Genomic DNA, 70,489 nt, shown 5'->3' on the forward strand with positions numbered 1-70,489 from the left:
TGACGTGGAGGCGTATCTCCTTGCGTTTGAGAGGACGGCCCGGCGGGAGGCCTGGCCCCAAGACCAGTGGGCCAGTATCCTGGCACCTTTTCTGTGTGGGGAGGCACAGAAAGCGTATTTTGATATGGCAACAGAAGCAGCTTCCGATTACTCCCAGCTAAAGGCGGAGATCCTGGCAAGGTCGGGCGTAACGACAGCTATAAGGGCACAGAGGTTCCATGAGTGGAAATACCGAGCCAACAAAGCCCCGAGGTCCCAGCTGTTTGACCTGATCCATCTGGCCCGGAGGTGGCTGTGCCCCGAGACCCGCCAGCCGGAGGAAGTCGTGGAAACCATAGTTGTGGACAGGTACATGAGAGGGCTACCGCCGGACATATGAGGATGGGTCAGTCAAAATGATCCCTCCTCCTATGATGAGCTAGTTGCCCTTGTAGAGAGACGTCTAGCAGCACAGGAACTCTCTCGGACCACTGGGGAAGGGAGGCGCCAGGATAGGAGGCAAGGCTACGTACCAAGGGCCCGAGTTGCCATAGCTCCAGGCCGAACTATGGCAGGGAAGAAGGAGGACGAAGAGCGGCCAAAGTACTCGGAGGGACCTGGGGACTGGGAGAGAGAGACTCGGGGGGTAAGGCCCCACAGCCCAAAAATTAATGGGCTGCCCCGAAGAGGGTACCGATGCTATGCATGTGGAGAGGTAGGGCATATAGCTGCCCAATGCCCAAACCTAGAGGAGCCCATGCAATGCGACCTGGGAAATCTAGAAGAGTCATGTGACCTGATAAGCCTAGTAGGAGTAGCGATGGTCCTCATAGATATACTAGGCAAGTTAAAATGAATGGTATAAAGACCACCGCGTTAGTAGACTCAGGAAGTGCAGTCACACTGGTCTCGGGAAAGCTGGTCGGGTTTGATCAACTATCCCGGGCCAAGCGCACAGGGATATCCTGTGTCCATGGGGATGTAAATTACTATCCGACCATCCGAGTGAAAATAGAGGTCCAAGGAAACCCCACTAAGGTGATGGCGGGGTGGTCCCAAACTCCCTACCCAGTCCTCATAGGACGAGACTTCCCAGGGTTTGGCAGTCTACTTCCTGGAGAGGAGTCAGAAGAAGATAACACTCCAGAGAGCAATGGGGTGGCCTCAATAGCTAGCAACCCCCCAGCCTTCCAAGAATTTGCCCAGGACTTATTCTCGCCCCCTGGGAAAACCAGGAAGACTCGGCGAGAAAGGAGGGCAGATAAGAGGAGGGGAACGAGCATCTTGGCCCAGAATCAGAAGCCTATACTCGTAGGGGAGAGAGTTGGCCCAACGGACGAGGGGACTAGGCAGGAGGTTGGGGAGCCAGTAGCCGGGCCCAGTTCCCCAGGGACCTCCCTTGAAGGGGAGGGGGAGATAGAACCCTCTGAGTTTGGGCAACTTGGAACTTCACTAGAGAATTTTGGACAGGATCAGGCCAATGATCCAGTATACCAGAACATTCACAAAGAAGTAGTGGAGGTGAATGGGGTCCCTGTGGAAGGGAGAGCCAAGGGCCCAAGGCCGTATTATATGATCAAGAAGGATCTGCTGTACCGTGTTGTCCGTATCCAAGAGCAAGTCGTGGAACAGCTCCTAGTACCACAGAAACATCAGAGGAGCGTGATGGAGCTAGCTCACAGCCATTTGTTCGGGGGACATCTAGGGGTAGATAAAACCCTGGACCGAATTCTACAGAGGTTTTTTTGGCCTGGAATATATGCAGCGGTCCGACGATATTGTGCCTCCTGTCCAGAATGCCAGTTACACGGGCCCCGACCCCGCTTAAGGGCACCTTTGGTACCTCTCCCGATTATTGAAGTCCCCTTTGAGCGGATAGCTATGGACCTAGTAGGGCCGTTAGAAAGATCAGCCCGGGGCCATCAGCACATACTGGTGGTGCTAGATTACGCCACCCGATACCCCGAGGCCATTCCCCTACGGAACACTACGTCCAAGACCATAGCTAAAGAATTAACCCAAATTTTCGCTAGAGTGGGAATACCCAAAGAGATCCTGACAGATCAAGGAACTCCCTTTGTGTCTAAATTAATGAAGGATCTATGTGCAATGCTCCACATAAGGACCCTAAGGACATCAGTCTATCATCCGCAGACTGATGGCCTCATCGAGCGTTTTAATAGGACGTTGAAGAACATGATACGAAAGGTGGTGAGCCGGGATGGGAGGAACTGGGACACCCTGCTACAGTACCTAATGTTTGCGATCAGGGAGGTGCCTCAGACTTCGACTGGGTTTTCCCCGTTCGAACTGTTATATGGTCGCCATCCCCGCGGCATACTGGACATTGCCAAAGAAAGTTGGGAAGAACAGCCGAACCCAGGGAGAAACGTCATCGAGCATGTGTTGCAGATGAAAGACAGGATAGCCCAAGTCACGCCCATAGTGCGGGAACACATGGAGAGAGCACAAGGGGCCCAACAAACATATTACAATCGCCAGGCAACGACCCGAAAATTCCAGGTGGGAGATCGGGTGATGGTACTCGTACCCACAGCAGAGAGCAAGCTCCTGGCCAGATGGCAGGGGCCATACGAGGTAATAGAAGCCGTTGGAGAGGTCGATTACAAAGTCTGACAGCCCGGACGCCGGAAGCTGGAACAAATCTATCATGTGAACCTGTTGAAACCTTGGCAAGACAGAGAAGTGCATGTGGTCACTATAGGGTCACCCCCTCCCGAGAGCAACCTGCCTGGCCAAGTGGGAATATCCCCAGAATTGACCTCTGACCAACGAGCGGAGGTGATCCACATGATTGAACGCAACCAGGACGTGTTCTCGGAAAAGCCAGGCAGGACTACTGAGGTTCACCATCACATCCTCACAGAGCCTGGAGTGAAGGTGAATGTAAAGCCATACCGGATCCCGGAGGCGAAAAGAGAAGAGATCAAGTCAGAAGTCAGGAAAATGTTGAAGTTAGGGGTCATTGAAGAGTCTCATAGCCAATGGAAGCCCAGTGTTCCTAGTACCTAAGCCGGATGGCAGTATGAGGTTTTGCAATGACTTCCGGAAACTGAATGAGGTGTCCCAATTTGATGCACCCTATACCCGGATAGATGATCTAATTGACCGACTGGGGAAAGCACGATTTTTGTCCACCCTTGACCTGACTAAGGGTTATTGGCAAATTCCCTTGGCCAGGGCCGACAAAGAGAAGACGGACTTTTCAACTCCAGAGGGACTGTATCAATACACTGTCCTCCCGTTCGGTTTACATGGGGCTCCTGCCACCTTCCAACGACTCATGGACAAACTGTTACGCCCACATGGCAGGTATGCGGCCGCCTATCTTGATGACGTCATTATACATAGTCCGGATTGGGAGACGCACTTGGGGAAGGTGGAAGCAGTCCTGGACACCTTGAGGAAGGCAGGGCTGACTGCAAATCCCTCCAAATGCGCAATTGGGCTAGCAGAAGCCAAATACCTTGGATATATAGTGGGGAGAGGAGTGGTAAAGCCCCAACTCAACAAGTTAGAGGCAATACAGAATTGGCCCCGACCTGTCCGGAAGAAACAGGTCAGAGCATTCCTGGGGCTGGTGGGGTACTACAGGCGGTTCATCCCCCACTTCGCCACCAGGGCATGCCCGCTAACGGACCTAACGAAAGCCCGTGGCCCAGATATAGTGAAATGGTCTAGTGCGGCTGAAGAGGCGTTTGCAGATCTGCGGACCGCGCTCTGCACTGACCCAGTGCTGGTAGCTCCAGACTGGGAGAAGGAGTTTATCTTGCAAACGGATGCCTCAGAAGTTGGGTTGGGAGCGGTGCTTTCACAACTGGTTGGAGCGAAAGAACACCCCGTCCTGTTCCTCAGTAGGAAACTCCTGCCCAGGGAACGGAAATATGCCGTAGTTGAAAAGGAATGCCTGGCCGTAAAGTGGGCCATTGAAAGTCTTCGCTATTACCTACTCGGACGGAAGTTTACCCTTGTCACGGACCATGCTCCCCTGAAGTGGATGCACCAAAACAAAGAGAAAAATGTGAGAGTGACCAGGTGGTTCCTGTCGCTACAACCCTTCCACTTCAGAGTACAACATAGGTCTGGAATCAAGCATGGCAACGCGGATGGCCTTTCAAGGGTTTTGCCGACCCAAGTAGCCCAACCCTGTAGTGTTGAGCGGGGGGGGGGGGGATGTGTGATAAACTCAGGACAGACAGTTGCCAGAGGGGGGGGAGGAGTCAGTCCCAGAGGGTTAAAAGGCCCTCCTCCTTATCAACTGAGAGGCAACTACAGGTCAAGCAGGTTCAGCTGAGAAAGGGTTACCAAGGTAGCAAATTAGAATCAGCTGAGGGGAGCTACCTGAGGGTAATTAGGATCAGCTGGTTCCAACTTGGAGCTGCCTGAGACCTTTTTAAACCCCTTCCTGGGAGGAAGGAAAGGGGGGAAAAGCAGAGAGAGAAGGAGCCTGGCTACTAGGAGTGTTGGAGCAGCAAGCCTCCCCAGGCAGAGCGGCAGGAAGCTCTCCTACAAGGCAGGGTAAAAATACTTTAATTAAGACTGGTGAGAAGACAGGGAACAGACTTCCCCTGAGTCCTAAGGGGGACTGCATTACCCTAGCCGGTCTCACCAGAGCTAAAAACCGCAGAGACTGGGAGACTGAGACGGGACTTTGCCACAGACATTATCGGGGATACTTTTCCTGATGGCTTGTAGTCCATCTTTGTGTAGAACATTGGTGTAGAGGCCTTCCACATCCATAGTGGCCAGGATGGTGTTTTCTGGAAGATCACCAATGGATTGTAGTTTTCTCGGGAAGTCAGTGGTGTCTCGAAGATAGCTGGGAGTGCTGGGAGTGTAGGGCCTGAGGAGGGAGTCTACACAGCCAGACAATCCTGCTGTCAGGGTGCCATTGCCTGAGATGATGGGGCATCCATTGTCTCGAGCGGTGCCAGAGCCTGACACAGTGCCCCGGGCCGCCTTTGCTCTGCACATGCCGGACGTGCACATTTGCAAATACTTTAAAGCTCCTGTCAGTAAGTTCTGGGGACAGTTGCTCACCTTCAGAGGAAGCTCCTTAAAATTGGCCTGTCTCACCCAGTGGTACATTGACCTCTGTTCAGACTGAGCCGAAAGGGGTGGGGGGCTTGCTGCTGTGGCTGCCACTGCTGTGAGGGTGGCCACTGTTGCAGATGAAGCCATCCTGGAAGCACCTTCCACCTAGCCACCCACTGAAAATCCTGTAGGATGTAAGGTGGGAATAGAAGAACACAGGGGGGGTGGGGGCCTTCCTAATCTCCTCCCCCATCCGCCACTATCGGCCATCCCATACCCGGTGCTGCACCCAGTGGGGTAAAAAAAATACGGCCATATCGGAAGAGTCAGTTGGGTTCTTTATGGTTGCCCCACCATTCCCCTCAGGACTGACCTGCCCTCCAGCTCAGCCACCCACTGAAAATTGAAAAACAAAAAAGTAGAGGCCCAGAGTGGCAGGCTGCTGAAGGGGCAGCTGAGCCAGGATTGGCTGAGCCCTGAGTAGGGGGAGGAGCCAGGCTAGGAGGGGCCTATAAAAGCGGCCGCCCAGCCAGGCAGCGGCACAGCTGCGAGCAGCGGCACAGGAGGCTTTTCTAATACAGCAGAAAAGCCGCACTTCTCCTGACTAGGTAGGGACATCCTATGGCCCCACAAGAAGTGGAAGGTCATCGTGTTCGGTCTCAGCAGCATTCGTGGAGCAGGGGGAAACACATGGCTGAGGTTAATGACAAGGTCCCCTTACGCCACCGGCTGAGCCATTCCTCACAGGCCAGCAACCATTTCTCCCAGTTCGCATTCCCCACCTCGTCCCCAACCGAACGCTAGAAGGCCCAGCCATCAACCTGCAAATTCTTGTAGCCCTCCTCTTCTGCCCTCACTGATAGGGGGGAGTATTGAGCCTCCCTCCCTTAGGCCCTTCAGCATCCCTGGGGAACACCAACACCGCCCAAGTGACTTTGGGCCAGTAGGTCAACCAATAGGGCTGCCTCCTAGGCCAGGCTGCAGTCCAGCTTCAGGACTCAGAGGAAATGGAGCTCACATCCCTCCCTACAGGACTCCAGTCACGGCCAGACTTCTGGATCAAACATCCCCTCTTGTGCTCAAGTCACAACAGCTAGCGGGCAAAAGACAGGTTTTCATGGCCTTTGAGAGAGCAAGACAGAGCCTTGGAAGACCCAGCAGGGTTTGTGGCACAGGAATTGTCCTCAGATCCCACCAAGACTTCAGCTCAGATTGCAGGATTCAAAGTCCCGAGTGCTGCCCTTACACCATGGGACCAATAGGGAACCCCCAGACCTCTGCTGAGCTCTGGGGTGGATGACCCTGTGGGGGCAGCCCTGCATTTGCTCACCAAGTTGGCCTGCAGCAGTTTGCTGCAGCTCCCAGAGGCCTTTCTTAAACCAGCCTGAGAGGCCAGTGGGCATGTGAGGAAGTTGCCCCTTCAGTCCCAGGCAGTACATGGCCATTCCTAGTGAAAAGCCAAGTCCTGGGGGAAAAGGTCATGTCAAATAACATCTTGGAGAGATGCCTTCTTTCCTTTTACGGGGAACTGTTCCCTTTTTACCTGACCAGGGACTTGAACCCTCAGATTAAAAGTCTGATGCTTTACCAACTGAGCTAGTCAGGCTTACACATAAAAGAAGCAAATTTCACGCAGAAGAGAAACTACTCATGAAAATGAGGGCAGGAAACAATACAGAAAACCTGCTACTCTCGCTCTCTTAGCAGTCCTAGCCCCAGCCTGCTCCTCCATCTGGTGCCTTGAGGCCTTATTCTTTTTTCAGTTAAATATCAAATCCCTGAGAAAACACAGTTATACAAAGCAAAACGAAATCACAAACAGAAATGTCATTGGAAATACAGAAATAAAAAAGGAAAATGCAATCCCCATCACTTTATTGTTTCTGGGCCATTCCTGTATCAAGAGCACCCGCGAAGGTCCCTGTCTGCTTATGAGAAACCTGGAGAAACTCATACCACAGCCTGAACATGAAATTCAACTGCTCCCAGGTGCCGCAGTAAAACCCTTTCCCTGCTGTGAAGTTGCACTCCATAGGATTTTATGAAAAGGTGCTAATAAGTGTGAATATAAAGTGACTGGACTATGCTTCATGCAAAAGGTCTCTTGTAAGGTATCATTACAAAGCTTATAATCTACTGTGTGTGTTCATCCTATTTGTATGACCCGATCATTCTTGCATCTGAAACTAGAAATATGAACTATAACTCTGAGGTCCTATCATAGAATCATAGAATATCAGGGTTGGAAGGGACCTCAGGAGGTATCTAGTCCAACCCCCTGCTCAAAGCAGGACCAAACCCAACTAAATCATCCCAGCCAGGGCTTTGTCAAGCCTGACCTTAAAAACCTCTAAGGAAGGAGATTCCACCACCTCCCTAGGTAACCCATTCCAGTGCTTCACCACTCTCTGAGTGAAAAAGTTTTTCCTAATATCCAACCTAAACCTCCCCCACTGCAACTTGAGACCATTACTCCTTGTTCTGTCATCTTCTACCACTGAGAACAGTCTAGATCCATCCTCTTTAGAACCCCCTTTCAGGTAGTTGAAAGCAGCTATCAAATCCCCCCTCATTCTTCTCTTCTGCAGACTAAACAATCCCAGTTCCCTCAGCCTCTCCTCATAAGTCATGTGCTCCAGCCCCCTAATCATTTTTGTTGCCCTCCGCTGGACTCTCTCCAATTTATCCACATCCTTCTTGTAGTGTGGGGCCCAAAACTGGACACAGTACTCCAAATGAGGCCTCACCAGTGCTGAGTAGAGGGGAATGATCACATCCCTTGATCTGCTGGAAATGCCCCTACTTATACAACCCAAAATGCCATTAGCCTTCTTGGCAACAAGGGCACACTGTTGACTCATATTCAGCTTTTCATCCACCGTAACCCCTAGGTCCTTTTCTGCAGGTCCTGTTGTAATGATGCAAAGTGTGGGCCATTAATAGTGGTTTGGACTCTTGATGGCTCCTATTAACCAGGACAATTGACTGGAGATGGCTCTGTCCTGCACCATCTGTGAGTCAGGCCAGGAAGAATGAAGGCTTGGGGGTCTCACAGGACATGTGACCATGTCACCTGGTACAGGAATCCATCTTAAACCTGGGGTTCTTCCCCAAGAGAGAGACAAATAATTCCTGCCTTGTACCAAAGCTGTATAAGGGGGTGGAACTGAACAAACATGGCTGCAGTCATGAGACATCCCCTAGCTACCACCTGAGCTGGAACACGGACTATACGAGGTGAAAAGATTGGACCCAGACATAAAATAAGTCTAGTCTGCAAAAGACGCTTATTGGAAGATCTCTGAGGGTGAGATTTGATCTGTATTGAGTTTCATACTGTATTAGGCTTGGGCTTGCATATTTTTGTTTTATTTTGCTCTGTGAAAAATACAAGGTCCATAGAGAAGGAAAAGAAAATGCCCTAGAAAAGTCTGTGTGTGTGTGTGAGAGATGGGTGGGAGGGTGTCTAGAAACCACTCTCCTCTAGTTTCTTTTCTCTGGTTTCCTGTAGAAAATCTGAAGCAGGGAGCAAAAACCACTGCCTTCTCTGAGGCTTGAACTCAGGACCTTCAGATTATGAGACTGACACGCTGCCAACTGCGCTAAGAAGGCTTGGAAAAGTTTTAGGCTCAGTGTATATAGGACCCTCCTACAGCAGTGACTGGGGCAGGGAAGGAGCCAGAGATGTGCTGGAAGAAGCAGGGAGCTCTGGTGACCAGAGACTTTTCATGGCAGCTTTCACAGCAGCAAAGAAATCAATTCATGCTGCCAGTGAACAATCTACTGGAACTAATAGCAGCACAGGGGGGATGTTTCCAAGCTATGCACCTACTTCCACCTTTTAGAACTTACTCTCCTTTTCCTAGTAGGGCACTTTCCATGCAAATTAAGCAAAGCAAGTTGGGGAAACTACACAGGTAATAAAAACCAGTGCTCCAAATAACGCTTGAATTCATAATCCCAGCAGTAGCCCCCCTCTGTGCTAACCAATTGCACCAGTGCAGGTGCTTCTCAGGCCTTGGCTACACTTGCAAATTTGCAGCGCTGCAGCAGGGTGTGAAAACACACCCTCTCCAGCGCTGCAAATTGCGGCGCTGCAAAGCACCAGTGTGGTCAAAGCCCCAGCGCTGGGAGCGCGGCTCCCAGTGCTGTATGTTATTCCCCACAGGGAGATGGAGTATGGACAGCGCTGGGAGAGCTCTCTCCCAGCGCTGGCGCTTTGACTACACTTAGCGCTTCAGAGCGCTGCCGCGGCAGCACTTTGAAGTGCAAGTGTAGCCAAAGCCTTAGGCAAAGCTGGGAAGCAGGCAGTTCTCAGTCTCTGTGATTCACACCTTTGCCTGGTAATTGAAAGGCTGATGCATCAAACCTAACTCAAGATGCGGCTTTTCAGCCAAGAGACTCCAGGACATTATGACAGAAAGAAAATCTCTGTTTTGGTTTAGCCCCATTTGACTCCTTCTGCTCGTCTTCTCCCCCTCCCTCCAGTCTCTTTCCTTCCCCACTGGGGCCGTGCAGAGAGGAGCCCCAGTCAGTCTCTGTCACAGAGTCTGTATCCCATAAAGGGAGGGAGGGAGGGGTTGCTCCCAAACATTGATCATGGGGAGGAGTGGGCATGGTTAGGGGGAGAAAGGATGGAGAATTAACAGTGGGGCCCAGAGAGATTCCCCCAGATTGGGGAGATCCCCTGCTGCCCCCCATCAGCCAGCTGTGGGAAGAACAACTTGGGATTGCTTGGGGAAGCCACCTTTAAAAACACAAGTGTAACAAGCTAGTTACATTTTAATAAGACCAAAGCCTCCTCCAACCCACAGTCACGATCACTGGAATGATTTTGCCTTGATATTTTACCAGCCGCAGACACAAAGCGAGTCAAATTACAGTTTCCATTCAGAGTCAGTGCACACACAAGAATCCGGAGGCTTTTAATTCCTTAGGTTCTGCTGCCATTTCATTTCTGTCCTGTTCCAAGATTTATCCTTGTGCAAAGCAACGTTAGGCCCTTGGGAGTGTCCCCCTCAGTGCTGCCTGCCACCCTTGGGCAATTTAAAAGGGCCCGGGGACCCCCGCCACCACCGCCAGCAGCACAAGGGGACTAAGGCAGTTTCCTGCCCGCCCTCACTCCATGTGGCACGTCACTCCCGGAAACGGCTGGCACCTCCCTGGTGTGGGGGAGGTCTCCGTACGCTGCCCCGCCCTGAGTGCCAACTCTGCCAGCTGTGGCAATGGGAGCTGCGGGGGTGAAGTCTGCGGGCAGCCATGCACAGAGACACCGCTGGCCCTCCCGGCAGGGGCTGCTGCCAGAGGAGGGTGCAGGTTGCTTTGGGAGATGCCCAAGGTAAATGCTGCACCCTCACCCTCCTGCACCCCCAACCCCAACCCAGACCCCACACCTGCACCCAAACTCCTCCAAGAGCTTGCCCCCTGTACACCCTCCTGCAGCACAACCCCCTGACTGAGTCCAGACCCTGCACCCAAACTCTCCCAGAGCCCAGCCCCTCTCCCTCCCACACCCAAACTCCCTCCCAGAGCCTTAGGCAGGTGTGTGGGGGTGGGGGGTGGGGCAGGACTTGGTCCCATTCTGGGCACCACCAAAAATTGTACAAACCTGCCGCCCCGTCCAGCCCAACCTTCTGCTGATGCACCTCAGCCCACACCCGTGCAGGGTTTGAAGCTTCCATTGCTTAAACTCCAGGACACTGAGGGATTTCAGCTCCCCTTTGCCCAGAGGGAACCTTCACCCCACTCCCAGCCAGGTTCTTGTCCATGGGATCACTGTAGGGGGGCTGGGTCCCGCTGGATCTTTTCTCTCTCTGTGACAGGCCAGGGTGCAATAACTGGGGCATCTGAGCACCCAGGACCTTCTGTGGGGCTGCCATTCCCCTTCCCCTTCTGTGGTCTCGTCTGTCATTGACTCCAGACTCTTTTCTATCCATCGTCAGCACCGTCCCAAGCCAGCTGCACTCACCTCAAAAAGACAGTGTCCCCTGGTGGGTGTACATCACTGACCTCCCTCCTCTCTGAGCACTGACTGACCCTCTGTTTCCTTGCCTCTCAGTCTGTGCAGATGGGACCTTTCCCTCCAGTGCTGGAGGATTCGCCCTTCTCATCTACCCTTGTCCCAAGCAGCACAGCGGGTGGGAATCTTAAATGTACCAAGGTGACTTAGGAGCAGAAACCACCCCCCAGACCTTCCATGCAATTGGCACTTGCCCTTAGTGAGCAGAATTGAAACTGGTGCAGGGAGACTGGTGGGCCACATCCCAGCTGGGCATGAGCAAAGCACCAGGGTGAAAAAATGAACTTGGAGATGCTGGGGATTGAACCCAGGGCCTCATACATGCAAAGCATGTGCTCTACCACTGAGCTACATCCCCACATGGGTTAGGTGGGCTACAGATTACACTCAGAGCCCTCCTGTTTCCACTGCATCCAGTGACCTATAAGCCTCACGAGAAGCCCATTCCCCTCTCTGAGGGCCAGTCCTGCTCTCCTGGAGGTTAATTGTTCATAGGGGTCACTTTGCAGCAGGGCCAGATTCGATGTGTGGGGCAGAGAGAGTTTGTGCCCTGGACTCAGGGTGCAGAGATACACTCAGGCCTCTCCCCGGCATTGGGTGGGGGGTGCTGCCACCCCGTGCTGCAAGGTCATGATGGGGACGCTGTGAGCAGCTCAACACCTCACCCTGGCGGCAGAAGTGGGGTGGGGAGCTCCAGGTGTTTCCACCTGCCTGTGAAGTCCAGCTTTCCCCATCACATTCACTGCAGTGCAATTGGGTCACTGTTTCCATGGCTGAACAGCAAAGAATCACTCCCAGTTTCCCTTCTATCGGCAGCCGGATTAGCCTGTGTCAGTGATTAATGAGGTGGATCTTGTGGTAGATTGTTATTCATTCCCCACCTTGACAATTCACACAGTCCCTTTCCTACTCAAATCCCCAGCACCTCGGTGATCCTGGTAGCAGGGGTTGGGTCCTGAGATTTTCAGGGTCCTTTTTCCCTCCACCTGGAGTGAACTCAGCTTTTCCCCATCCCAGACAATCCATGAAATAACAACAGGGGCATAAAGAAAGAGGAGGGAACATCTCACGGCCAGGGCTGGATGTGCCCAGGGCCCCTGCTTGTCCATTGTTTCCATGGAATTTGGCCCCCTGCTTTGCACAAGGGACAGAGAAAGATCTTGCTGTTCCTGTGTCTGTGCAAGGAAAATTGTGCTTCCCTAGGAAAGAGAGGTGGGAAATGGCCCCATGGTGGGACAATATCCTCAGGATTAAGACCTAAAGACTCAGGCTGAGAACTGATAGAACTCCACTCATCTGGGATTTAACAAATTGTCTTCCATGGAGCAGGGCCAGATCCAGCGTTTTTGCAGCCCCAAGCAGAGGGGAAAAAAAAAAAGCTGCAATCAGCAGCAAGTCCTTCTCTCCAAGAGGGCCAAACTGCTGCTGAAGCCTCCCCTTTCCATTGACCACCCCAGGCACCTGCTTGCTGCTCTGGTGCCTGGTGCCAGCCCTCATGGGTGCCAACTTATATGGGCTCGTGGAGCTAAAGCCCCAGGAATATTCATAATCAGGGGCTCTGCTCCACCAATATTTGGAAATATTAGATTTTTCCCCCTCCCCAGAGTTTCCCTGCTTGAATGTAAAGAGAGCACACAGCATGTCTCTCTCTCTCTCTCCTTTGCTGCTGCTGCTGCCGGTAGCCTAAGGGCTGCAGCATTAACATAAGAGGAATGTGCTAACTACTCCTGAAGCACTCAGGAGGGGGAGGGGAGGGGGCCTCCCCTCCCCTCCCCTCCACTCCCACCCTTACCTGGAGGAGACACAAACGGGCCAGGAGACAGACATCATTCACCTTAGCAGCAGTTGGGACTTTCGTGAGTGTTTGACCCTATGATTTTTTATTATGTTTGAGTGTTTGACCCTATGATTCCCCCCCTGCCCCAGCCCCAGCCCCAGCCCCAGCCCCAGCCCCTCAGTGAGGCACAGCAGGCTGCACAGGGGAGGCAGGAAGCCACATGTGAAGGCAATGCCCCCTCCCCCAGCACCCACCAACCCACCCGCCACAGGAGGGATGGGAGAGGGAGGCTTCCTAGACCTGAGCAGCTGGGGCTTGGGTGAATTTTATGACACCCTGCCCCCCACCCCATAGCCAGCCACCACCCTGCCTACCCCACTTCTGCCCCATGCTGGGCAAGGGGCAGCCCCATCCCCCATCCACAGTGAAGTTATGGTGAGGGGCAGCAACATGGAAGGCCACCTGTGATGGCAACCCCCAGTACCCATCATAGGGGAGGGGAGTGAGCTTTCTGGACCTGAAAGGGGCTCTAGGAGCATGTGCAGAGTTTGTGTGCCATGGGGGGCAGGAGGGGTCCCTCCCCTGGAGCTTGCTGCTGCCAGTGGTGGGGGGGGGAGTCCTCTCTGGCCCTAGCCCTGGGGCAGCCTGTCTGCACCCCAACTTCCTCATCCTCATCCTTACCCCACCCCAAAGCCTGCACTCCCAGCACCGAGCACACTCCTGCACTGTGAACCCCTCATCCCCAGCCCCACCCCAGAACCCTCACCTGAGGGGGAAAACGTGCAACTTAAATTTGGTGGTCAGTTTGGAGTATCATTTTGTTTAGCACGATACTTGACTATTTTACACCCTTCAAAGTATGTAACTGGTCGTATACAGGTGTTTTCTCTGAATACTGTCTGTGTGCCTCAGTTTCCCCAATGCATTTCTTAAGGCTCTAGATGGTGGGATAAGGGGGTGTGATTGTTGTAAAGCCCTAGAGGGCCAGTGTGATGCTGTCTGCACAGAGAATGGCTGACACCCTGTCTCCAGGCAACTGATGGCCTGGGCCACTCTCCTGCAAGGTGCCAACTGAAGGTGTTGGAGAACAAAGAGATCAGGTGGCCTCCTAATGCTTGGAAAAGAGATAAAGGCCAGAGGAGGGAGTGTCAGTGCCTGTGCAGACTTCCGGGAAGCGCACGGTGTGGAAGGGGATGCTGGGATGCTTTGGAACAACTCCATACAAAGCCAGTCAGGACTCTGGGGGAGCCTCCTCTCTGAGCAGACTGTCTCCAGGGCAAGAAGCTTACACCTTCCTGGGTCTGACCTTGGAGCATTCAGCCCTTCCACACTGTGCACTTTCCACAGCGAGTCTGCCCAGGCAGGTCCTGGGGCAACCAGAGGTCCCTGCACCCCAACTCTGCAGTCAGATGTGACTCTCAGCAAGACAGTAAAACAGAAGGTTTATTAGATGACAGGGATACAGTCTAAAACAGAGCTTGTAAGTACAGAAAACAGGACCCCACAGTCAGGTCCATCTTGGGGGGTGGGGAGCCCAGACCCAAGTTCTGGGCCTCTCCCGATTTCCCCAGCCAGCTCCAAACTGACACTCCCTCCTCTGGCCTTTGTGTCTCTTCCAGACAAGGAGGCCACCTGATCTCTTTGTCCCCAACACCGTCAGTTGGCACTTTGCAGGGGAAACTGAGGCACCCACACAGTATTCAGAGAAAACATTAAGAACATTCCCACTTTGTCACAACAGGTGCAACAAAATTTAATACCGTATATTAGGTATTAATAGGCAAGTGCTGCTTCCGACTTTCCACTTTTAATTGACCCTTGTAATCTTGTGGTGCTGACGCATTGTAGCTTCATTTTATATCAGCTTACAGGGTGAGAGCGGGGGGGGGGGACACCACCATTTTGGGCCCCACCAAAAATTATATGAACCTGCCGCCTATGCCAGCCCTGCCATGGAGACACTGGGAAGATGGGGAAATCAGGAAAAACTATGGGATTGTTTACACTGCAAGTGAAGAATAGCTGAAGCATTTGTGGTTTAAAGTCACTTTTCCCTGACTGGGAATTGAACCCAGGCCTTGGCAGTGAAAATGCCAAATCCTAACCACTAGACCACCAGGGAGCTGATGTCATTTTTCTTCTCTCTTATGTTACACTTTCTTAGGCTACTTTCTATCCACTTTCTGAAATTGCTCCATTGTCCATTCCCTGAGGGGCTGGGAGCAGAAAGTGCAGGAATCCCTGTACTCAGGGTCACAACCTGAGCCCAACCCAAGCCACTGAAACAAACTCAAATCATGCTTCCTCCAGCAGGATCACAGAGCCACACAAAAAAACCCATGAGGAACAATCCTCCTCTGCCTTCATTTACCCCATCGCAACCCTCTCAGCAGCCGACTCTTGCAGGAAGCACACTGAGCTGATAGGAGCTCTGGCATAGAGACCAAGGGAGGGGTGTTGCTCCCCCTGGGTGTGAGCTGATCACATTCTGATTCCATGTAACGAGGCTCTGAGCTTTGCCATCTTGTGAGTTCTGAGTGCTGAGCCCCCCGGACCCTTCTGCTGGGAGCATGGGGATTGCACAACAGCTGCAAGCCCTTTTCCCGTCTCCTTGTCCTCCTCAGCTTCCCCAGACCTTCCCCACAAATGGTTCTATCAGGCGCTGGAGGGATCTAAGGACCTGCAGGTTTCCCTCACCCATCTCCTAAATCAAACAGTGATTCCTTTCTCTGACACTCCTGGGCCTGGGCTTCTTTTGAGTTTTTCCCTAGGGGACCTGATTCCCTGTGAAAATGTGTGTGTGGCATGTGGGGAACTCAGACTCAGACTCTCCCCCACTAGATGAGTCCAACAGCACCTCCCCTTGGTGGGAGAATCCTAAATTCCATCCTCCCACCCTGGTTACTCTGACCAGCTGATGGCGGCAGCATGCTAAATCAACCCCAGCTCTCTGGTCTAAAAAGCAGCATTTAACCAGCCTTGTGACAGCTCCGGTTTGCTCACTGGAGACATAACGAACCAGGAAAGAAGGCAAATGTCAGACAGGGAACCTCAGCTCACAAATAGACACCCTCAGGCTCCTCCTACACTGTGACTGGGCAGTTGACTGACTTTCAAGCTAGCTAGCTCAGTTGGTAGAGTGTGATGCTCTTAATCCCACCATCATAAATCCAAGCCCCATGGTGGGTGGTAGCGACAGCCCTTAGGTGTCACTCTTCTGCTAATAGTCACAGACCAAAATGAAACAAACTCTCTATGCTCTTCGGCAGGTCATGTTTCTTCCTCTCTCTGAGCTTCAGTAAAACATAAAGAGAGACCAAACTGACATTTGCATCCTCTGTTAAGAGAGGATTTTCTCCTGTTCCATTCTTCCCCAGGCAAGAAGAGGGGATAATAACCATTTAACGGATGTCTGCAAAGAGAAAAGTTTGGTCTTTATAAATAGGACGATGATCAATTGTTCTCCATGTCCACTGACGGTAGGACAAGAAGTAATGGGCTTAATCTGCAGCCAGGGAGATTCACGTTAGATGTTGGGAACAGCTTTCTAACTCTGAGTGTAGTTAAGCTCTGGAATAGGCTCCCAAGGGTGTCTGTGGAGTCTCTGTCATCGGAGGTTTTTAAGAACAGGTTGAACAAACCTCTGTCAAGGATACTCTCCATATACTTGGTCCCATAGACAACCTGCTCTGGCTCTGGTTCCCTCCTTCTGCTCCCTGCCTGGGCCGGCTGCTGTGGGCACTTGACCCCACATGGCCCTGACACATCGTCTCTGCTAGGCCCTGCCTCTGCAGAGAGGGCTGGATTTCACCACCTCTCCAGGGCCCTTGCAGCCGTACAGCTCTGTAATTCGATGCCATCGCAATATGATATAAACAACAAAAGTGGAAACACCCCAATCTAATGTGAAAGTAGAATGAATTATATTACAAAAATAGATAGGATTAAAGAAATGCTGTCTGTACCTTTAAGGAAAATCGCTGGAATGCTGGAGTCCAGGTGTCAGGAATATAGACATTAACATAGAACAATTGCACCGTTTAAGGGCAATTGGTGAAGCATTAGCCTTAGATCGATAGGAGTTAGTAAGGAAGTAGGATATGCATGCTATGCCCCAGGTGAATTTTGCTGTTTTTCTCCTTTGTTCCTTTGTTTGATTCCCGCTCTTTTATCTGTATAAATAAGACTGTTTGGGTCTTGCATGGCCGCTCACATTATCTGGGTATTATTAGCAGGAGCGCTGTGCTAATAAAACAGAGTGGTCTGACAAACTGTGAGTCCTGAGTCTAACTTTGACAATTTGGAGGTTCCACCGAGATGGCAACCGTCTTCACTAGGGCTGTGTGATTCCTGACTGTTTTTGTAGGACGACCGTGGAAGCCGGCACCTGGGCATTTGGCCCGAGCGGTCCTCCACCAGAACAGAAAGGTGCATGACCACAGTGAAGTCTACGCCATTGAACCTGTTGGTTCCCACTCTGTTCTGGTAGGGATCCCGGGATCTGACATCAGGAATCTGGTCAGGTAATTATTTCTGTGTTTTGTCCGGACTGAGGACTGTTCTGTCTCTGTGTCTATCCGTCTTCCTGTGGAGTGTTTGAGTCTGGGTGCCATCTCCGTCCGGGGATCGGCCGACCAAGGGGTTTCCTGTCCCCGCGGTCTGAGTGAGTGGAATCTGCACAATCGCAGCCGCACCACACTTTGGGTAAAAGCCTTGGTGTGAAAGCAAGGGCGATTGAGGCAGTAGCCTGTGGGCTCCTTTTGTGTGTTGCTCTGACGAACCCGAATTTCCTTCTTGTGCGATTGGTGTGTGAAGTCCTCCTGTATGAGTAACCAGACGTCTAAGTCAGGACAGTTCCCTAAATGAATGCTGGCTCATTTTATATATTTAAGATGGGTCCAGACTCCTGTAAGAAGGGTCCGGACTCCTGTAAATTTCTGGAAAAATGGTCTAGGCTAACTCAGGGGGATCCCAAAACTCAGTGGCCACTGTTAAAATCTTGGAACAAAGACCGAGTCTTAACAAAGACAAAGTCTTAAAGGACAAACTCGGCCAACCTAAAACTAAATTGGCTAAAGAAGAGGTTAATTGTTTCATTCAGTGGTGGGAAGAGGCAAATCGTAGCTGGACAAAATAAAAAACTCGCCTCTCTCAAATATTCAAATAATCAGTTAAAAGCTTTATTAAAAGCCTCCTCTCCCACCACCAGACCGAGTGCTCCCCTTTACCCCGTTCTCAAAAACCCACCCCGGATCGATCCAACCCCCTTAATACTCCCATCTCATTGTAAAAAGGACAAAAAGCAGGATCGGGCCCAGAAAAGTAGGCAAGCAACAGATTAAAAAAAAAAAACTGAAAAACAGGTTGGAAGCCCTAAGGGCATAGTGTAAGGAGTAAGAAAAGCAGTAAGTGCAGGCATGAACCCCTGGAACAATACTTAAAATGGTGAAATCTGAGGTGATAAAGGTGTTATTTTGGGAGATAAACGAGTGATTTAAGGAAAGAGAGTGAAAAGTTAACTCTACAGAGGCTGGAGAGAATTAAGCAGTTAAACTTTGTGAAAATGTTAAAAAGGACCATGTTAAAGAGAGAGAATTCTTGGTTTCTTTGCAGCCATTCTGAAGGGAAAATGGGCCCTTTTCCAAAAGAATGCCTGTAAATAATCCAAATATATATAGAGCTATGTAAAAACAAAGCAGTGCAAAGGAATGTTAAGGAAAAGAAAATGTGTGTGTATCTAGTTGTCTGTGAAAATATGTAAAGTTCTAAGAAGCTAAACCAGCACATCTGGTTTGTAAAACTCCTGTTTTGTAGGTGTAAGATAAATTGGTTTTGTTTTTGTTTTTAATGCCACTAAAAATTCATTTGACTCTTAATTCAAAGTTGCAAAACTGACAGACCTTTTTGCAAGACACAGGTAATTAGTGTTGTTTGGCTTTGGGATCTGGCATTTAACCCTTAAGGGGTAACTTGATTCTTTATAAAATTTAAAATGTTTTTTAAATAAAAACCAAGTCATGGCTGCAATAGGGCAGTCAAAATCAGGAGAATAGGGAGAGATTCTGGAGTCTTTTTGTTTGGTTGGTTGTTGTTTTTTTTTTTTGGTAACAATAGCAGATAAGAGCTGTAGTGAAAGAATTAAAAAAAAAATATTTTAACAGTGCCCCTCTGAAGCAACAGCAGAGGTGAGGTGCACAAAACAAAAAGAAGCAATGTTAAAAACACTGAGCCTTAAAATGGCTCTGTGTAATCAGACTGTCACTTTTGATAAGGGTACATAAAACTCTGTAAAAAAAAAAGAAACAGTTACATCGTATGTAAAAATTAATATGGCTAATGTTTAAAAAAAAAAGTTGTAATATAGAAGGAATGTGCTTTTTCCCTAGGACATGTGCAGTGTATATTGTAAAAAGGGGTAAAAGAAATACAAATGAAATATGCTACTGAATTAAAATCCTATTAGGGCTCCAAAAAGAGCCGCAATAGACTGTTTTCTTTTTCAGATCTCTGTGTGTTTTGTAAGCAGGAGTTGAAAGTGGAAAGAAATCAAAACTCTGGTGGAAGTTGATTGTGTCCCTTTTAAGACAGAGTCTCTGAGCTCTGCTGATGACTTTGAATCCAAAAGCCAAGCCTATGTTGATGCAAATTACCTAACTGATAAAGGAAGGTGAAAACTGCCAGCACAAAAGAAATTGCCTAAATAAAAGACATGGTATAACAAGATCCCTTTAAGAGATTTGATGCTAAATGTTACTGTTAATATTAAACATTGAAATAAATTTAATGTTAGTTAGTACCCCTGTAACAACGTATAGTGTGTATGATTTTTGGAAAAATCCTTGAAGGTAATATGGTAATGATGCTTCTCAGCTATTACCTGTGAATAAACTTAAAACTTAACACAGCAGGAAAAACATTACAAACTTGGTCTGCTATATAAGAGGAAAAACTTGAGGTCCACCACCTCATGAATTTAATAACTAAACAGTGGAATAATTTCCCCATAACCCTTAAAAAGTAAAAGCCATTAAAACCTGGCCTGCCTATAAAAAAAAACAAAAACAAAAACAAAAACAAAAAAACACAGGAAAATATGGGGAGCAAGGGTATTTGTAAAATAAAGGAATCTTTTAAGCGACAATCAATGCCACCCTGAAAGGTGTAGAAAAATGTTTTTTTGTCTTTTAGAAAATCAGAAATGAAAGTTAAAAAAAAACATACTGCAATAGCTATGACATGTACTGAAATGCAGATATTTAGAACATAAAATGTTTTGGATAATATAAAAAAAAAATTAAGGTTTTAATACATCTGTTAAAGCAAAGAAAAAAATAATTGTTTAATACCTATCAATATAACTGGATGCAGTATGTCTCCAGTACGGTAAGACAAAATTTGTTAAGTGAAGAAATTGTTAAAATTGCACACCAACAGGCTCTGGAAGCAAAGAGATGGAAAGTTAGCCCACTCCACAGATTGCACCTGGGATCCTTCTGGCTACCTCAGACCTCAAGCCAGTGGGCTGGGAGGAAGGGAAACTATTGGACACTAGAGGTTGTACCAAGTGGACTCCTCAAAAGTGGGTATGCTTATCCATGCCTGTTGCTCCAAAGCCCTGTAGTAAAAACATCTCACTAGAATCCTGTATGTGGGATAAAATTAATAATTAAACCAAAGTATTGTATAACGGGCAATGTGTGTGTTAATTCTTGGAAAGAAGTGTTTTAAAAGAATAAAAGTGTTAGCAACCCACCAGTAGACAAATGTACATGTAATGTAAGTACTGTGTTTACCAATAATCACATTTACTATTTGCCACAACCAAAAAGTCTCAGCTTACTGTAAGCTGATTTAGCTGAGTTCTCTATCAGTCTTGGCATTACATGGCAAACAGTTACCCATTATCTGTTTAAAAAGGTAACATAGTTCCTAAAAACAAACAAACAAAACAATGTGGGAAACAGAACCATTCACATTATCTGGATGGACTCCCACAACTACTGGCATACTAATGTTACTACCCCTAATTGTTTTTGGTTTTAAATTATATGTGTTTAACTGAAATGTTTAAAATATGCTGGTGAATAAAACAAATGTATGCAAAGCTAGAGCCTCAGGCCCAAATCACCTCCCAGTATTTTTACTACATAAGAAGTGACACTGGCGATTCATAATCTTAGTGTCAAAAGGGGGATATGTAGGAGCTGGACTTTATAATGTATAATTGGAGCTGGACTTTATAATGTATAATTTGATTTCATCCTACCAGCCACCCTTTTTGAATAGCAGAAAGAAATGACCCTCTGGGACTATAAGATTCTGTTTTCCCATATGCATTACAAATTGGGCCCTCTCTAACTCTTTGTTTTAAGATTTAGGTAGTAAGAGACAGGATTCTCTATTGTGTCTATGTTAAGTAAATTAGAGAAACATTGAAGGCCTGGGTCTCAATGTAAATTGTCTTGGTTAATTGTAAAACTTAGCAAGGTTTAATTTGCAATGCCTTTTTGCGCAATATAAAATACTACTGTTTGTATTCTCAATCTGTTTGTGTGAATGAGGAATGAATGCATCAGGAAAAGATAAGGTGTGAAGGCCATTGTTATAGCCAGAGTCAAGGAAAGAAGCAAAAAGACTTAAAGAGTATCAAAGAATCATCAGGCACTGCTTACTACCCAGACGGCTGTTAAACTGTCTGGCATCCGCAGCATGAATACATGCTTTGCCGTGTAAGAATGCACCACCCCAGCGAACCAATCACCACCTCAGGACCACGCAGAGTCAATTTTGACTCCAGAAGATGACGAGAGGAACAGCCTGCAATACCTTACAATCTACGCTCGTAAGGGTTGCCAGAAGCAGACGACTACCCTAAAGCAAGGCCCAAGAAAAAGCAGTAGTGAGCCTAGCGCCTGCTGCCTGGTGGACATAAAACTGTGACTACAGTTCCCTCAGTTGAGGTTGTCAGAACCAGAAGGGCCCTGCCTCCAACATGTGGTGCCTGTTCCTCGGCTGTTGGTGTCTGAAGGTCTGGGGAGTCCACAATGACAATTCTTTTATCCAGCAGCAAGTGTGGATAGCTCAGACCCTTAATATTTCTAAATGCTGGGTCTGCAGCCACATCCCAGCCCACTCTCAAACTGATGTTCCTGTCCTGGCTATCCCACTCAATTCCCCAGACCTCACTGGAGGACCTTGTCCGTTTAACACAATATGGAACAGTAATGACACCTGGGAAGAGACTATTGGCAGTTCCTTTAACTCACTTGGGGGAGTAATACACCAGGCAAAAAAAAAAAAAAAAAGGCTCCTGAGGTTAAAAGAAGTAGTTAAAATAATGGCAAATAAAACTGGAGAAAGTTTAAGAGCCCTGGCCAAAGAAACAGGGGCGGTCCGACAGGTGGCCTCCAAAACAGTCAGGCATTGTACATAGTGCTGGCGGCCAAAGGAGGGACCTGTGCTCTCACTGGAAAACAATGTTGTGTGTTTATACCTGACGATACCAATAAGGTAATAGATCACGCTAGCCACTTAGAACAAATCGCATATCTTCCCCATGAAGAGCCGAGTTCTTTATGGAAGTGGCTAAGTAACCTGTTCAATTTCTCTGGCCTAGGAAACTGGTTGTTTCAGGGAGCCCTGACTATCCTGTTTGGAATCTTAGTGATTTTTGTATGTTTTCAGTTAATCTCCTGTTGTATCCAAAATTGTGTAAAATATGCCACCCAGGTGACTGCCCCAAAACAGAGTGCTAATATGATGATTTTAAATATCGCTGATGAACAAAAAGATAAAGAACGGTTAATATGTGGAACCCAGTCCATCGTTGGTCATGGCGAAGCGTGACCAAAAGGAGGGATTGTGAAAGTAGAATGAATTATATTACAAAAATAGATAGGATTAAAGAAATGCTGTCTGTACCTTTAAGGAAAATCGCTGGAATGCTGGAGTCCAGGTGTCAGGAATATAGACATTAACATAGAACAATTGCACCGTTTAAGGGCAATTGGTGAAGCATCAGCCTTAGATCGATAGGAGTTAGTAAGGAAGTAGGATATGCATGCTATGCCCCAGGTGAATTTTGCTGTTTTTCTCCTTTGTTCCTTTGTTTGATTCCCGCTCTTTTATCTGTATAAATAAGACTGTTTGGGTCTTGCATGGCCGCTCACATTATCTGGGTATTATTAGCAGGAGCGCTGTGCTAATAAAACAGAGTGGTCTGACAAACTGTGAGTCCTGAGTCTAACTTTGACACTAACATCTAACAATTCAGCGTGAACTGACATTCCACAGCACAAAGTGACAACACGTAGGAGTGCAAAGCCCGACAGTTCAGCACCATGCAAATGAACGCCCCATGGGGCAAAATGACACACTGCAAAAGACCTCAGCTCAAACCAACGCAACACAAGGCGGTGCAAAAACCATACAACATGAAACAATGCGTCAGAGTGCACAGTGACACTGTGCAAAACAGCTCAGTGTGGAACAACGACACAGCACAAACCAACACAACAGAATCCTATAGAAAGGTAGGGCAGGGAGGGACCCCGAGAGTCAGGACCAAATCTCCCTAGGCCACCCTGACAGGTGTTTGAAGAACAGGGAAACAAAGGGCACCACAAACTTATGTTTTTTGGATGAGCCAAGAAAAGGGAGTAGCATTATCCCCCTCGGGTAGCCCCTGTTCAATTCCAGGTCAGAAAGCAAAACTCTTCTGCAAGAATATCCAAAAAATGTTGTGTTTCACTTTACTTCATAAGTACAGTTGTGTGGCAATGAAATGATAACCCTAAAGTTTCATAAAAGTGCAGGAAATATGGATGTATCTGAGAAAATGGCTTGGAATGAAGAAAGACAAAAAGTGATCAGTCGAGAGAACAGGCCCTGTTTCCCCCTGGTTTGGAACTTCTCTCACAACTACTGGAATAGAAAAGCTAAGCAAATGGGGTTCTATTGTTCCAAAGGAGATTGAAGTGAGGCCATTTTCTCCAGACAGAATTAAATGGTAATGTCAGGAGTGGGATTTGAAACCACATCTCTATGCAGAGACCAGAACACACAAGGGACTGGAAAAAAAATGAGTCTTATAACTAGCACTTTAGACCAGTCCACCATCCTGATACTACAAAGAATGTGACTTATCAAACCTAGCTTTCATTAATAGTTGATAAACTCTTTAGGGAGGTCAAGATGGCACATCTCTTTCAACTCCTAGAGACCTTCTACAGCACAGCGGAATTTCAAACACACTCACCCAGATCTAAAGTTACCCGTTTCCTGGAGCTCCATGAGTTCTATGGTGTTGTAATCTCCCTGCTCACGTTTTAAGTGAACAAAAGATGGGTGCTGGCATTCTGAGACAGTAATGGTGAACCTCAAAATCCTGCCCTGGGGGCCAGACAGTTAAGCAACAAGCACCCACAACCTCTATCTTGATAGCCAGGGCCGGCTCCAGACCCCAGCGCGCCAAGCAGAGAAAGATCCAGCTTTCCCCAGCACAGTCATGCCTGCGGGAGGTCCACCGGAGCCACGGGACCAGCGGACCCACCACAGGCACGTCTGCAAGAGGTCCCCCCGAGCCGCAGGACCGGCGACCGGCAGCGCCCCCTGCGGCATGCCGCCCTGCTTGGGGCAGCCGGATTCCTAGAGCCGCCCCTGTTGATAGCATCCTCTCTGGGAACAACTCACTTACCAACAGCTGGGGTGTGACATCTTCATTTCTTTGTTGTTCTACCACTGTAGTCCCCACTTTCCTATTGCTTGTCTGTATAATCTCTGTCTGGCGCTGTGATTGTTTCTGTCTGCTGTATAATTAATTTGTTGGGTGTAAACCAATTAAGGCGGTGGGGTATAATTGGTTAGATAATCATGTTACAATGTGTTAGGATTGGTTAGTTAAATTTCAGTAAAATGCTTGGTTAAGGCATAGCTAAGCAGAACTCAAGTTTTACTATATAGTCTGCAGTCAATCAGGAAGTAAGGGGGGAATGGGAATGGGAATGGGAATGGGAATGGGGGGGAATAGGAACAGGGAAGGGGAACAGGTACACAGGCAAGGCTCTGTGGTGTCAGAGCTGGGAAGGGGGATCCTGAGGAAGGAAATTGGAATAATTGCTTGCTGGAAGTTTACCCCAATAAACAGTGAATTGTTTGCACCTTTGAGCTTCGTGCATTGCTGCTCTCTGGTCATGCGAGAAGGACCAGGGAATGGGAGGGTGATGGGATAAACCCTCTAACAAGTATGTCTTTTAGGATGTGAAAAACCCCAGAACCAGTATAATTAAGCTGACCTAAGCCATGGTTAGCTAGTGCTAAATGAAAGGAAAGATTGTTCTGCCAATGCAGCTGTTACAGGGATGGAAACCCCCCCTCCCTCACTGTAGCAACTGTCTACGCCACAGCAGTATTTTAGGTGTAGACAGCTTTAGAGTGAGATCAGATCTGGCTCCATGGATGCTCAGACAACAGCAATGACAATACACTAATGCTTCCATAGCTGGCAGGATTCAAACCTGCATGAGGAAGACCCCAATGGATTGCTAGCCCATTGCCTTAACTACTCAGCCACAACTACTTAATGTACAGCTGTTTCACTACACAATGTTTCTGTTCTCACAGAATTGCCTCTGTCAAATTCCTCAGACCAGCTCCTCCAGCACACTCCTGGCTGTGCATTAGCGTAAGTGTGTCCATGGCTGAACAGCAAGAGTTCCTGCCCATTTCCCTTCCAGCTGGAGCAGGATGAGAGTGTGTTTGTGGTTAATGACATTGCTACAGATTGTTGTTCATTCCCCACACTGACAATTCAGACAGTCCCTTTCCTATTCGAATCTCCACCATATCATGGCAATAGCCGGGAGCAGGATTTCTCTGGGGCACTGAAATGTTTCAGGGGGTTGGTGCATGAACTCAGCCTTGCATTCCACCCTTGATGTTTCATGGACTAACAACAGCAGCAGAAAGAAAGAGCCGAGCCAATATCTCCCTGGCAGGGATGCAGGTGACCATGTCCCCTCTGTCTGACCATTGCCATTGCAGGAGAGAAGGGTTCACTGGAATCAAATGCCATGGCTCAGACCAGAGACACAGGGAGGTTTTGCTGTTCACGGATCTGTGCAAATGAAATTGTGTCTCTGTGTGAAATTGAGGCGGGAAATGAAACGTCCACATGGTGGCCCAGTGCCTTAAGGAATGTGGGTGAGGGACTCTGGCAGAGAAAGTATTTAACAGGAATTGGTGTCAATGTATTGCCCTGATTAAAAGCTATGGCTAAAAGGCAGCCACTGTTAGTACTTGAACCTGCGTGGAGACACCTGAGTGGGTATCAAGTCCATTGCCTTAATCAGGGGTAGTCGATTATTTTATCAAGATCCAAATTTCTTGGTCAAGGTCCAGTCAATGTCTAGACAGCAGAGAAAATAATACACTGATGATAATAAGAAGTATATAGAAAGATTTTGCAGTCACTATGGGCATAACTATGATGATTGTTTCGTGTTTCACTCTTAATATCTGGCACCACCACTGCCTTTCCCTTTAGTCTTTTAGTTAACAAAGGGTAAAACTAAACATCACTTCAGATATAAGGGAGTGTTTGTGTTCATTCCTGTTAGCTACACAGGGGTTTGATGTAGCTGCTTTCAATCCTCTGCTCTGCCAGGCTAAGTAACATTTCAGGGTGTCACTGAACTGAAGGAGAGAGATCATTTTTTGACAGGTTACGCCTCCTCTTAAAGGTGTTTGTCTGGCTGGCAGCTCTGGTTCCCAGGTCTCTCCTGAGGGAAGAAAGTTTCTGTGCAAAATACCAAAACTTTTACCAGAGAGGAGGGAAAGGCCATGGCCACATGATGGGGCCAGTATGTTCCACAATATGGTTCTTTTATTTGGGATGACTCTGAACACTGACTGATCTCCACTCCCTTGGATTTGAAGAGATGTTTAGTTTTGCACTTGGGAACCTGTAAGGCTGAAGCAATTTTATGGATGGTGACACTACGATTGAAGGGTTATTTAATGTTGTAGAAATTGTTAAAAACACTGAGCTTCAACTGGAACTGCCTGTTATTAAAGGCTGGTTTCCCCACGTCAGTTCCATAAGCTCTGCTAGAAACACCCTGGGTTCTCTCCTGCCTCAGTGGGAACTAGAGGGAATCGTCCCCTGCTGCCCTTGGCTCCAAGCTGGTTTTTCTGGGGAGGGGACATGGAATTGATTTGTTTGCTGTTGAGAAGGGAGCCAGGCCAGTTCTCAGGGAACGAGAACTCCCAGCATCTTCCCAGCCCAACCCAGGCTGCTGCCCTGTCCTAGCCTCTGTTCCCCTGGGGGCCCTGGGCGTTTGACTCTAGAGCAGGCCGGGAGCAGCAGCTGAGGCAGAGGACAGCCTGGGCCGGGCAGATAAGAAGGAGTTTAGCAAGCAAAAAAGGTAAAATGGCAGTGGAGTATCACCTTGGACTCAACGGCATTTCCCCATTGGTCTATCTGCTTTGGGGCAGGGACAATAACCCGTCCTGCTGCTTTCGTTCTTTCAAAGGGCAGTTTAGGATTTTCATTCTCACACACGGTGCACAAAGCAGGACTCAACCTTTGGCATAAACTAAACAAGCTGCTCACAGATTCTGGCAGCCACAATGAGTATTTGGGTGAGAGCTCAGACCTGCCCCTGTCCCAGAGGGAGACAGGGGTCATCTGTGTGGGGACTGGACCACTGACCTACCCGCTCCTAACTCCCAAACTTTCAGTAACTCTGTTATCAGTGCCTGTGAGTGTTATTTAAACCATAAGAAAAACCACACTGGGCCAGACCAAAGGCCCATCTAGCTCTGAGTCTTGTCTTCTGACAGTAGCCAAGAGCAGGTGCCCCAAAAACCAGTCAATAAGGCACCACTGGGAGTTGAACCCAGGATCTCCTGTTTACGAAACAGATGCTTTTGCCAGCTAAGCCATGGTGCCTGTAGGTGCCAAAAACACAGTGTCTGCCCACACCTGACTCCCTGCCATTGCCACCTGGGCCTGACAAGCTTTGCTTGTGTTTGGATTCTCCAAAGCAGAGGAGCAGGTGAGGTTTTCCTTGCAAGTTGTGTGTGTGAGTGAATCTTTGGCCAGGTCTGCACTACAAAGTTATTTCAGCAGAATTATATTGCTGAGGTGTGTGAAAAACACACAATGCTCCCTCGGTCGGTAGCTTGTGGCTGGTGTACACACTGCAATGCCACATCTGGCGACAAAATTGCCCTGTTTTGGTGACAAAATAAAACCACCTCGATGAGAGGTCTAGAGCTTTTTGTAGCAAAGTTAAAGTAACAGAGAAAACGCTGTTCTTCATTATATCACCATAACTGGCCTTCCCCAGTATCCCACAATGCCCGCCGTGAACTCGCCTACCTTGCATTCCTGCTACAGAGCCATGGACCCCTCCCCTTTAATTGCTCTGGGAAGTTCTGACAGCTGAGCCTGCTGCTCTGCTCCTGCAGCCAGGAGCAAATCACTGCCGTGGATGCTGCTCTCTCCCACCCTGCGAACACAGAGCAGGGTGGTGGGAACTTCCTTACATGGGGGGGGCACCGGCATCTGAATGTGACACCCCCATGACACCCCTTCCCTCGAGGAGGCTCTTACCTTCTAAACAGGGATGTCTGTTTTCTAGTAAAATCACTAAAAGGGAAGGAGAAAACTCGAAAGAGGCTCCTCCTGGTGCTCACGTCCATGAACCCGAATACTCTCTCAGTCCTCAAAGAGAGACCTGGAGAAGGAGACTTGCTGAAGCAAAGCCACAGGGGTCTCTGAGGTTTCCCTGGCCCCTCGCCCCTCTCCTGCCTGGCTGATGTCAGCATCTCTCTGTGAGGTCACCACCTCCCCACCACCTTTGACCAATAGTCTGAGGTCCTGCAAAAGGCCTTTGTGATGTCACTGCCACACCCCTCCCTTGCTGTGCTAATGTCCTGCCCCTGCCCAGGCACTTTGGAGGTTTGAGCTGCTCCCTGTGGTCACCCCACTCAAGGAGCATTCGTTCTAGGAAGCAAGTCGGTAGTTTGGATCATCGGCACATTTTGTCAGCTCACTGTTTAGCAGATCATTTATGAATATGTTGACTAGTCGTGGTCCCAGAACAGACACCACTAGTTACCTGTTTCCATCCTGAAAACTGACCATTTATTCCTACCCCTTGTTTCCTATCTTTTACCCAGTTATTGATCCACGTGAGGACCTTCCGGAGGTGAAAGTAAGCCGGTATGTTCTGGTATAGAGAACCGGCAAGAGCGAGTACGCTGTGCCAGCCCCGCCCGGCTTCCTCAGGCTGGTGATTTTAAGGGCCCAGGGCTCCCTGCAGCGGCCGGAGCCCTGGGCCCTTTAAATCACCTCCCGAGCCCCCCTGCCGGAGCCCCGGGGAGCAAATCACTGCCGTGGATGCTGCTCTCTCCCGCTCTGCGAACACAGAGCAGGAGCGGCAGAAGCTTCCTTACAGGGGGGGGGGGGGCACCATTGTCTGAACTGTGGCACCCCCATGACACCCCTTCCCTAAGGACCCCCACTCACAGCACCTCTCCCCCCGAGGCCACACCCACAGACGCCTCTTCCCCAAGACTGCACCCTCCCCCCGTCCATCATTTGTCCTAGCAGCCAGTAAAGAGTGGTGGGGCCATGGCCCTCTAAACCCCCTGTTCCAGCACCCCTGACACAGAGCTAAGCAGGCAGCAGTGTGTACATGTGTGTGTGTGTGTGACAGAGAGTGCTGTGCTGAGCTGAGCCAGGGAGAGAAGGGGGCTGATGTGGGGCTGTCCCCTGCCTCAGGACTGGTTGCTTCCAGCAGCTGTCTGAACTTATAGACAGTGTGCGACACACTCACTCTTCCACAACACACACACTGTCTCCCCCCCCACACACACACATGCTCTCTACCCTATCACACACACTGCAGTTGAAAAGCAGCTGGCAATCTAGTAGGATGCCCATGGAACAATGGGATAGAAACCTGCATCATGTGATGCTGTACCAGCCCGTGAGGCATTGCAAACCCTTCCCAAAGCACCCTGCAGCCAGCTGCACAGTGGGATGGCTACCCACAGTGCACTGCTCTCTGTGGCAATCCAAGAGATGCTAGCATGGATGTGCTCTGGTGACACAGGGGAACAGGCTGGACATGAAACAGCTGTTCAATTAAAACACTTTAACTAAAGCCAGGTTATTGTTTCATGTAGACATAGCTTAAAAATGCGACAAGACCCAGCTCCATTGAAACTAAAGTACCACAACTTACTGTGCCATTCACAGGATTTGAACCTGCACAAGGAGACCCCAATGGATTTCTAGTCCATCGCCTTAACCACTCAGCCACAACCACTTGCTTGATAAGTGGCGCTCACTGCACTCTAGTTCTGTTCTCACTGAGTGATCAATTCCAGTTGTTTCCTCAGACCAGCTTCCACCATGGGCGGCAGGTTATATATTTGTGTGGGGCCCGGGCCCCACCAATATTCAGGGCTGGGCGCCCTGCTCCAGCAATAGTTGGAGCTGGGTCTCTTCCCGCCCCCACCCCCCCGGTCCTGCCTGGATCGGCCCCGGCCACCGCAGGTCTCCCCCCGCCGCCGCGACCCTGCCTGGAGCAGGTCCCAGCCCCCGCCTGCCACCCCCCCTCCGCGTGTTCCCCCCCCTCCGCCGCGTTGTGTTGCGTCCCTGCCTGACAGAACGCAGCGCGCCTCTCCCCTGCCTGCTGCCCGGAGGGCTCCCAGCAGATTTGCTGTCTGCTGCCGCAGGGTCCTAGTGCCTGCCCTCCGCCAGTACTGGCAAGGCAGGCTGCCCTTACCCTGAGCCTCTCCAACCCCAAACCCTCAGCCCCAGCCAGAGCCCTCATTCCCCCCGCACCCTAATCCTCTGCCCCAGCCCTGAGCGGCCCCACATCAAGAACCCCGCATCCCCTGCACCCTAATCCTCAGCCCCAGCCAGAGCCCTCATCCCCTGCACCTAATCCTCTGCCCCAGCCCTGAGCGCCCCACATCATGAACCCTCCTCCCCAGCACCCTAATCCTCAGCCCCAACCCTGAGCGTCCCCACATCATGAACCCCTCATCCCCCTGCACCCTAATCCTCAGCCCCAGCCAGAGCCCTCATCCCCCTGCACCCTAATCCTCTGCCCCAGCCCTGAGCGCCCCCACATCATGAACCCCTCATCCCCCCACACCCTAATCCTCTGCCCCAGCCCTGAGCGCCCCCACATCATGAACCCCTCATCCCCCCGCACCCTAATCCTCTGCCCCAGCCCTGAGCGCCCCTACATCATGAACCCCTCATCCACAGCCCTCACCCCACACTCCAAACCTCTGCCCTAGCCCTGAGCCCCCTCCTGCATCATGAACCCCTCATCCACAGCCCTCACCCACAGCCCAACCCTCTTCCCTAGCCCTGAGCCCCCTCGCATCATGAACCCCTCATCCACAGCCCTCACCCCACAGCCCAACCCTCTTCCCTAGCCCTGAGCCCCCTCCTGCATCATGTACCCCTCATCCTCAGCCCCACAGTCCTCACCCTGCTCTCCCTCCTATCCCCAAACTCCCTCCCCCTTCCCACACACCCCTTCCCAACCCCAAACTCCATCCCAAAGCCTGCACCCTTCACCTCCTCCTGCACACCCACCCCCTGCCCCAGCCCAGAGCCTGCACCCAGCACCCTTCCTGCACCCTAATCCCCAGCCCAGGATCTGCACCCCAGACCTCCCCCGCCGAGCCCCCTCCCAGAGCCTTAGGCAGGTGGGGGCGGAGTTGGGGGGGCGGAGTTGGGGGCGGGTTCTGGGCCCCACCAAAATTTTTACAAACTTGCCACCCATGGCTTCCACAACACACACACTGCTGTGCCCTTGTGTAAGTGTGTCCATGGCTGAACAGCAAGAATTCCTGCTCCTTTCCCTTCTGGCTGGAGCACGAGGAGAGTGTGTTTGTGGTTAATGATGTTGCTGTAGATTGTTGTCCATTTCCTGCCTTGATCATTCAGACAGTCCCTTTCCCATCACATCCCCAGCACATCAGTGATTGCGATAGCAGGGGGCAGGTTTTCTGTGGGGCACTGAGCTTGGCCAGGGGGCTGGTGGCTCCTTTCTTTCCTCACCCTGGAGTAATCTCAGCTTTTTATTCCATCCTTGATGTTTCAAGGAATAACAACAAATGACCAAAGAAAGAGGTGGACAGGGTGGGTCAGAGAGGTGTGGGCAGGGTGGGTCTCAGGGGAGGGAGCAGAGAGGTGTGGGCTGGGTGGGTCTCAGGGGAGGGGGCAGAGAGGTGTGGGCGATGGATAGGGTAGGTCTCAGGGGAGGGGCAGAGGGGGGGCAGCAGGCAGACCTTGGGGTATGGGGTGGAGAGGCGCGAGGAGGCCTTGCGGGAGGAGAGGAGCGAGCGATCAGCAGGCCTCAGCCAAAGAGCAGGGGTGGGAAGTGGCCAAATGGGAGTGAGGGTGGAGCACAGGGGGGGCCTCGGAGGGAGGAGAACGAGGGAAGGGGGTGGAGGGGGGGGACAGCACCACGGTCTGGGAAGGGGCCGCCCACAGGATTCAGGGGGCCTGGGGCAAAACAATTTCAGGGGCCCCTTCCATAAAAAAAAGTTGCAATACTATAGAATCCTGTATTCTCCTGGGGTCCCTGGGGCAAATTGACCCCCCCCCCGGCCCCCGCTGGGCGGCCCTGCCCTCAGCCTCTCCCTGTAAGTCCCCTGCCCCCTAGACTCTCTCCAATTTGTTTCTGTAGTGTGTGTGTGTATGTGGGGAACTGGACGCAATGCTCCAGATGTAGCCTCAGCAGTGCTGACTAGAGGGGAATAATCACTTCCCTCCATCTGCTGGCAATGCTCCTACTAATCCAGCCCAATATGACCAGTTACCCATATTGAATGCAGACACAGCAATATCTGATACATTGGTTCCTGTCCATTCAGGAGGTTATTTCCCACCTATTCATAAATAATGAAGCTGCTCTAAGCGGAGGGGAGAGAGCTGTCCCGTCTGTGCAGTTAACCCATCTCCCCGAGAGGTGGTAGCTATGTCAGCGGGGGGAAGTTATGTTGGTGGGTGTGCAAGCTGTGGTGTCTACATGTGTATATAAAGTTTAATCAAACCCCATTTTTTAAACCCCTGTGGTCTGGGAATAGAAAAGGAGCTCTCTGAGGCAGAGCCCGTCCTTCAAAATCCTTAAGATCACGGACTTGCCTATGCAAATGTCATGGGGGTACAGCTCAGTGGTAGAGTGTTTGACTGCAGATCAAGTGGTCTTTGGTTCAAATCCAAGTGCCCCCTTACAAGCCTGTTTCTTCAATAAAAATAATTCCATTTCTACTATGCTCAGGAGCTCTACTATATAGGGATTCCTGAAATGAATGGACACATTTACTGTTTTCCAGTGCAAATGCATAAACACCTAGCAAACGTCCCCCAGCAGAAATCACTTTCAATCCTCTAAGTGTCTTGGTTTGTTTTCATCAATGAAACAAAGGCCCATGAAGACACATTTGCAGGTCCTTGGCCTCCATGGGCTACAATGTGCAGAAGAACAAGAACCACATCCACATGGGAGGCATGGACTAGTCATGTCAGTGAAGCCCTTTCACTCCGCGCTGCCTCTGCCCGGGGGCCCACCTCCCCCAGCCCAGATCCCAGGCAGGATTCGAATCCCAACGGCCGCAGCGCGCACCCAGGGATGGGGGGGGCAGCGAAGCCTCGGGGCGAGGGAACTGGGGCCACCCCCACGCGCCGAGTCTCTGTCCCGCGCTCTCTCCGCCAATCAGGGAGCGGGGAGGGGCGCGGCGAAGTGATGAGCTACGGCCCCTCCTCCAATAGAGGCCGCGTGTGTGAGAGAGAGAGAGAGAGAGAGAGAACTACGCTTCCCAGAGTGCACCGGGAGGGGGCGCGTTGTCTGAGCAACCGGCGCGTCACTTCCGCTCTGAGACGAGCCAGGAACTACAACTCCCAGCCTGCCCCAGGGCGCCTCCGTCCTCTCCAGCCCAGGTGAGGGCGGGTCCCTGGGTCAACCTGACACCTAAGCGCCCCATGCAACGCCTCATCCCCACCCCGCCCCCCAGAGAGCCCCGGCCCCGCCCCCGCCATCTCCTAACACGAACTCACGTGTCCCGGGGTCCAGGCCCAGCCCTGCCCCCGCCCCTGTATTAAACTGCCCCGCAGCTGGTCGGGGTGGAGCTGGGGCGGGAGCGCGGGGGGTGTCGAAGTCTGTCTGGCTCTGTCCGGGGACAGGATACACGTGTCCGCCCCGCGGGGATGTTCCCGGCGCCCCTTGTAACCTCCCCACCCTCCCGGCAGGGACAGCGTCACCCCCGGACAGACCTGAATGAATCCTTCCCCCAGCCCCCCCCCCGCTGTGCCCGCCCCCAAAGCCCTGCCCGGTCACTGCCCACCCCTGTGCGGGGGCACCAGCACTGTGCCGGGTTCTGATGGGAAATTGTCCACGCTGGCCCAGGAGAGACGTGTGTGTCCCTGCTGCCCCCTGCTGGTGGGGCTGAGCCCTGCTCTGTGTGTGTGTGTGTGTGTGTGTGTGTGTGTGTGTGTGTGTGACACTGTTTGTATCCAGTAGGAAATGGCTTTGCAGCAAGTGACACTGACACACACACACACACACACACACACACACAGACTCACAAAGGGACTTGCACAATCCCAAGAACACTCACACACAACACACCCAGAGGGACATGCTAGCCCAACCCCAAAGAGAGAAACAATCACACCCCCAGCCGCACTCACAATCACACACCCCCACACCACAATATTCACAATCGTGCTCAGAGACACAACTGCACACAGTTCACTCCCACTGCTCCTAACACAAGGACCTCCTGCCCCACACAGCCTGTGCCGAGGCCTGTGGAACTCACTGCCACTGGACAGCTACCAATGAAAATGATCCCCTCGTGTTGGATCATCTGCTTGGCCCCCCACTCCCTCTCAGGGTGCGCTGTGCAGCATGGCTGGGGATTGTGCAATGGCCCAGCACCAGGCAACGCAGAACAGACACCACATGCCCTGCCCCACCTCACCTGAGCTGCTCTCCAGGTGCATTGGAGCCCAGCACCCCACACCTTGGCATTCCTGCCCCACAGGGGATGAGCTGCAGCCTCTGCCACACTTCACAGAGGGGAGAAGAGTCAGACCAGCCAGCCCTTGTAAGATGGGGAAATCACCACCGGGGTCGATGGTATGGGGGCTGTGACATACAGAGAAACGGTTGTTGCACTGGCAGAGGGCAGCAGAGCATGCGCACACACACAATTGCAAACATACACAAACACCTGCACAAATCCAGCCAACACCAACACAAGCCTGGGAGCCAGGGGATCAGAGTAGGCTGGGGCTGGGTCACTCCACTTCCTGCAGGAAGTAGCCAGCTCCCCATGTCCCATGATGGCCTGGGACCAGCCCCCCTCTGCTTCCCCCCGCGCAGGCCTTGGGCCTCAGCCTGCTCTGCTCCCCTGGCTCCCAAGCTTGGGAAGGGGGGAACCGCCCCACAGCACTCGCCGGCGGCGGGGCTGGGAGCCAGGAGTGGACCAGGCTGGGGCTGGGTCCTCCACTTACCATGCAGGGAGTGCAGGGGCGGGGCCATGGGAAGAGCCGGGCAGCCCCTGCAGCAGCTCCCCACCCCAGCTCATCTCCGCTCCACCTTGTCCCCTGAGCTCGCCGGCGCCGCTCCACTTCTCCCGCCTCCCAGGCTTGCGGTGCCAATCAGCTGTTTAGTGCCGCAAGCCTGGGAGGGGAGGAGAATCAGAGCAGGGGCGGCGTGCTCAGGGGAGAAGACGGAGCAGAGGTGAGTTGGGACACGGAGTGGTTCCCCTGCGTGCCCCTCCCATTACTTGCTGCAGGCAGCCCCCCCCCCCACATCCCCATCATGCCCCAGCTCACCTCCACTCCCCCGCCTCCCCTGAGTGCGATTTTTAGTGCCCCCAACCACTTGGCACCCTGGGCGGCCGACTAGTTCACCTAGTGGTTGCACCAGCCCTGGCCACTGCCTGTCAGCAGGATTCATCGTCCTCCTCCTCAGTGCGACTAAATCTCCTCACCTAGACAGCCGGTCCGTCCGCTGCACCCCAATCCCCCATGCCTGAGCCTCCCTGCCAAAGCCCTGCACCTTGCTCCAGAGAATTAAGTCTCACATCTCACTGGGAACTCGACTTCTTGTGCCCAGAGAGTCTCGGCCCCCCTCAGCAGATGACCTGAGAAGAACAATGTCCCCCTTTTCCAAAGAAGAGCTTGGAGGGGTTTTTATCATGTTACCAGGTGGCCTAATGGATAAGGTGTCTGAGTGTGGATCAGAAAACTGAGGGGTCAAGTCCCTTGGTGGTTGTGTTTCTGCAGTTGTGCTGAACATCCTGCTCCGTTCAAGGCTAGAAACTCTTCTTGGCCGCTCAGGCCAATGCTCTGGCTTCAGGTAGAGCCCCGGGAAGAAGTTGGGGAGTGGGAGTCACAAAGGCTGGGGCATGAGCCCCAGGCGCTTCCAGCCTTTGCCCTTCCTGACTTGCCAAAGAAAGTGGGCGGCTTCCCGGGCTAGCGTGTGCGTCTGTCCCTGTGCTGGAGGGTACTTGCTACATAGCGTCTTCGGAGCCTGGGTGTTTCTCTGCTTCTCGCCAGCTGGGGAAAAGCCTCTTGGGGTAAAATCTCCTGCCCCACTGCAAAAGTCAGCACCTTGAGTGGGACCAGTCAGAGGCCCCACCATGGGGGCTGGCCCTGCTTTCCTACCATCTTGGGACATTGGCCACAGAGCATCAGCAGCCGCCCCGCATGCTGGTGACCTTCAGTGGGTGTTTGGCATGGCAGGGAGCAGCCTGACTGGGTGTTTTTGTGCCTGTCTGAAAGCCACACCTAGGCATGGTCCTGCCCTCCTCCAGTCCTGACCTCAGTTGCTCTGTGGCTTTTAAGCTTCCCTTGGAGCTGTCAGCACCAGCCGCCTCTGCTCCAGGTGCCCAGAGGAGGAGAGGTGTTGCTGGGTCACTTTACAGATGCCCCTTCCCTGGTACTGCCCTTGCTCAGCTGCGCAGAGGAGCTTCCATCCCCACTCCCTGCCTGTCACTGCCCAGCAGCCCTCTGGCACCATTCCTGAGGGTCAACCTGCCTCGCTCTCTTCCTGCTATGTTGGGAAAGACAGCTCCCATCTCTTCTTGTTAAAGGTTAGGTGGGCCAACTAGGAGCAGAAGCCCATTCTATGTTTTCCTACTGCAGAGCCCAAGCTCAGGGACTCACCTTGGGTGCAGGCACTGCTGTGCTCCCAGAAAACAAGCCACCACTGCACAAAGAGAAATGAAAGGACCCACCAAAGCCTGGGATTGAACCAGGGACCTTTAGATCTTCAGTCTAACGATCTCCCAACTGAGTTACTTCGGCAGCTGCATAATAGTTTTTTGGCCTGTTGCTTCTCTGTCTGGGATGTGTTTGTCAGCAGTTGCACACAAAAAGGACAGGAAAACGAACGGCTGCTCCACAGCCCCACCGGAGGAACCCAACGCCCTTAGCTGTGGGGAGTAAGAAGTGGCTGTTGGCTGACAGGGCCTGTCCCTGAGGAGCTGGAACAGCAGCTGCCGCCTCCCCCTTGGCTCCAGGCTGTGGGAAATGCTCATTGCCTGGCTGCATGGGCGGCTGCTGCTCCGTGCTCTGGAGAGCGTCTGTATTGCTCTGCCAACCCCCCATCTTCACTGAGCCAGTCTGGTAAGGTCCCAAGTGCCCCCTCCGGCCTGGCAGCTGAGAGTCTGTGCAGACATCAGCCCCCCTGCCAGCCCCACAGGCAGCAGCAGCGCCAGCCCCCCAGCACCACAGGGGCACTCAATGCACTTCCTGTGGGGAAATGGCTCCTTGGCGTCCAGCTGCTAGAGTGAGAGCCAGGAGAGAGCAGTGTCTGGCTCACCGTGGGGGAGAGAAGAGACCTGGTGAGTGCAGATCTCCCTCAGCCTCCCCCGCAAGGCTGGTCAGTTGAATTGTCACTGTGATAGTCGGTGCTTCCCATCAGGGCCGGCCCTAGAGGGGTCTGTGACAAATCCCCCATTTCCTCCCCAGGCCCTGCCCCCACTCCACCCCTTCCCCCAAGCCCCCACCCCTGTCCCATCTCTTCCCGCCCTGCACCTTCCTGCCCCATTCCTCTCCCTCCCCCACCTCTTACTGTCCCTTCTCCTCCCCCTCCCCGCCCAGCGCCTCCCTCACCCCACTGAACAGCTGGTCACTGGCAGGTGGGAGGTGCTGAAGGGGAAGAGGAGGAGCTTGTCAGCAAGGCCTGTAGTGGGGCGGGGGAGCTGGCTGCCAGTGGGCGCTGAGCACCTATTTTTTCTCTGTTGGTTCTGCAGCCCCGTAGCTCCCATGGAGTCGCTGACTTGGCTCCTTTCACACTCTAGAGAGAGGAGCAGAACCAGGGCTATGGCTGATCTATGGGGCACCAGGTGAGTGGCAGAGGCTTCAGGTGCTGAGAGTTTGCCTGACCCCTCAGGGACACAGTGTGAGGGGGTGTCCCAGGCATCTCTATGAAAGGAGCAGAACAGGATTTACTTGGGGTGGGGAGAGATTTCAACTCCAACACCTTAACCACTCGGCCATCACAGCTGTGAGCACAAAGCTACCCCAATGCCAGAGAAACTGGTAAAGAATCCCAATGCCCAGGCGTGAAGTCATCTGAACTACAGGATTCCCACCGCAAACCTGACACACTCTCAGCCCCCCCAAACACACTGATTTCCAAACACACTGTCTCTCCCCCCACGTACACACAACACACTCCCTGTCACACTCCACCCCCGTCCCCCATTTGAAAAGCACGTTGCAGCCACTTGCACACTGGGATAGTTACCCCAGTACACTGCTCTCTGTGGCATTGCCAGAGCTGCTAATGTGGCCACTCCAGTGCGCTTGCAGCTGTCAGTGTGAACACACGGCAGCGGTTTCCCTGCTGTGGTTTCACTCCCAGTGCTCTACATCTGCAAGTGTAGCCAAGCCCTAAATTTGCCAGACCAACCGAACTCAGTAACTGCCCTCCACCACCATGTGCAGTGAGTAGGGGCACCGTGGAGCACACACCACACTTGCTGGCTCAGCCTTGTGCATGGTGGGGTGGCCACCTCCCCGTTGATGAGACCTGGTCCCACCATCTCCATGGAGCTCCAGTCTGCCCTGCTGCCATCCCTGTCTGTGTTGTCTTCTCTAGCAGTTGACTGGAAGGTGCACATTGGCCGCACCTTCCATGTAGCTGTGTTGTCTTGAAGGGCGAAAGCAGGAGGAATGGTGCCTTCATAGCCCACCCAATATTCCATAACAGAGTTAAGGAAAATATTTCTCAATGAACTCTCAGTAAAAGATCAGAAGCAGCCAGTGTCTGTATCAGTCTACGAGCATTGGTATTTTCTTGAAATTTGTCAGACCAACCTATCTAACACCTAACACACATTTGAAGTTCTTCTTTTCACACTGTTGGCTCATTCTCAGGTTCTGCTTTGTCTCCAGACAGATCCATTCTCTTTCAGGATGGCCTTGCTCTTTCTGTCTGTTTCACTCACTGAGGTGTTTGGAGTAAACACTCCCCTTCCTTCTATTCTCAGACAAACACTAGTATTAAGTGTTTGCTACTGCTGGGTCTAGAAAGCATTTGTCAAGTGGAAGATGCCATTTCTGGGGGATTGTTCCCAAGATCCAGTACTTTGTGTTCAAACGTCTCCCAGCTTCCTTGGCGAAAATAACACCAAGGCTTCTTTGCAATATACAAGAAGGAAGGAGGTTTTCACCCCAGATGGGACTTGAACCCACAATTTCTGACTTAGAAAGCCAATGCCTTATCCATTAGGCCACTGGGGCCCTGAAGAGATGGGTGGAAATTCCCTCTCAGGATTGCACATTCCTCACATTCACTCAGAAGCCAAATACCCATTTAATGGCCTTACAGAAACGTCTGCATCCCCTGGCAGCGAGGCAACTGGGCAGGTCGCTGACAGAGCTGAGCACCACCTTTCTGCCAGCCATCGTTAGAGAAGAACCCCACCCTGGAGTCACCCCTCCCTCCTTCAGCACCTCCATGGCTGTGGCTCTGAGTGGCAGTAGGATGATTAGGGGGCGAATCCGGGGCTGGAAGGGGGGTAAGGTCGGCCTGTAAGGAGGAACCAGGTGGGGCAGACCCAGGGGGAGGCTGTGGGCTGCTGGTCGGTTGTTGGGATCCGAGCTCTAGATCAAAGCTGCACAGGGACCTGACACCCAGGGTTATAGGGCCGACATAGTGACCCCCTTACTGGCCTCGGTGACCCCCAAACCCTTGTTACTAAGGGCATTGAGGAGTCTCTGTCCCTTAATAACTTCTGGGAGCTCCCCAGCAGGCTGCGGGCGTCAGCCGCCTCCTGCCTCACAGGTTAGACTCTTGGCGCTGTGCCAGCCGCCCCCTCGCTTGCAGGCCCAGTGTAAGAAGCAGGAGGCCCGGTGCTGGCAGAAGAGGGTTTTGATTAATCGAGCTCTGTGTGATGGGCACAGGACGCTTCCACTCAGTAGCACAGCTGGGGGGGAGCAGGGGGAGCAGCTATGGGCGTCAGGTGCCTCCGGTGGGGGTGTGGAGCAGCCGTTCGTTTTCCTGTTCGCACTCCTCTGCGGTGTGAAAATCGGGGAGGGGAGGCAGAAGCCCCACTTCCCTCCCGAACTGACGCCCAGTGGGGGAAGCCAGGACAACAGGGTGGAGCGGCAAGCGGTGGCCAGACTCTCATCGCCAGGGTCTAGCCTAGCTCAGAGTCCAGCTCAACTTCCTCCCTGCGCCACTGGCCCCCAGTCCCCTTCCACCACCAGGTCAACCCGGGCACTAGGGCAGGAACGGGGTGAGGCAGCAAGTCAAGCTGAGCAAGGCAGGGAAAAGCGAGTCTTGTCTTCATGGGCCGCTCACAATGACGTCCTTTTTGTGTGCAACTGCTGCAAAAACATCCCGGGCAGAGAAGCAACAGGCACAAACATTACCACACAGCTGCCAAAGTAGCTCAGTTGGGAGAGCGTTAGACTGAAGTTCTAAAGGTCCCTGGTTCAATCCCAGGCTTTGGCAGACCCTTTTGTCCCTCTTTGCCCAGTGGTGGCTTGTTTTCTGGGAGTACAGTGGTCCCTTCACCCAAGGTGAGTCCCTGAGCTTGGGCTCTGCAATAGGAAAAGATATTGTGGGCTTCTGCCCCTAATTGGCTGGCCTGACATTTAACAATGAGGGACAGGAGCTGTCTCTCCTAAGTGAGTTATTGGTGGACCCAATATGGCAGGAAGAGAGTGCTAGAAGGGGTGCTGGGCAGTGACAGGCAGGTATAGAGGATGAAAACTCTTCTGTGCAGCTGAGGGAGGGCAGTGCCAGGGAAGGGGCATGTGTGAAAGTGGCCCTGTGGAAGGGAGTTGGGGGCTCAGGAGGAGGCACTTGATGTTCAGTGTCTTGGAGCAGCTGGGCTTGGCCATGGTGGGTGTTCAGGAAATGCACATTAACAACTCTAGGGTAGCTTGATGGGCAGAGGGTGATTGGGGGAAGGGCCCATCTCTCTGGTCCTCCAGGCCAGGGAAGAATGATGGGGTTGGAGTCTTGTTCTTCACATTTGCGGTGCAAGTACAGAAGGGACTGGAGCTCCGACCAGGGAGGGCATTACTGGTGGCTTTGTGCTCCATGGCACTGGTTACTGCTATATTAGTGTGTATGGTCCCCAATTAAGGCATGAAAGGAAAGTTCTATGAAGGAACTGGCTCCCTTCTTCTAGACTGCACAGTGTTTGGTGTCAGGGGGGATTTCAATTGTTGTACCGGCCTGAGGACTGCTGGCCCTGTTTTCCCAACCATCAGAGGAAACTCTTCTATGATGAGCACTGCCTGACACAGGTCTGTAGTGAGGTTGGCTTAGAGGACGTGTTTCTCCACAGTGGAACCAGTGGAGGGCGGGCGGTAGCCTCCTATTCCTCTGACCCGAGCTCACACCATCCGCAGAGAGGATACACCTTTCTGCGGGGACAGGCCAGGAGTCGCACTGACCGGATTTCCGTGAAGGAGAGCACGTCGACAGCCCAGTGCAGGGTGGAGCCAATGGACTGTTTGGATCACACAGCTCTCACCGTGTGCTCAATGTGGGCAATTCCCTGACCCAGGGCAGAGGATATTGGAAGCTGAACATCCAGAGCTTGCAAGATAAAGGAACAGGGGGGTGAGGCCTGGAGGTGTTGGCAGAACGGGAAAGCATCAGAGGGTTCTGTGGTTACCAGGGGGATTGGTGTGTCAAAGTTAGACTCAGGACTCACAGTTTGTCAGACCACTCTGTTTTATTAGCACAGCGCTTCTGCTAATAACACCCAGATAATGTGAGCCCCATACAAGACACAAACTATCTTATTTATACAGATAAAAGGATGAGGACTTAACAAGATAACAAAGGAAGCAGAATCAGATAAGTTTACCTGGGCTAGGCATGCATATTTTATTTCCTTACTAACTACTACCCATCTTCTGTTCATGTTTTGCCATTAGCACCATTGTTTATGCCTAATGTTTCTTTTCCTGGCACCTGTATTTCAACATTTCTTATTTCTGCTTAAAGGTACATACAACATTTCTTTAATCCATTCTTATTTTTACAATATAATTTATTCTACTTTCACAATCCCTCCTTTTGGTCAAGCTTACGCCATGACCAAAATTTTACTGGGTTCCACATATTAACCGCTTTATCTCTTTGTTCATCAGCAATATTCAAAATCATCATATTAGTTCTCTGTTTTGGGGCAGTCACCTGGGTGGCATATTTTATACAATTTTGGATACAACAGGAGATTAACTGAAAACATACAAAAATCACTAAGATTCCAAACAGGATAGTCAGGGCTCCCTGAAACAACCAGTTTCCTAGGCCAGAGAAATTGAACAGGTTGCTTAGCCACTTCCATAAAGAACTCGGCTCTTCATGGGGAAGATATGCGATTTGTTCTAAGTGGCTAGCACGATCTATTACCTCATTGGTATTGTCAGGTATAAACACACAACATTGTTTTTTTTTTTTTTAATTAGAGCACAGGTCCCTCCTTTGGCCGCCAGCACTATGTACAATGCCTGACGTTTTTGGAGGGCCACCTGTCGGATTGCCCCTGTTTCTTTGGCCAGGGCTCTTAAAACTTTCTCCAGTTTTATTTGCCATTATTTTAACTACTTCTTTTAACCTCAGGAGCCTTTTTGCCCGGTGTATTACTCCCCCAAGTGGGTTAAAGGAACTGCCAATAGTCTCTTCCCAGGTGTCATTACTGTTCCATATTGTATTAAACGGACGAGGTCCTCCAGTGAGGTCTGGGGAATTGAGTGGGATAGCCAGGACAGGAACATCAGTTTGACAGTGGGCTGGGATGTGGCTGCAGACCCAGCATTTAGAAATATTAAGGGTCTGAGCTATCCACACTTGCTGCTGGATAAAAGAATTGTCATTGTGGACTCCCCAGACCTACAGACACCAACAGCCGAGGAACAGGCACCACATGTTGGAGGCAGGGCCCTTCTGGTTCTGACAACCTCAACTGAGGGAACTGTAGTCACAGTTTTATGTCCACCAGGCAGCAGGCGCTAGGCTCACTACTGCTTTTTCTTGGGCCTTGCTTTAGGTAGTCGTCTGCTTCTGGCAACCCTTACGAGAACGTAGATTGTAAGGTATTGCAGGCTGTTCCTCTCGTCATCTTCTGGAGTCAAAATTGACTCTGCGTGGTCCTGAGGTGATGATTGGTTCGCTGGGGTGGTGCATTCTTACACGGCAAAGCATGTATTCATGCTGCGGATGCCAGACAGTTTAACAGCAGTTTGGGTAGTAAGCAGTGCCTGATGATTCTTTGATACTCTTTAAGTCTTTTTGCTTCTTTCCTTGACTCTGGCTATAACAATGGCCTTCACACCTTATCTTTTCCTGATGCATTCATTCCTCATTCACACAAACAGATTGAGAATACAAACAGTAGTATTTTATATCGAGCAAAAAGGCATTGCAAATTAAACCTTGCTAAGTTTTACAATTAACCAAGACAATTTACATTGAGACCCAGGCCTTCAATGTTTCTCTAATTTACTTAACATAGACACAATAGAGAATCCTGTCTCTTACTACCTAAATCTTAAAACAAAGAGTTAGAGAGGGCCCAATTTGTAATGCATATGGGAAAACAGAATCTTATAGTCCCAGAGGGTCATTTCTTTCTGCTATTCAAAAGGGTGGCTGGTAGGATGAAATCAAATTATACATTATAAAGTCCAGCTCCTACATATCCCCCTTTTGACACTAAGATTATCAATCGCCAGTGTCACTTCTTATGTAGTAAAATACTGGGAGGTGATTTGGGCCTGTGGCTTTAGCTTTGCATACATTTGTTTTATTTACCAGCATATTTTAAACATTTTAATTAAACACATACAATTTAAAACCAAAAACAATTAGGGTAGTAACATTAGTATGCCAGTAGTTGTAGGAGACCATCCAGATAATATGAATGGTTCTGTTTCCCACATTGTTTTGTTTGTTTGTTTTTAGGAACTATGTTACCTTTTTAAACAGATAATGGGTAACTGTTTGCCATTTAATGCCAAGACTGATAGAGAACTCAGCTAAATCAGTGCTTACAGTAAGCTGAGACTTTTGGTTGTGGCAAATAGTAAATGTGATTATTGGTAAACACAGTACTTACATTACATGTACATTTGTCTACTGGTGGGTTGCTAACACTTTTATTCTTTTAAAACACTTCTTTCCAAGAATTAACACACACATTGCCCGTTATACAATACTTTGGCCTAATTATTAATTTTATCCCACATACAGGATCCTAGTGAGGTGTCTTTACTACAGGGCTTTGGAGCAACAGGCATGGATAAGCATACCCACTTTTGAGGAGTTTACTTGGTACAACCTCTAGTGTCCAATAGTTTCCCTTCCTCCCCAGCCCACTGGCTTGAGGTTTGAGGTAGCCAGAAGGATCCCAGGTGCAATCTGTGGAGTGGGCTAACTTTTTATTTTTTTTGCTTCCAGAGCCTGTTGGTGTGCAATTTTAACAACAATTTCTTCACTTAACAAATTTTGTCTTACCATACTGGAGACATACTGCATTCAGTTATATTGATAGGTATTAAACAATAATCTTTTCCTTTGATTTAACAGATGCATCAAAACCTTAATATTTTCTGATATTATCCAAAACATCTTATGTTCTAAATATCTGCATTTTAGTACATTTCATAGCTATTGCAGTATGTTTTTTTTTTTTAACTTATGTGTTTTTGTAATAGGTTGTTCTGTAGCTGGTATTAGCTTTTTCTGATTTTCTGAAAGACAAAAATAACATTTTTCTACCCCTTTCAGGGTGGCATTGATTGTTGCTTAAAATATTTCTTTCTTTTACAAATACCCTTGCTGATTGCAGGCAAAACAGAGGAATTACCCCCATATTTTCCTGTGGTTTTTTTTTTTTTTTTATAGGCAGGCCAGGTTTTAATGGGTTTTACTTTTTAAGAGTTATGGGGAAATTATTCCACTGTTGAGGTATACCACCTTATGAATTTAATAACTAAAGTTTTTCTTTTTATATAGCAGACCAAGTTTGTAATGTTTTTCCTGCTGTGTTAAGCTTTAAGTTTATTTACAGGTAATAGCTGAGAAGCATTATTACCATATTACCTTTAAGGTTTTTTTCAAAAATCATACACACTATACGTTGTTACAGGGGTACTTACTAACATTAAATTTATTTCAATGTTTAATATTAACAATAACATTTAGCATCAAATCTCTTAAAGGGATCTTGTTATACCATGTCTTTTATTTAGGCAATTTCTTCTGTGCTGGCAGTTTTTACCTTTCTTTATCAGTTAGGTAATTTGCATTAACACAGGCTTGGCTTGTGGATTTAAAGCCATTAGCAGAGCTCAGAGACTTTGTCTTAAAAGGGACACAATTAACTTCCACCAGAGTTTTAATTTCTTTTCACTTTCAACTCCTGCTTACAAAACACACACAGATCTGAAAAAGAAAACAGTCTATTGCGGCTCTTTTTTTTTTTTTGGAGCCCTAATAGGATTTTAATTCAGTAGCATATTTCATTTGTATTTCTTTTACCCCTTTTTACAATATACACTGCACATGTCCTAGGGAAAAAGCACATTCCTTCTATATTACAACTTTTTTTTTAAACATTAGCCATATTAATTTTTACATACAATGTAACTGTTTCTTTTTTCTTACAGAGTTTTCATGTACCCTTATCAAAAGTGACAGTCTGATTACACAGAGCCATTTTAAGGCTCAGTGTTTTTAACATTGCTTCTTTTTGTTTTGTGCACCTCACCTCTGCTGTTGCTTCAGAGGGGCACTGTTAAAATATATATATATTTTTTTAATTCTTTCACTACAGCTCTTATCTGCTATTGTTACCAAAAAAAAAAAAGCAACAACCAACCAAACAAAAAGACTCCAGAATCTCTCCCTAGTCTCCTGATTTTGACTGCCCTATTGCAGCCATGACTTGGTTTTTATTTAAAAAAACATTTTAAATTTTATAAAGAATCAAGTTACCCCTTAAGGGTTAAATGCTAAATCCCAAAGCCAAACAACACTAATTACCTGTGTCTTGCAAAAAGGTCTGTCAGTTTTGCAACTTTGAATTAAGAGTCAAATGAATTTTTAGTGGCATTAAAAACAAAAACAAAACCAATTTATCTTACACCTACAAAACAGGAGTTTTACAAACCAGATGTGCTGGTTTAGCTTCTTAGAACTTTACATATTTTGACAGACAAATAGATACATACACATTTTCTATTCCTTTACACTGCTTTGTTTTTACATAGCTCTATATATATTTGGATTATTTACAGGCATTCTTTTGGAAAAGGGTCCATTTTCCCTTCAGAATGGCTGCAAAGAAACCAAGAATTCTCTCTCTTTAACATGGTCCTTTTTAACATTTTCACAAAGTTTAACTGCTTAATTCTCTCCAGCCTTTGTAGAGTTAACTTTTCACTCTTTCCTTAAATCACTCGTTTATCTCCCAAAATAACACCTTTATCACCTCAGATTTCATCATTTTAAGTATTGTTCCAGGGGTTCATGCCTGCACTTACTGCTTTTCTTACTCCTTACACTATGCCCTTAGGGCTTCCAACCTGTTTTTCAGGGTTTTTTTTTTTTTTTTTTATCTGTTGCTTGCCTGCTTTTCTGGGCCCGATCCTGCTTTTTGTCCTTTTTACAATGAGATGGGAGTATTAAGGGGGTTGGATTGATCCGGGGTGGTTTTTTTGAGAATGGGGTAAAGGGGAGCGCTCGGTCTGGTGGTGGGAGAGGAGGCTTTTAATAAAGCTTTCAACTTATTATTTGAATATTTGAGAGAGGCGAGTTTTTGATTTTGTCCAGCTACGATTTGCCTCTTCCCACCACTGAATGAAACAATTAACCTCTTCTTTAGCCAATTTAGTTTTAGGTTGGCCGAGTTTGTCCTTTAAGACGTCCACTCGGTCTTTGTTCCAAGATTTTAACAGTGGCCACTGAGTTTTGGGATCCCCCTGAGTTAGCCTAGACCATTTTTCCAGAAATTTACAGGAGTCCGGACCCTTTTTACAGGAGTCTGGACCCATCCTAAATACATAAAATGAGCCGGCGTTCGTTTAGGGAACTGTCCCTACTTAGACGTCTGGTTACCCATACAGGAGGACTTCACACACCAATCGCACAAGAAGGAAATTCGGGTTTGTCAGAGCAATGCCCAGTGCAACACACAAAAGGAGCCCACAGGCTACTGCCTCAATTGCCCTTGCTTTCACACCAGGGGTTTTACCCAAAGTGTGGTGCGGCTGCAATTGTGCAGATGTTGATGTGCATGTGGGTCCTGTGCGATTTTGGTGGATGCCTGGCATAGTTTTGTGTGCGTGGGTGTGTGTATGATTTTTGCATGCAGATTGTTTTTTGCTTAGTATTCTTTTGGTATGTGGGTTTTGTGTTTCCTGTTGTGGGCTTTTGCTGTATTTTTGGTGTGGATTTGTTCTTTCTATGTTTTGTGTGGCTTTCCCTTATGGGTATATGCCTCTGTGTGCTGTGTGGGTTTGGTTTTTGTTTATGTCTGTGTGGGCCTGTGCAGTCTGTGATTTTCTCATTCTCTTTGTGTGTGTTTGTCTCTCTGTTTGTATCTTCATGTGTAAATTCACTGGAACTTTTCAAAATCTGCACAACTTTGCCAATTTTCACCAGGGATTTTTCTCCATTAACAAATTCTCACTTGTTCCCTACCCGTTGGTGACCATTGCCCCAGGGGCCTGTCAGTCTCTGGGTCCTGATTTCCCATTGACCCTTCCCCCTTCTATTGGGACTGGGAACTAGCCAACCAAAAAAAACCCACTCAGTTTTAGTAAAGGGCCAACAGTCCCTTACACAAGCCAGTCTTGTGAGCGTCACCAATGTCCAGAGATGGCAGCACAAGCTGCTCCCATGGTGTAATACACAGGACTCTGAATCCTGTAATCTGAGTTCAAATGTCAGTAGGACCTTGTGTTAGTGGGTGGTAAAGATCTGGTGCTCAAAGTGCTTTCCTAGCTCCACCTATATAAGAGTGAATCATTTCCCTCCTGCTGGGTGACTCCTTCCCCACTGGAGCCAGGTCTTTGGTTGGGGTCCAGAAGTGGCTGTGGCTGTCTGGTGGGTGGGATTGTCACTGCTTCACCTGATGCCCCCAAGTTTGGTGCTTGTGGCCACACCTTTCCTCTTGCCCACATGGCACTTGAAGAAAGCAGTGCCAGGGCCAGGCTTGATAGGGAGGCAGAGTCCCAGGCTGGAGCCCCGCACCTCTCCTCCTCTGGGCACCTGGAGCAGAGGCGGCTGGTGCTGACTGCTCCAAGGGAAGGCTTAAAATCCACAGAGCAACTTAGGGCGGGGCTAGATGAGGGCAGGCCCATGCCTATGTGTGGCCAGCAGAAAGGCAACAAGACTCCCGGCCAGCCTGCTCCCTGCTCCCTGCCATGCCAAACCCCCACTGAAGGCCACCCGCAGACCACCATGCAGGGCGGCTGCTGATGCTCTGTGGCCAACAACAGAAGACAGTAGGAAAGCAGGGCCAGCCCCCATGGTGGAGCCTCTGACTGTTCCCACTCATGGTCCTCACTTTTGCAGTGGGGCAGGAGATTTTTACCCCAAGAGGCTTTTCCCCAGCTGGTGAGAAGCAGAGAAACACCCAGGCTCCCAAGGTGCTATGTAGCAACCCCCCTCCAGCACAGGGACAGGCGCACACTTGGAAGAGGGAAACTGCTCCACACGCTAGCCCGGGCAGCCGCCCATTTTCTTTGGCAAGTCAGGAACGGCAAAGGCGAGACTGGAAGCACCTGGGGCTCATGCCCCAGCCTTTGTGACACCCAACCCCCAACTCCTTCCCAGGGCTCTAGCTGAAGCCAGAGCATTGGCCTGAGCGGCCAAGAAGAGGTTCCAGCCCTGAAGGGAGCAGGACTTTCAGCACAATGGTAAAACTGCAGCAATACAACTGTAAAGTGACTTGAACTTTCAATCACTTGAGCCAAAGTCAGATATCTTAGTCATTAGACCACGTAGACACAGGAGCAAAGCTACTTCACACGCTTTTTTGGAAAAGGTGGACACTGTGTTTCTTGGGTCATCTACTGAGGGGGGGGGGACTCTCTGGGCACAAGAAGTCGAGTTCCCAGCAAGACGTGAGATGTAATTCTATGGAGCCAGGTGAAGGACTTTGGTAGGGAGGCTCAGGCATGGGGTGGGGTGCAGCAGACGGACTTGCTGTCTAGGTGCTTAGATTTAGTCTCCCTGAGGAGGAGGAGGAATCCTGCTGACAGGCAGTGGCTGAACAGAAAAGGAGGGCTTCCTGGGACTTTTTTTGCCTCTCTTTTGCCTGCCTGCTCACTCTTGTGCTGAACGGTGAAAATGTTTCTCAACAAGCCTAGGTAGCTCAGTTGGTAGAACATCAGGCTCTTAATCTGAGGGTCCAGGTTTCAAGCCCCTATCTGGGCACTCAGCTTTTAAGTCGCCTTGTGTGCCAGGACCCAAATTCTGTTCACAGCCACAGCTGGATTCCCAGAAGCTGTGGCCATTTCCTGGAAAGGTTCCTTTCCTTATCAATCAGGAGAGAGGCCACATCCACACGAGCAGGCCTAGAACATGCAGTCTCTGGCTGGCAGGAAGCGCTGTGGGGCCAGGTGCTGAGAAAGCCTAGAGGTGGAGCAGCAGAGATGGGGGGAAGGGAGAGAGAGAAGCAATGAGGTCAGACCATAAGTGTAAGGAGAGTCTGTTCTGGCTATTGTTGGGAACTTCCCTGGATTTTACAAGACCCCAGTGGAATTGGCTGGCGGAAGGATCTGAGTCCCCACCCCCTTACCCAGAGGCTGCCTGACCCCAAGGATGCTCTTTCTACTCTGGTGTGTGGTAGAGACCTCGTAACCCCGACAAGGCTGGGCCCAGGAATCCTGGGGGGCTTGACCCCCCCAATCTTGTCATGATCATTTGAACAGGGCTACAGTGTCTCCACTCTGGGCACTTCCCTGACCCACTCCTCATTGCATGTGCTTCAAGCGAACACCATTTATTACCCAGCAATCAATGTAAAACATAAGGAAAGATGGGAAAGGAAAACACGTCACCCTGTTCTGCGGCGCAGGGAGATCACAACCAGCATCTCTGGAGGGTCAGGGCAGGTCACAGTCTCTCCCTCACATGTCCCAGGCCTCCTCCCCAGGCCCTGGCTGTGCTGCAGGGACACCACGGGCTGGACACTTGCTCTGGCAGTGGCCACATGCTCTAGGGACAGGCCCCTTGTTCCCAATGTCTGCCACCCACATAGAGCTGGTCCCATGGTGTAATGGGCAGCACTCTGGGCTTTGAATCCTGCAATCTGAGTTCAAATGTCAGTGGGACCTCCTGGAGATATGTGATTTTGCTGCAAACCCCTGGAGCTCAATGTGCTTGGCTACCCTCTCTCAGGATGAACTAGAGTGAGGTTTTTCCCTCCTGCTGGGTGACTGATGCCCACTGGAGATAGGTCTTTGGTCTGGCTGGTTCAATGAGCTTAACAGTCTGGCTAGAGAGTCCTGTGGGTTGACCATATGGTTGTTTCTCACTGCTTCACCTGATGCCCACAACTTTGGTCCCTGCAGCTGTCACACTCTTCCTCTTGCCCATATGGCATTTAAAGGAAGGAGGGCCAGGGCCAGGCTTCATAGTCAGGGCTAGGCAGGAGGGAGGCAGAGTCCCAGGCTGGAGCCCAACACACCTCTCCTCCTCTGGGCACCTGGAGCAGAGGCAGCTGGTGCTGACAGATCCAAGGGAAGGTTTAAAAGCCACAGAGCAACCAAGGGCAGGGCAAGAGGAGGGGAGAACCATGCCTATGCGTGGCCAGCAGACAGCCACAGAGACACCCAGCCAAGCTGCTCCGTACTCCCTGGCATGCTGAACCCCCACTGAAAACCACCCACAGCCAGCTGCTGATGCTCTGTGGCCAACATCAGAAGACGGTAGGAAAGCAGGGCCAGCCCCCCTGGTGGGGCCTCTTACCGTTCCCACTCCAGGTGCTCACTTTGGCAGTGGGGCAGGAGATTTTACCCCAGGAGGCTTTTCCCCAGCTGGCGAGAAGCAGAGAAACACCCAGGCTCCCAAGGTGCTATGTAGCAAGTACCTTCCAGCACAGGGACAGGCGCACACTTGGAAGAGGGAAATTGCTCCACACTCTAGCCCGGGCAGCCACCCATTTTCTTTGGCAAGTCAGGAAGGGCAAAGGTGAGACTGGAAGCACCTGGGGCTCATGCCCCAGCCTTTGTGACGCCCAACCCCCAACTCCTTCCCGGGGCTCTAGCTGAAGCCGGAGCATTGGCCTGAGCCGCCAAGAAGAGGTTCCAGCCCTGAAGGGAGCAGGACGTTCAGCACAAAGGTAAAATTGCACAATCACAACAGGACTTGAACTCTCAATTGCCTGATTCAAAGTCAGATGCCTTATCCATTAGACCACACAGTCATAGAAGCAAAACCTTTCCAAGCACTTCTTTGGAAAAGGCAGACACTGTGTTTCTCAGGTCCTCTACTGAATGGGGCCGAGACTCTCTGGGCACAAGAAGTCGAGTTCCCAGCAAGATGTGAGACAATTCTCTGGAGCCAGGTACAGGACTTTGGCAGGGAGGCTCAGGAAGCGGACCGACTGGCTGTCTAGGTGCTTAGATTTGGTCTCACTGAGGAGAAGGAGGAATCCTGCTGACAGGCAGTGGCTGTGGAGAAAAAGTGGAATCTCCAGGCTGCTCAGGTCTCCTTCTTCCAGCTCCTCATCTGGCGGAGCTGCTCCACTGGCCTAGACAAGTCCTCTGCATGCACAGCAAATAGCCCAAGAGCCATTTCTGCCCAAACCTGTGCTGGGGGGTGAGCTTCTGTCTTCCCTGTCCCATCTGCGCTAGAGCAGACCACTAGATTGAGAGAGACAGTCAACAACTATTAAGGCTAAGATTATATAAAGGGGGTCCCAGAATCTGTGACTTTCAGAGATCTCAGTGACATTTTCCTCCTCAGCCCTGGGGCAGCAAGACTGGAGCTGTCGGCCGGTGGGGGCCCCACAGCTATCAGCCACCAGTGTCAGAAGGGGCTCCCACAGGCCCATGCCACCACGGATGGACCCCACAGCTCCCAGCTGTTGTGGGTGGATCCCAGAGCTCCCAGGTACCACATGGGACAGGGGGACCCTGGAGCTCCCAGTCGGATGACTGCGTTATAAGTCCGGTCAGCGGTGCTGCGGGGCTCAGGCAGGCTGGTCCCTACGTGTCCTAGGGCACCGCGCTGTGCCCTGGAAGTGGCCAATAGGTCCCCCCTGCTGCACCGCTGACCAGGAGCCGCCCGAGGTAAGTCTGCACCCCAACCCCCTGCCCCAGCCCTGGACCCCCCCAAACCCAGAGCCCCCTCTTGCACCCCAGAGCCCTCACCCCCCTGCACTTCAAACTTCTGCCCCAGCCCAGAGCTTCCTCCCACACCTGGAACCCATCATCCCTGCCCCCACCCCACAGCCCGCACCCCCGCCGGGACCCCGACCCCCAGCCTCAACCCACAGCCCCCTCCTGCACTCTGAATCCCTCGGCCCCATCCTGCAGGCTGGAGCCCCCTCCTCCACCCCAAACCCCTCATCTCCCCACAGCCCCCACAGGCAGACCCTGGAGCTCCCAGCAGCCATGGGTGGCCGGGGAGCCCCCGCAGCCCCACCCCACTGCGTATGGACCCTGCAGCTCCTACGAGTGACCCCAGAGCTCCCAGCCGCTGCGGATGGACCCAGGATTTCCCAACAGGCCTTGATGGTGTGAGGACCCTGCAGCCCCATGTCATTGCTAATAGACCCTGCAGCTCCGAAGACCCTGGAGCTCCCAGACCCCAGAGGCAAGAGAGGGAGCCCTCAGCTCTCAGACACTGCAGGCAGAGCCGGGAGCTCCCAGTCACCGGGGGGGTGAGGAGAAGCCGCAGCCCCCGGCCATTGCAGATGGCCCTGTAGCTCCCAGCTGCCACAGGTGGATGCCAGAGCCCCCAGCTGCCATCGGGACCCCCTGGACCACGGGCAGGAACCGTCACCCTTCGACCGGCAGAAAACAGAGGTGTGCAGAAACCCATCGCGCCCTGTGACCCCCGCCCCTGGTGCTGCGGCTTCGCCAGGCAGGAGCGGCGCCAGTAGTTTCCCAGGAATTGAAATTAGGGGGGGTGTTTGAATTTACGGGGGGGGGGGGGGGGGTTGTCAGGGCCAATGAGATATATAAAAGAGATGTGAATAAAGTAAATGTTTTGTTAGGATAATGCAAATTTAATATAAGGATAATGCAAGTTACACATAACAGGTCTAGATTTCTAAAAATATATATAATTAAAAAAAATGTATTTAATTTAAATTGACTTTTGAAAAGTAAGCCATCATGGGATAAGAGGGAAGTCCTCTCATGGATCAGTAACTGGTTAAAATCTTGGAAACAAAGGGTAGGAATAAATTATCAGTTTTCAGAATGGAGAGAGAGAAATAGTGGTATCCCAGAGGGGTCAATACTGGGACCATTACTGTTCAACATACTCATAAATGATCTGGAAAAATGGGTAAACAGTGAGGTGACAAAATTTGCAGCTGATACAAAACTGTTCAAGAGTGTTAAGTCCCAGGCAGACTGCGAAGAGTTACAAAGGGATCTCACAAAACTGGGTGATTGGGCAACAAAATGGCAGATGAAATTCAATGTTGATAAATGGCTTCATCGGATGCATAGAATGGAACATATAGTGAGGATATATGTATAAGCACACACACATACACACAGAGAACATGAAAAGGTGGGAGTTGCCCAATCAACCCTAAGAGGCTAATTAATTAAGATGAGCTATTCTCAGCAGGAGAAAAAAAACTTTTGTAGTGATAATCAAGATGACCCATTTAAGATAGTTTGACAAGAAGGTGTGAGGATACTTAACATGGGGAAATGGATTCAATGTGTGTAATGGCTCAGCCATTTCCAGTCTCTATTTAAGCCTAAATTGATTGTATCTAGTTTGCATATCAAGTTCATCAGTTTCTCGTTGGAGTCTGTTTTGAAGCTTTCTGTTGCAAAATTGCCACCTTTAAATCTGTTACTGAACGGCCAGAGGTTGAAGTGTTCTCCTACTGGTGTTTGAATGTTATATTTCCTGACGTCTGATTTGCATCCCATTTATTCTTTTGCACAGAGACTGTCTGGTTTGGCCAATGTACATGGCAGAGGGGCATTGCTGGCACATAATGGCATATATCACATTGGTAGATGTGGAGGTGAACGAACCCCTGATGGCATGGCTGATGTGATTAGGTCGTATTATGGTGTCACTTGAATAGATATGTGGACAGAGTTGGCATCGGGCTTTGTTGCAAGGATAGATTCCTGGGTTAGTGTTGTTGTTCTGTGGTTGCTGGTGAGGATTTGCTTCAGGTTTGGGGGTTGTCTGTAAGCAAGGACTGGCCTGTCTCCCATGATCTGGGAGAGTGAGGATCATCTTTCAGGATAGGTTGTAGATCTTTGATGATTTGCTAGAGAGGTTTTAATTGGGGGATGAATGTAAAGGCCAGTGGTGTTCTGTTATTTTCTATGTTGGGCCTGTCTTGTAGTAGGTGACTTCTGGGTACTCTTCTGGCTCTGTCAACCTGTTTTTTCACATCAGCAGGTGAGTATTGTAGTTTAAGAATGCTTGATAGAGATCTTGTAGGTGTTTATCTCTGTCTGAGGGATTGGAGCAAATACGGTTGTATCTTAGAGCTTGGCCATAGACAATGGATCATGTGGGGTGTCCTGGATGGAAGCTGGAGGCATGTAGGTAAGTACAGCGGTCAGTGGGTTTCCGGTATAGGGTTGTGTTTATGTGACCATCGCTTATCAGCACAGTACTGTCAAGGAAATGGACCACTTGAGTGAATTGATCTAGGCTGAGGTTGATGGTGGGATGGAAATTGTTAAAATCATGGTGGAATTCCTCAAGGGCTTCTTTTCCATGAGTCCAGATGATGAAGATGTCTTCAGTGTAGTGCAAGTACAGTAGGGGCATTAGGAGACGAGAGCTAAGGAAGCGTTATTTTAAGTCAGCCATGAAAATGTTGGCATAGTGTGGGGCCATGTGGGTACCCATAGCAGTGCCGCTGACTTGAAGATATATATTGTCCTCAATGTGAAATAGTTGTGGGGGAGGACAAAGTAGCGAAGTTCAGCCACCAGGTTTGGCATGAAACTAGTTCACAAAACTGGGGGGGGGGTGTTGGGAAATCACTGCTCATGCCCCTGGGCAGCCTATTTCCCTTTACCGCTCTGAAACGTGCCCCCACATGCAGGCCCCGAAGCTGGGCCCGGGGGGGGGGAAGGACAGAGCGAGCGTGTCCTTGCGAGGTAATTGTCTCTCTGGAGGTGAAAGCTATCAGTGCGGGGTGCGAAGGGAAGTGGCGGTCGAAGCAGAATGCAAGGCATGTGGCGGGCAGGCCAGGGATTTCTTTGTCCCCCCTTCAAAAGGGGTCACCCTCCCCGTCGGGGAATCGAACCCCGGCCTCCCGCGTGACAGGCGGGGATACTCACCACTATACTAACGAGGAAAGGGGCACGGTGAGTGGCTTCACCTCCCCCAGACCAGCTATGGTCAGCGTACACCTACACCGTCGCATGGGCCCCAGCAGGCAACAACACCCCTGGTCCTCTTCTGCTTCCCAAAGGCTTTGGCCACAGCAACAGCCCTGGCCCTCCTCACCTGCCCTTGCCCAGCAGGACGCCTTTTCGGGCCTACACAGCTCCTCACACAACACCCGTCTGGGACCTTGCCTGCTTAGATAAATATTGTAACTCTATGAAGTTAAGTTTTAGTCACTAGAAAGCTTGTTTTGTTTGTTTTACTTGTAATGATGTCTGTGCCTTCTGTTCTTACTGATTATCATGTAATCCTGCCTGCCCGGCCCGGGTCCAGCGGGCCGGGCGTGCGGCTCCTGCCTGCTCGGCCCCGGGTCCAGCGGGGGGGGGGGGGGGGGCGCGGCTCCTGCCTGCCCAGCCCCGGGTCCAGCCGGGGTGGGTGCGGCTCCTGCCTGTCCGGCCCCCGGGTCCGGGTCCAGTGGGGGGGGTGGGCGGCTTCTGCCTGCCCGGGGCCGGGTACAGTGGGGGGGATGGGCAGCTTCTGCCTGCCCGGGGCTGGGTCCAGGTGGGGGGGGGCGGCTCCAGCCTGCCCGGCCCCCCCGGGCCGGGTCCAGCCGGGCGGCGCTGCTCCTGCCTGCCCGGCCCCCGGAGCTGGCCCCGGGTCCAGGTAGGATGGTAAGGGAACAGGAGGGTGTGTTGGATAGAGGGCAGGGAGTTGGGGAGGAAATGGAATAGTGTCAGAGCGGTCAGCGGGCAGGGAACAGGGGATTGAACGGGCAAGGGTCGGGGAGGCAGTCAGAAAGGAGCAGGGGTTGGATGGGGCAGTGGGGGGCAGTTAGGGGTAGGGATTCCAGGGACAGTCAGGGGACAGAGAGAAGGGGTGGTTGGATGGGGTAGGGGTCCCCGGGTGCCATCAGGAATCAGAGAAGGAGTTGGATGGGGTGGCAAGGGGCAGTCGGGACAGGGAAGGGGGTGGATAGGGCATGGGTCCTGGGGTGGGGGCTGTCAAGGAACATGGCGGGGGTTGGATGGGGCAGGAGTCCCGGTGGGGGGCATGACCCCTCATGGGGTGAGGAGGAGGAGGAGGGAACCGGTTGTTAGCATTTTGGCAGCTCATCACTGGTGAACACTATCAAGAAATGCAAATCCTCGAAGGAGCCTGTGCCAGAAACTGGGTGGTGCAGAAACCACAGCCCCATCCCCACCTCTGATCCACCCTTGGCTGGCACTGGATCATGCCCCCTGTGCCCCCAATCGGCCCCGTGAGCCCTGGGGGGCAGGGAATAGCCATGGTGCTGGGCCCCCCATCCAATTGAAGTATTCAATGTCACAGTGACCCAAGGTGTGTGCACAGAATGGGGATGGGGTGTGTGGGTGTCAAGAGTGGGGCTGGGGGGAGCGAGGATCAACACTTTGTCATGGGCAGATCATGTTGGTCCCAGGGTAATTTTGGGGGGGGGGGGCTCTGATTCCCCACTCAGCCGGGGGGCTCCCCTCTGGGCTGAGGAGCCCTGGGGTGGGTGGGTGCAGGGGTGTGTGTGTGTGTGTGTCAGGCTCGGGGAGCTGCCTGGGCAGAGGGGCTGGAACCAGGGGCGGCTCCAGGCACCAGCTCACCCAGCGCGTGGTTGGGGGGCAAACTGCAGGGGGGGGGCTCTGCTGGTCCCCGCGAGGGCAGCAGGCAGCCCAACCCCTCCCCCACTCTACCCCCCTCCCCTCCCAGAGCTGGGGGAGAACCCAGGAGTCCTGGCTCCCAGCCCTGCCCCTCCCCCGTATTTCCATATGGCTCAATCCAACAGCCCCGCCCCACCCCGTCCCCGAGTGGGGAGAGACAAGGCCAAGGGACACCCGAGTTCTCCTCAGGAGCCGGAGGGGGGCGGGGCCGGGGCTCTCTGGGGGCGGGGCGGGGATGATGAGTTGCGTTGCGGGGGGAGGTCTCAGGTGACCCAGGGACCCGCCCTCACCTGGGCTGGAGAGGACGGAGGCGCCCCGGGGCAGGCTGGGAGTTGTAGTTCCTGGCTCGTCTCAGAGCGGAAGTGACGGAGGGTTGCTCAGGCAACGCCCCCCTCCCGGTGCACACTGGGAAGCGTAGTTCTCTCTCTGTCTCTCTCTCTCTCTCTCTCTCTCACACGCGGCCTCTATTGGAGGAGGGGCCGTAACTCGTCACTTCGCCGCGCCCCTCCCCGCTCCCTGATTGGCGGAGAGAGCGCGGGACAGAGACTCGGCGCGTGGGGGGAGGCCCCGGTTCCCTCGCCCCAGAGGCTTCGCTGCCCCCCACCCCCCCCGGCGCGCTGCGGCCGTTGGGATTCGAATCCCAGGTGGGATCCGGGCTGGGGGGGGCACAGGGCAGAGGCAGCGCGGAGTGAAAGGGCTTCACCCCCCCCCAGCAGGGCCTGGGGGGGCAGCAGGGGGGGGGGCTGAGCTGCCTGGGAGCAGCCCCACAAGCGGCAGCCTGGGGCCGCGGGGCCCCTCAGCCCCCCCCAACCTGCCCCCGCAGTGTCCCCCCCCGCTGTGACCCTCCCGCCAGCCCCGCCCCGGCGTCCCTCCCCACCCTGTCCGCTCTGCCCGACCTTTCCCTTCAACCCCCACTTCCCTGGGGGGAGGGAGAGCTCAGTGGTTTGAGCGTTGCCCTGCTAAACCCCAGGTTGTGAGTTCAATCCTTGAGAAGGCCCCTTAGGGATCTGGGGCAAAAATTGGCCCTGCTAGTGAAGGCAGGGGGTTGGACTCAATGACCTTTCAAGGTCCCTTCCAGCTCTAGGAGATTGGTATATCTCCAATTATTGCCCCGACCTCCTCCTCCCCCTCCTCACCACTCCACCCTCCTCCTCCCCCTCAGCATCCCACCCCTAATTGCCTCCAGCCCATTTCCCCATGGCTGGGCCCCACTTTCCCATCCCCCCACCGGCCGAGTCCATCCCCAGGGTGTGAGGTTCCTCAGCTCCAATCTCTGCTGCCCCCCAACCTGCCAGGTTCCCCTTTTCAGCCACTGTGGGGTCCTCCAACCCACCCCCACCCATCCACTCTGGGCTCTCTAAATCCCACCTTCCCACAATGCACCTTGGTAACCCCACCCTCCTCTATCCCTAATCCCCCTAGTCTGCGGTCAAGAACCGGGGCTGGTAATGGGGCTGTTGCTTGCTGGGGACAGGGGTGCAGACAGGGGTAAGGGGGTCGAGGCCAAGCTGGGAGCCAGAGCCCCAGGCTGAGGGTGGGGTTGGGGAAGAACTGGGGCAGAGTGGGGCTGAGTGCTGCTCCCTCCATAGGGGCTGGCTCAGGCCCTGAGGTGCCCCCATGCATGTTCCTCTGTGTCCCCCTAGGAGTCATGCCCCACATTTTGGGAACTACTGAACCCTACTCGCTAAGCAGGGGCTAGTGATGCCAAAGCCCAGGGAAAGGGAGAACAAGCGCGGGGCCCCTAGCACTGGAGCCATGTGAGGGGCTGCAGGAGCGGGGCAATGGCTGGTGGCCCAGGGAGTTAAGGGCAAAGGGGGCACAGCAGGGGCAGGAGTTAGGGGTGAAGGAGGTGCAAGGGCTGGGAGTGCAGGAGCTAGCGGTAAAGGGGGAGTGGGGATCGTCCAGGGGCAATGGGGAAGTGCCAAAGTACAAGCTTCGCCCAGGGCACCATTTTCCCTAATGCTGGACTGAGCAAACAATTGGAAATGACCCTTCAGTGAGACCAGAACCATAGTGTAGAAAAGCCCCTTTGTTAAGTGGTGGTGGCTGAGGGCTTAGGGAGATGGGTTAAACAATAACAGGCATTTTTCTGTGGAGGTTTGATTCTTGCCTGTTAGGCAAGGCTGGTGTGTGGTGTCTCCATGGCTGTACTTTCAGTGTCTGATCTGCCACAGGGAGCCAAGTCTAGACATATTCAGAGGTTCTATGCCAGGGTTTCTCAAACTTCCTTTCACTGCAACCCCCTTCTGCCAAAAAAAAAACTCACTACATGGCCCTGGAAAGAGGGATCAAGCACCAAGCCCCTCCCCACTGCGCAGAGGCAGGAGAGACAAAGCCTGAGCTCTGCCCCAGTTAGGGGAGGGCAAATCCAGAGCTTGAGGGATTCAGCCCTGGGTGGTGGGGCTCAGACTTTTGGCTTCAGCCTCAGGCCCCAACAAGTCTAATGCCAGCCCTGGCAACCCCATTAAAACAGGGTCACATCCCACTTTGGGGTCCTGACTCACAGTTTGAGAACCACTGCTCTATGCTGAGGGGAGAGAGTTTTCTGTGGGTGCAGTTAATCCACTTCCCAAGAGGTGGCAGCTATGTCAGTGGGAGAAGCTATATCGGTGGGTGTGCAAGCTGTGGTGTTTACCACATTTAAGCAGTTTAATCAAACCCCATTTTTAAAACCACCTGTGGTCTGGGAATGGCAAAGGACCTCGATGAAGCAGGGTTTGTCCTTCAAAGTCCTGAAAATCACAATTCTCTATTTAGCTCATTGTGCTGGTATAGCTCAGTGGTAGAGTGGTTGATTGCAACTCCAGTGATCTTCAGTTTAAACCCCAGTGTTCTCTTATAACCTTCTTTCCTTTTTTTAAAAAAAAGGAAAACATTTTCATTTCCATTCTCCATTCTGTTCAGGGGCTCCTCTATACGGGAGTGCTTGATATGAATGTAAACACTCAAGATTTCGCTGTCCAAATGCATAAAAACCTAGCAAAGCTGTCCATCAGCTGAAATCAGTTCCAATCCTCTAAGTGTCTAGTTTATGTTTTCATCAGTTAAACAAAGGTATCATATGAATGCACATTTGCAGATCCCTCTTCTCCAGGAGCTATGTTGTGCAGAAGAACAAGAACCACATCCAGCTGTAGTTCAGGAGTCTGATGACAAATGTTCTGAGGGCTGGAAAAAATGCCTTCTAGTGAGCTATTGAACAAGCTCAAACTGTTTAGCTTATCAAAAGAAGATTGAAAGGTGACTTCATTGAAGTGTTGAAGGGCCTTAATGGAGAGAAAAAGTTGTGTATTAAAGGGCTCTTGAATCTAGCAGAGAAAGGAATAACAAGACCCAGTGGCTGGAAGGTGAAAAGAGACAAATTCATATTACAAATAAGACACAAATATTCAACAGCGAGGATGATTCACCACAGGAACAAGCTACCAAGGAAAGTGGTGGATTCACCATCTCCTGATGTCACTTAATGAAGACTAGATGCCTTTCTGGAATGTGTTTGCTCCAAAAGTAGCTATTGTGTCATACAGGAGGCCTGTGATATGCAGGGGGTCAGATTAGATGCTCTAATGGTCTTTTCTGGCCATAAAGTTGACTAATTTCTGAAAAGCTGAGTGTAGCATTGGGAGCAGCGTCTGATGTTTTCCTGTCTAGCCGGCTTGCAGCCTAGAACGAACGCTCCTTGAGTGGGGTGATCCACAGGGAGTAGCTCAAACCTCCACAGTGCCTGGCCAGGGGCAGGACATTAGCACAGCAAGGGAGGGGTGTGGCAGTGACATCACAAAGGCCTTTTGCAGGACCTCAGACTATTGGTCAAAGGTGGTGGGGAGGTGGTGACCTCACAGAGAGATGCTGACATCAGCCAGGCAGGACAGGGGGGAGGGGCCAGGGAAACCTCAGAGACCCCTGTGGCTTTGCTTCAGCAAGTCTCCTTCTCCAGGTCTCTCTTTGAGGACTGAGAGAGTATTCGGGTTCATGGACGTGCGCCAGGAGGAACCTCTTTTGAGTTTTCTCCTTCCCTTTTAGTGATTTTACTAGAAAACAGCCGTCCCTGTTTAGAAGGTAAGAGCCCCTCGAGGTTTGAAACCTGTTCGGTCTGATTCTTCAGGTGACAGTTGTATTCTAGGCATGGAAAACACGAGCTTAAGGAGGCAGAATTTTATTTCACACTTGGGATTATGTCCCATAGAATCACTGGGGACATTATGGTTTGTCCTTTTTGTTTCACCTTTTCCTCCATCCCTCCCTCCCTCCTTTCTCTTCATCTCTTGCTTCTTTTGTCCTTTCACCTGTTCCCCTCCCAACAGCAGGAACGGTGTGTGTGTGTGTGTGTTTTGCTGAGGAGTGCTCTGCAGCTCCCACTGTGGGAGGTCCACCCAAAAATGTGGGGCTGAAATAGTGCTTGGGCAGTGATCCCCACCGGTGACCTGGGCCATCCTTTGGGCTCTCTGGTGAGAACTCTCAGCCTCCCGTCCTCAGTCTCTACCCTGATTGGCTGAGCAGGGGGTTATTGACAGGGAGGAGACTCAGGTCCTTGCTGTTCTCTTTTAAGACCAAGTAAATAAGTCATAACCAGTTCTATGTTTGATGAATTTTGCTGCTTCTCTGCATTAATGGTCTCTGAGCAGTTCATGATTCTCTCTAACCTTGAAGTTCTCCTCAAATACTTGCTGAATAATTACTGTGCACTGTTGTTGGTCTGGAGCTCATGTGAGAGCACTTTATTCAGGTCATTCAATGTGTGAAATTCAAGATCTGATGGTTAGTTTGAAAATCAGGGCTCTTGGGTCCTGTTCCCAACTCTGCCACTGGCTGGCTGTGTGACCTGAGACAAGTCAATTCTCCTGTCTCAGCCTGAGCTTCTCCCTCTTTCAAGTAGGGATAATAATGATCCGCTCCTGCCTGCCTCACGGTGGGTGGAGGATGGGGATCCAGTGGAGAGTGTCACTAGGAGTAGTGCATAATATGAGGTGTCCTATCATGGTTACTCCGATCACATTATGACATAATAGAATAGCTGAAATAGTCTATTTGATTTGTATTTTTTTATTTTGCAATTGTTAAGAGCAGCAACTACTTAGCTCAGACTGAAGCATCTTATCTAATGTTTGTGATCTAAGTGTCTCCCCCTCTGTGTGTGATGAGACAATTTAACACACTCTGACAAACAGGAGATGCTTTTGTTTGGCAACAAAATATTTTTGCAAAGAACTTTCATCCCACTTGTTTTGATTTTGAGAAACAAACTGGTTTAGTCTGAAGGGGATTTTCTGACATTGAGCAGGTGCAGTGTGTCCCATGACACCCGCCCGCTATACAGCGGCCCCTGCTGAGGGCGCCCTGGCTGCAGCTGCAGCTGGTTCTGCTGGCGCCCTGTGGTTGCCCTCGTTCGGCCAGGAACAAGCCTCAGGTGAGCTGAAAAGAATCCTGTCCAACTGAGTCTGGCAGCTGCCATCATGTAGCCAGAAGTCCCCACACCTGCTGGGGAAACAAACCAGCCACCAGAAAGTGGTCCATTGTCTCACGCGGTGCCAGAGCCTGACACAGCGCCCGTGGGCAACCTTTGCTCTGCACATGCCGGCTGTGCACACGCTGGCCGGTTCCCATGAAAGATGTCACTGCACATCTCGGTACTTAAAAGGTACCTGTGCCACTGGCAGTGAGTTCTGGGGACAGTTGCTCACTTTCAGTGAATGTAACTGTATGTGCAGCTCTGTGCAGTCACATTTGATAGAAGTTTGGTAATTATATTATACAAGAGGGTCAGGTAAAGTGGCTACTACCACCACTATGTTTTGTCCCCAGAAGCCTTTACAGACATTCTGAGGGGAAATGGGCCCTTTTGCCCACAGAAATAGTCTATAGGGACGGCTGCAGGCAGCAGGCGGAGAGATAATCTCATCAAAATGATTTGACTCCTGGGTAATGTAATCAAAATCACTAAAGGAATGTCAGGGGTTTCTATTGGCACTTAACTTGCCTGCCCCTGGCTGGCTCTGGTTGTACAAGATGGACATGTAATCGGGGTACAGTTGTGTAAAAAAGAGTAATCGCAGTGCAAGGGTTGTTAGGCAAAAGAGAACTTTGTGTGTGATGATGTAAGGTTTTAAGGACCTAAACTGACACTCATGGTTTGTAAAACTCTTGTTTTGAAGGTTTAAGATGAATTGGTTTGGTTCTGCTTTGTTGGGTTTTTTTTAATAATGCCACTGAAAATCCATTTGAATCATTCAAAGTGGCAAAACTGCCGGACACCTTTTGCCAGACACAGGTAACTAGTGTTGTTTGGGTTTGGGATTTAGCATTTAACCCTTAAGGCACCTCACTACTCTATAAAGTTCAAGACCAAAGTTATGGCTGTAGTAAGGGGCAGCCAGAACCAGAAGGATGGAGAAAGAAACATTGGTTGGACAGGCGGACGGATGGACAAACCGAATAATTAAGCCTCTGTTTAAAAAAATCCACAAAAATGCTTAAAAACATTAAAAGGAAAAAAGGGGCAAAATGTTTCCCCGTTTACCAAAATACCTCAGCCTAGCTCTGCCCTTGGGGTTCGGGGTGACAGTTGCGGGGTTTGCCTAGGGCGCCAGGTGCTGGCAGCTAGTCCAGGGCTGCTCCTGCCCAGAGGCCTTTATTCCTCCAGCCTGCGAGGACAGAGAGGGTGTCAGGAAGTTGCCCCTTCAATCCCACACACAAAACCCCTTCTTAGGAAAGGCAAAATCCTGAAGAGAAAAGATAACATTGAGAAGGACTCCACAGACAGAGCGTTTTGAGACCTTGGGGAATAGTTAAGTATCTGGCCAGGGACTTGAACCCTGGACTCTCAGATTAAAAGCCTGACACTTGGTCAACTGAGCTAGCCAGGCTCACAGTGAATGTGAGAAAGTTAATGCAGAGGAGAAACTACGGAAGAAAAAGGGAGCAGGAAACAATAGAGGAAACCTGCTGGTCTCTCTCTCTCTCTCTCTCCCCAGCCCTGGCCCTGGACTGCTCCTCCCGCCAGCGCCCTGAGGCATTTTGCCAGCACCATGCCCCAGTCAGCTCCACCCTCCCCAGACGCTGGCAGGCCCAGCTCAGGAACCTGGCCGCTCTTACAGCCGCCTCTTCCGCCCTGACCAAGAGGGAGGGGGATTGAGTCTCCCTCCCTCAGGCCTGTGCCTCAGCATTCCTGGGGAAAGAGCAACGCCACCAAAGTGGCTTTGGGCCAGTAGGTCAACCAAGAGGGCGGCCTCCTGTGCCTGGCTGCAGCCCAGCTGCAGAACTCCGAGTAAACCCAGGAGACAGCCCCCTTGGTTGACCTACTGGCCCAAAGTCATGTTGGCCATGTTAGTCTTTCCCCAGGAATGCTGAAGGGCGGGCCTGGGTGGGGGTGTGTGCGCAATGTCACACCCTCCTCCTGAACTTACTGCCAGAGGCTTGGACACTGTCCATGGTAGAGGCGGTACACCTAAAATCCCTGCTTGTCTCTGGTCACACCCCCTTTCAGTACCTTTAAATGTATGATGTCCTACATGGGTGTTCTAGCAAGGTATGGGGTTCCTGGTCCCCGGCTGCCTGAAAACATGTTGGGGTGTGGTATTGCTAAGAGAGTGCAGACAGCAATATCTGTTAACGTGTAGGTGTCTTGGCATTTAGCCACCAATGTGCCTCGGTTTCCCCTCCCACACAGCAGCGTAGGCCTGTTATGCTTTTGTTGCTGTGCCAAGCTTCCAGCCTATTTACAGGTATGAGTTGAAAAGAAACAATTCTTGTGGGACTGTCTTGTCACCATCCCTAGCATGTACAAAAGTTTTTTTTTTCCCCACAAATCAGGTATTTCCCACATCTTTAAAGAGTTTACCACTAGTATTAACTCCTTGGGCTTGATGACGTAGCAAAAGACCCCCAGATTAACAGCAAATCTACGGCGGACAGGTTTTGTTCACACAATTTAGCTTGTTTAGTGTCTATTACATTTCCCAATTCCTTTGTGTACCCTCATAAGTGCTCTGATGCAGATTGTTCTGCCTCTTTGGAGAAGGTTTTAAATTCAGGCATGTGTTTGAGGTGTTGGCAAGGAAGGGTGCACTGCAACCATGCCTGCCCTTGGCCCAAATCACACATTCCTTCAACGCTTGTAATGTCTTTTCCCCTCTCCCACGTATCTAACAAATCTCTCATTTCATTTACATAGGCCACATTACTGAATCCAGAGCCCCTCTTAAGACTCCTGAATTTAACCCTGTAGGTTTCAGGTGTAATCTGAAACTGTTTTAAAACTAGTTCCTTACATTTACCATAGTTTGTAGCATCATCAATAGGCATCTCATTCAATATGTCCATAGCTCTTCCAGTCAATTTGGCTACCAATGTGACCATTTTTTGATCACCAGGGATTTCACAGAGGTGCAGAGTCTCTCAAAGGTGATGAAATATTCAGCAATATCACTGGATTCATCATACTGTGGACATAGTCACTCCCATTTGTGGATTTTTGGGGAAGTGGAGCCAGCTGCTGGAGGGTTTTGTCTCTTCCCCTCCATAACAGCCAGTCCATGCTTCTGGGCCTCAGTTTGGGCCTCTATTTCTCTGTCTCTTAACTCCAGGGCTCTTGTGTGAGCAGCTCCCTCCCTGGCTGCCTCTGCTTCCATAGCCCTTCTGTGCACAGGTGCCTCTGCTTCTTTGAGCTTCAATTGAAACTCCCGGTCCTTTGCCTTCTCTTCTGCTTCCAGTCTGGCCAGCTCTAGTTAAGTAGCTGCCTCTCTGGTAGTCATTTTCCTCCTTTCTTGTGCTGAGACACCCCCTCTGCAGTTCACTGAAACTGGGATGCACTCAGCTCAGGGGCTTCTTAGTTAACAGAGACTTTCCCAGCGCCCAGTGTTCAGCCTTTCTGGGCAGCAACTTGCAACCTGTGCAGTTCCAGCTTCTTCTGCTCTTCGCTCTTCATTAGTTTGCTTATTTTTCTTTCCCTATTTCCCTTACCCGAAAGGAGCAAACAGAAAATCATAAACCAGTAACCACTTTGTCTGTTCTCCAGCCACCACACCCAACTCACTACCAGTCTCTCAAAGCAATCAGCTGTGAGTCTGGAGGTCAGGACTGGGATAGCAAGGGCTGCGGGTCGGGAGTGAGGGGCACCAGCAGAGCTGTGACTGGGGAGCTCAGCGGGAGCCCAGGGGGCTGCAAGTCAGGAGTGAGGGGCACCAGCAGAGCTGTGAGTCTGGAGGTCAGGACTGGGATAGCAGGGGCTGCGGGTCGGGAGTGAGGGGCACCGGTAGATCTGAGGGAAGCCCAGGGGGCTGCAGGTTGGGAGTGAGAGGCACCAGCCATGCAGTGACTGGGGAGCAATGTGGGGAGCCAAGGGGGCTGCGGGTCGGGAGTGAGGGGCACCAGCAGACCTGTGAGTCTGGAAGTCAGGGTTGGGATAGCAGGGTCTGCAGGTCGGGAGTGAGGAGCACCAGCCGCTCAGTGACTGGGGAGCTCAGCGGGGAGCCCAGGGGGCTGCGGGTTGGGACTGAGGGGCACCAGTAGGGCCGGGAGTGAAAACTGTGCAGTTCAGAATGTGAATAGTGACCTCGTCTCCTTCCTGCACCTGCTCGACATTGTTCCACAGCAGCTTCTCCACCTGCAGAGTCACCCCAGCACTGCAGTGCAGCCGCCCAGGGTTCAGCAGGGGCCCCTGGCAAGGACAGTGGGTGCAGCTAACAGCCCGGTGTGCCTGGCAGTGAGGCAGCTGTTAAAAAAGCAACACCCCCCCCCCAGAAGTACAGAGACTGAATTCCCCAACTATAACATCATGACCCCCTGTAGAAAGCCGCACGTGTCAGTTGTATTTTCACAGGGAGATGCAAAAATCAAGTGACACCAATTTTCAAGTTGAGTAAATAAAGTTGAGGAGATAGTTATTAATCTCACAAAAATACACTAAAGATCCCTCAACATAACACCTGAAGGTGAAATATGGACAGAGACAAACCTTGTCAGCAAAGGCTCATTTCCCAAACGATCCTCAAAATGTTACTAATTCCCACCCCTCCTCCACAGGAGCTCTGTGCAGTGTAACTGTTCTGCAGGCAGCTTCCCATTCAATGCTGTTGTGGGACATTCCCAGGCCTGGAAATGTACCAACGACAGAATTTGAAGAGCAAACCTGGCTCCCTGCACCAGGCGGGATTTGAGTGTTTTGTCCCTGTCACTTAGAGTTTGTCAATAGTACAGACGCCAGGGGCAGGACTCCAGGCTCTGCTTGAGGGATCCTGGCACAGGGGCTGCAGGAGGGAGGGGGGCAGAAAGGATTGCAGGTTCTGACCTGTGCTCTGGAGAGGAGGTGATAATTGAAGGGGGTGTTTTTGACTATTCCCCTCCCTCAGGGCCCTACATTCCACAGGGCCCAATAAGGGGGTGATGCCATGTGGTCAATGAAAACCAGTGCTCCAGAGGTGAGGTTTGAACTCACAACCCCAGCATAGCTCCTCTCAGCACTGCCCTGTAAGTACTGTGCACTAACCAATTGCACCACTAGAGCACCTGTTAATTATAATTCTGAGACCCCCCTAGGCTGATACAGGCAAGGAGTGACCCCAAAACAGTCTCAGTGGAGGTGAGAGCCGGTAGCGACAAGTGTTGTACTCGGTGGGGTGGATCCTTCTTAATGGTTCCAGGCACCATTTGACACCTTGTGGTCCCACCAGGAGCAGAACAGGCTCCCTAAAAGCAGGGCCGCCCAGAGGATTCGAGGGCCTGCAGCAAAGCGGGGGAGCAGACATAAAAAAGGTGCCACCCGCTGTGGCGCTTGTACTCACTGGGTGGCGTCCGAGTCTTCAGTGGCAGCGGGTCCTTCACTCACTCCGCGTCTTCGGCAGAACTGAAGGACCCGCCGCTGAAGTGTTGCCGAAGACCCGGACTGCTGCTGGGTGAGTAAAAATTAAAAAGGCGCCTCTAGCCAGGGAAGGGATTCTTGGCCAGGGCTTGTGGGGCAAATTGCCCAACTTGCCCCCTGCACTTGCCCTGCCTAAAAGTAGCAGCCACCAGAGCCCAAACAGTAGCCCCACCCCTTCCACTCGAGGCCACGCCCCTGCCCTCCCTTCTCCCCAAGGCCCCGGTCCTAGGGTGCCTCTTACCTCAAGACCCCTCCTCCCGCTCACTGCTCTCCACCCCCTCCCCACCCTCACTCACCCTTACAGTCATTACAAAGTGGCAAGGCAGAGCCCTCCCATTTTTAAAAGTCCTGGGGTGGTGTTCCCCCCTGTTCAGGCACCCCTGGGGCCCTGCACTTCACACAGCTCTCCCTGATTTCAGCTGTTAGTGAGGGAGCCTCACTGCTAGTGCAGACTGGGCAGTTTCTTGCATGAGAGACACTCTCCCAAAGCAGGACTAATGCTTAGAGCTGGTTATCAGTGATTTCAGATCTGTTGGGCTGCAGCAAGACTCTCCATTGAGTCTTAACCAGCTCTGTTATTACACAGGGAAGAACAAAAGGGTCAAATGGGGCCTGGAACCCTTAAGAAGAATCCACCCCACCGAGTACAACACTTGTCGCTACCTGCTCTCAACCCCACTGAGAATGTTTTGGGGTCACGCCTCGCCTGTATCAACCTAGGGGGTTTGGAGAATCATAGTTAACAGATGCTCCAGTGGTGCAATTGGTTAGTGCACAGTACTTATAGGGCAGTGCTGAGAGAAGCTATGCTGAGGTTGTGAGTTCAAACCTCACCTGGAGCACTGGTTTTCATTAACCAAGTGGTATCACCCCATCATTTGCTATGTAGAATTCCAGCCCTGGGACACTGAGGAAGGGGAGGAGTCAAAAATGCCCCCTTCAATTATTACCTCCTATACAGAGTGCAGATGAGAATCTACAATCCAGATTGGGACCAGCTCCTGGCTCTTTTTTGGGGAGCTGGTTTCCCGTGAGGACACAGCAGACATCACTGCTCTCTACCTAGGGGAGAACCACCTGGGAATGTGCTCCTGGCCCAGCTGATTTGGAAGGTTAAACGAGATAGTGGACAACACAGCAATGTGGGGCTAGGTCCCTGAGAAAACAAAGGGGGTGAGGTAAGAGCAGAGACGAGAACTAGAGATGGGGGAGGAGACAGGGTCTCGAGGGAGGGAACAGCTGGAGAGAACCAAGGAGTGCAGTGGACAAGTCTGCCATGTGAATACTAGTGGTCACAGGTGTTCTGCAGAAAACCCACAGCCAGCTGGTCCCATGGGGTGATGGTCGGCCCTCGGGACTCTGACTCTCACAGTCCCAGTTCAGAGCTTGGCAGGATCTGCTGGAGCTGTGTCGTATTGGTGCGAAGCCCTGGAGGCCCTACTGCTCAGCATCCCAATTGCACAAAAGTCTCTCTTTTCCCTCCTGCTGGGTTACTAATGCCCACTCAAGGGAGATCTTTGGTCCAGATGGCCCCATGCTATTGAACCTGAGAGTCCAGCTAGAGATGCCTTCCATCCTTTGGGCTGACTTATAGCTGCAGTCCTGGCTGCCTCAGCTGATGACCACAGGCTCTTCGGCACCCCGGCCCCTAACCCAGGGCAGGTGGAGGGTTTGGAGCTCCCCGTAGTGGCTTGGGCTCCCTAGGTGGCTTTTACCATGGCCCGGCTTCAGCTTCTGTCCTGGCTTGGGGGCAGGGCCTCCAGGGGAAGAGGAGAGTTGGGGCCATGGAGAAGGGCAGGGCCTCGGGGCTCCCCCACTTCTACCGAGGTTCCGGTGCTTTTGCTCAGGAGCAGAGGCTGCATCATTGTTTAAATCTAAACCAACCCCAGATGAGGATGGAGACATTCCCCAGGGATCTCAGTCCGAACCTGCAGCCCTCAGCTGTTGCTGCTGGAGGGCGTGAAGCCCTTTCACTCGTATTGCCTAGTGCCCCTAGCTCTGAGGCCTTTCTCTCGCCTCGTCCTGAGGGACCTTCCACTC

General features: G+C 51.2%; 9 non-coding genes across 9 annotated transcripts; 3 read left to right on the top strand and 6 right to left on the bottom strand.

Moving 5' to 3' along the window:
- Window positions 1-8,573: 8,573 nt before the first annotated feature.
- Window positions 8,574-8,646, bottom strand: TRNAM-CAU. The gene has a single exon. It is a non-coding gene; the product is annotated as a tRNA-Met (tRNA).
- A 2,693-nt stretch (window positions 8,647-11,339) lies between these two features.
- On the bottom strand, window positions 11,340-11,411 carry TRNAA-UGC. The gene has a single exon. It is a non-coding gene; the product is annotated as a tRNA-Ala (tRNA).
- A 3,469-nt stretch (window positions 11,412-14,880) lies between these two features.
- On the bottom strand, window positions 14,881-14,952 carry TRNAE-UUC. The gene has a single exon. It is a non-coding gene; the product is annotated as a tRNA-Glu (tRNA).
- Window positions 14,953-27,706: 12,754 nt separating this feature from the next.
- Window positions 27,707-27,780, bottom strand: TRNAT-CGU. Its single transcript has one exon. It is a non-coding gene; the product is annotated as a tRNA-Thr (tRNA).
- A 5,250-nt stretch (window positions 27,781-33,030) lies between these two features.
- TRNAC-GCA lies at window positions 33,031-33,102 on the top strand. The gene has a single exon. It is a non-coding gene; the product is annotated as a tRNA-Cys (tRNA).
- A 6,458-nt stretch (window positions 33,103-39,560) lies between these two features.
- On the bottom strand, window positions 39,561-39,633 carry TRNAR-UCU. Its single transcript has one exon. It is a non-coding gene; the product is annotated as a tRNA-Arg (tRNA).
- Window positions 39,634-40,776: 1,143 nt separating this feature from the next.
- TRNAF-GAA lies at window positions 40,777-40,849 on the top strand. Its single transcript has one exon. It is a non-coding gene; the product is annotated as a tRNA-Phe (tRNA).
- A 14,974-nt stretch (window positions 40,850-55,823) lies between these two features.
- TRNAD-GUC lies at window positions 55,824-55,895 on the bottom strand. Its single transcript has one exon. It is a non-coding gene; the product is annotated as a tRNA-Asp (tRNA).
- A 13,302-nt stretch (window positions 55,896-69,197) lies between these two features.
- TRNAI-UAU lies at window positions 69,198-69,291 on the top strand. Its single transcript has 2 exons — window positions 69,198-69,235; window positions 69,256-69,291. It is a non-coding gene; the product is annotated as a tRNA-Ile (tRNA).
- The last annotated feature ends 1,198 nt before the right edge of the window (window positions 69,292-70,489 follow it).

The sequence above is a fragment of the Mauremys reevesii genome, linkage group 23, assembly GCF_016161935.1.
Source record: "Mauremys reevesii isolate NIE-2019 linkage group 23, ASM1616193v1, whole genome shotgun sequence".
Lineage (NCBI taxonomy): Eukaryota > Metazoa > Chordata > Testudines > Geoemydidae > Mauremys > Mauremys reevesii.